The sequence below is a fragment of the Triticum aestivum genome, chromosome 2A (assembly GCF_018294505.1).
Source record: "Triticum aestivum cultivar Chinese Spring chromosome 2A, IWGSC CS RefSeq v2.1, whole genome shotgun sequence".
Lineage (NCBI taxonomy): Eukaryota > Viridiplantae > Streptophyta > Magnoliopsida > Poales > Poaceae > Triticum > Triticum aestivum.
Genome location: NC_057797.1, coordinates 632,934,143 through 633,006,231, shown reverse-complemented (window position 1 = coordinate 633,006,231; position 72,089 = coordinate 632,934,143).

Sequence of the window (72,089 nt, the reverse complement as noted above, 5' to 3'; positions counted from 1 at the left end):
TGCTGCCGTCGCCGCAGCATAACAAGGGGTGTGGGTGAGTGGAGGGATGGCCCGGCCAGTGGTGGGAGTAGTAGGGGACGGTGAGGCCTCCGCGGCAGCACAGCCGGCCACGGGAGGCAGGAGCGGGCGGCACGACCGGCGCTGCTTTGGGCGGCTGGAGTAAGAAGACCAGAGGTTGAAGAAGCACGACGACCATTGGATGGACATCGTACGGTCACTGCAACTAGAATCGTTTATATTGACTAAGTTGACAAAGCCCTTGGTATGTCAACTTAGTATGCCCACAGGTCAGCTTCCGAAATGGTGCGCCCCAGATGTCAGGGGAGAATCATTTTTTGGGCGGGTGAAGCTAGAATATCTGAGATTGAAGAAGAAGCGCGGCATCCGTTGGATGGACATCCAACGGCCACTGCTGCTAGAACCGTGTGTTGACTATAAGATGACAAAGCCTTGCATACGCATCAACTCTGTTTTTTTAGGGGACGCGTCAACTTAGTTAGGCCAGAAGTGTGTGGCAGAGAACTTATAGCCCATTTGAGATTTGTAAGAATGTGTAGTCCATTTTTGAATTCTAATGGAATTTACTACAACATATTTACAGTTTGTTAAAAGTACAGCCCATTTCAACCAACCGTTCAAAACAGAATTCAATAAAATTTCCCACATTTTGATGGGATCTAAAATATTTTATCCCGAAATTTCTAGTCAGATTAAATACAATTTCACTATAAAATTATATTACGTAAAAATCCAACAAAACATTGCGCTCGCAACAATTAATGAAATTAAAATTTTCAATATCCAAAAATAATATGTTATAAAGTATTCACGTGTTTGGTGCATTTTTTATAGTTACTGCCCAGTTTTTATAATCACATCACATTTATTATTTCTTAAAGCCCATTTTCTTGTTAAGCCTAATGCATCCCTCCTAGGAAAGATTTGCAGCCTAACGGGGCGGAGAATAACAACTTGACCTTGCGTGGGTATTTCTAAAAAAAGTATAGCTGGGCTAGCCATTTTCAACTTGAAAGAAATTAATATCTGGGCTGGATATCTGGCCTGGGCTAGATGGGCCATAGCTCGCCCAGTTAATACCTGCAGCGATGTTTTCGTTGTTGTTCAGAGGAGAAAAATTAATATCTGGGCTAAACATCGAAAAACTCTCCAGTGCTCACACCTCAAAAACACAAATACTGCTCGAGCTGCTTGGTCCCAGCTGTCGGCCGCTTCTTGTGCAATTCTCTCGTTTATTGACTACTACATAGGTTGACAATGGTGTGGGACCGTGATGTCAGGAAACCAGGAGGAAGCAAAATAAATAATAGTTATATATATATATATATAATAAGGAGGCACTTGCGTACGTGAGGCTATGACCTGGTGGGTCCCCATAATCATCCTCTCCAAGTAAAGTCATCTCCTCGCCCGCGCGCGCTTTCCGCCCGAAACCGTCAGCGCTGCCCGCCCCGCTTCCCGGTGCAGGCGATTGCTCCGCCTTCAAACGACACAAGTGACGTCCGTCCATCCATCTGCCGCCCACATTAATGATACACGGTTTGCGAGGCGGCTAGTCTGGCGCCACACGTCCGTCCCTCCGCCCGCCCACCATTGCTATATAAACTGTTGCGCCGGCCATAGCCGCAGTCATCCGCATCCGTTCCCTTTATCCTGTCCACACCATTACTGCCCACCATGGCTTCCTCGCACTCCAGCGCTCTTCGGGACGGGCGGACGATGGACCATAAGGAGATGGCAGCCATTGCTGCCGACCGGCTGGCCGGCAGCCAGCTGGAGGACGATGACGTCCTAATGGAGAACATTGTAGTCGACGATCCGACGCCAACCCCCTCCTCCGCGCCATCCTCGCTGGTGCATTGCACCATGACCATCGGCAAGGCCCGTGCCCAATATATGGACAGGGTGAGGCAGATGCATGCGGAGCAGTTCCGGGAGGCACCGGTCAATGCCGCCTACAACCACCATCTCCTCTAGGAGCACCTGCAGGCGGAGGAGCAGATCGCCGCGGAGCGGGCGAAGCAGGAGGCGCTGCTCGACTCGTACCGCTCGCCCGCAAGGGCCACCTCGAGCGCTGGCGGTACCGCATGCGGGTGGCGGAGGCTGCGGCCGCCTACAAAGAGGCTAATAGAGAGGGCGATGAAGCAGACGAGGCGCTGTTTGGCGAGACCGAGGATGAGGCAGAGGACAATGTCGGCTCCGACGAGCCTCCGCTCCGCTGGCGTAGATGAGACCCTGCTCCGCCAAGGCCCCGCGACACCAACTACGAGGCAGAGGACATCGTCGGCTCCGCCGAGGCCCCGCCCCACCAACAATGAGGGAGAGGACATCGCTGGCTCAGCCGAGGCCCCACCCTGCCGGTAACGTGGGGGATGATTTCCACCGCTCCGCTGAGGCACCGCTCGCCAGCAACGAGACAGAGGACATCGCCGGCTCCGTCGAGGCCCTGCCCTGCTGCCAACGAGGCCGCGTGTTAGGACCCCGACTCAATGTCACATCGATCTAGCCTGTAACACCTCATATCACTTTGCGGCCTCATGCACGGTATTCCCACGGGTGTCGCCTTACCTTTGCCCGGGACCGTTTACGCCTTTTGGCTCAAGTATATGATGATGTCGCTAGCATCCATATGATAAAGAGCCCGGGCTGACATGACTAGTAGTAAACCCAAAGTGGCACAGACTTACAGGGACAGGCATCCATGACCCAGCATCGAACGTGTCGGTCATCAGCAAGTGGGTCCGGGCTGTAGCACTGGGCTAGCAGGACTCCGGTAAACCGGGCTGTAGCGGGCTAACAGGACTCCGGTATCCATCGCGTGACATTTCCCCGAAGGGACAGACACAGGAACGAAGAAGGACACATGCCGGCCAGCCTAAGTGTTCCGGAGCAGTAGCAAGCTACCATGGCTCGGTGGAAACACTAGGAGACATTTCCCGGTAAGAGAGGCTACTAAAGATAAACAACTAGATAGTCAGATCCCACACATACCAAGCATTTCAATCATACACACAATATGCTCGATATGTGCAAATACAACAAGGCATCACAACATGACTCTACGACTCAAGTATTTATTCCATAGGCTCCGAGGAGCGAGATATTACAAACATGAGTCTCATGACCCAACATTCAGAGCATACAGATCAAAACACAAGCGGAAGCTAATATGTCTGAGTACAGACATCTACAAATGAAAGAGGCTGAGAAGCCTGACTATCTACCAGATCCTGCCGAGGGCACAAGATCGTAGCTGAGGTATCAAGCTAAACGTCGAAGACCACGCGGAACTACTAGCGAGACTGAGGTCTCTCTGCAAAAACATAAAATAGGCAAACATGAGTACAAATGTACCCAGCAAGACTTACATCAGAACTAACTACATATGCATCATTTTCAACAAGGGGATGGTGGGGTTTAACTGCAGCAAGCCAGCTTTGACTCGGTGTCTATCCTGAACTACGACTGCAAGTAACTCTTTTGAGGTGGCGCACACGAGTCCACATATTCACCATATCAATACACCACTATGGACCCGCTCTCGTCTCCCTATGAGAACGCCATCCATAGCACTCACGCTTATCTTGCGTATTTTAGAGTATCCACTTTCACTTGTCTATGAACTGTACAGGCAACCCAGAAGTCCTTTTTCGCGGACACGGCTATTCGAATAGATAATGTTAACCCTGCAGGGGTGTACTTCTTCACACATGCTCTCACCACTTACCGCCGTTTACACGACATGTACTCGGCAACCTTCAAGCGGAAGCCCAACGTTGGTGTCGGCCACGGCCTACCTAAACACTCAAGTCTCTAGTCCAGGTTTATCACCTATTCGGGTTCCATCCATGAGGAGATCCGGCCGGAGTTTCGCTCAAGCCCCAAACGATGTGTGCAGGGTTCCCGAGATACCTAACGGGTATTCGGTACACCGTGCCACGTGCCTACCACATCACAGCCCACCCCTCCGGTCAGCGCTGCCCACGGCCTCCAGCATACTACAAACACCAGAAACTACTTGCAACTCCTGGACAGAGGACAAGGGTGATTAAGAAGCCGCGAGGGTCCATTGGTTTCGGGCCCAATGCGTGGTAGTAGCTGAATCATGGATCACAAACACAGAACTCAGTTCCTGAGGACGGTTTCAATGAGACAACCCACCATGTACTCCTACATGGCCTCTCACCGCTACCTTTACCAAATCGTGTTCACACACTTAGCTCACACACAGTAGGACATGTTCACACACCTCCGATTCATCCCCGATGAATCAGACCTGACTCAACTCTAAGCAGTAGTAGGCATGACAAACAAGCATGAATGAGTAGGCACAACAAGGCTCAAACAACTCCTACTCATGCTAGTGGGTTTCATCTAATTACTGTGGAATGACAGGTCATGCAGAGGATAAAGGGGTTCAACTACCGCAACATGTAACAGATGAATCGTTGTTGTCCTAGTGCAGTAAAAGAGAGCAGGAGCGAGACAGTGGGATTGTATCGGAATGAACAAGGGGGTTTTGCTTGCCTGGCACTTCTGAAGATAGCATTGAGTCTTCATCAGTGTCAGCGATCACATCGTCGGAACATCGTCTACCGAGAGGGGACAGATACCGGCAACAGAGAAGAAATACAATCAATGCAATGCATGATATGATGCATGCTCATGACATGGCAATATGAATGTGTTTTGAGCTAATGCAGCTAGCAACAAAGTTAAATGAAGTTGGTTTGAACCCTAACTTCAAAACCAAACTCCATATGTGAAATTCAAATGTCATTTATATGATTTGTGCTAAAGAGCAGCTATAAGTTGTTCTAACATGCATGAAAATAGTACAGATGGATAGATTGGATTTTTCTGATCATTTTTCATATATAAATTATTTCATTTGGATTTACGGTTGAATTTCTATGAATTTTAGAAGTTTTAGGCATTTTCTGGAATTTCCTGTATAAAAATAAATCCAGAAAATATTTATTGCGTCAGCATTGCGTCACTATGACGTCAGCAGGTCAACAGACGCTGCTGCTGGTCAAACCTGACCAGTGGGGTCCACTGGTCAGTGACTGGGGCTGGTTAGTCCCACAGGCAGGTGGGTCCGGTCAACTGCCACGTCAGCTTGGTCAAAACTGACGCGTGGGCACATGGTGGTTAGGTTAAAACTTAACAGAAAATAAACAAAGATTAATCAAGGGCGTGGGGCCCATACGTCAGTGACCCAGGGGGTTGGTTAGCGGTGTGTTTAGGCTCTAATCACGGCCACGTCAGCGGTCGACGCCGGCGACCAAAAGCACGGCGGTGGCTCACCGGAGATGCTCGGGGACGGAGCTACGGAGCATCGTTTCGCTCGTGGTTTGCAGCTACGGGACGCTGGCAGTGAGGCGCATCCGGTGGTGGCCGCGTGGTGTGCTGGGGGTGTGTGTAACAGCGGCAGCGGCGAGCCGGGTGGCCGCCGGAGTTCGGGAATCCAAGCTTTGGGCGTTACGGGGCACGGCGGGCGCGGCCGATGGGCTCTACGGGTTGCTGGGGTCACCAGGAACACTCGGAGGCAACGAGCGCAGGTGGAGGAGCTCGGGAGCACAAAGCTCACCGTCCATGGCGGCGGCCGGAGCTCGGGTTCGGCGGGGCAGCTAGCTAGGGGACGAAATCAAGTGCGCGGAGTGAGGGGAAGAGAAGAGGATCTCACGGGGAGTCGGACGAGACACTAAGTGGGCTCGGGGACGTCCTGTCGGCGGCGAATCGACGTCGGCGGCGACCGGCTTCTAAGAAGGAAGAAGATGAGGCAGTCGGCGATGCAGGCCGTCCCAGCACTTGGGGCCAGGTTGGGGCGAAGCGGCGATCGATGGCGGGGCTTCGGGGCATGTAGGAGAGGCGAGGGGGAGGCGGTGGCCGTGGTGGAGCTCGTCGGTGGCGGCGGCTCCGTTCGGGTGAGCTCAGGGAAGAGAGCCAGGGGAGGAGAGAGGGAGCAGCGAGAGAGGAAGAGGAGCGAGGGGACACGGGGCGTCGTCGTGGCGTCGCTAGGGAGGCCGGGGGAAGCAGGAGGTGGCGTGCGGTGGCCGTGCGCGCGTCGGCACGCGCTCATCCTCCTGGCAGAGGAGGAAGGCGACAGAGAAGGAGGCGGTGGTGGGCTGGGCCGGCCAGCTGCAGTGCTGGGCCGGTTGGTGGCGCCAGGTAGGTTAGGTAGGTGGCCTGGTGGCCTTCTCTCCCTCTCTTTATTATTTGTTTTAGTTTTCTAATTTTCTGTAAACTGTTGGGCTTTATTTAAAATACCTATGCACTTTCAAAAATCATGAGACTGCTTGTGGCCATTATTTGGATTATTTCCAATAACCAGAATTTCAGTTCATGAATATTTGGACATTTAATATAATATATAAAATTTAAATGCCCAAATGCAAATAAGGTATGATTTAAAAATCCAGAGCCCAATATATCATGAAAACGTGCAGCACCTCTGGTTATGGTTTATAGCATTTCCCCAGAAATGATGAACATTTTCTAAAGCCAATTGGATTCACTGAAAAATATTTTTAGTTGAACCTATTTGAATTGCTTTAATGCTAGGGTTTAGGCAATCCCCATTTCAAGTTTCATAAAATTTAAACATGATGCATGGATGCTAAAGCAAAAACAAACAAGGGCTGATCTGGGGCTGTGACACCTCACCCCCACTAAACAAGAATCTCGCCCCGAGATTCAAGACGTGAGGTAAGAGGAAAAGGGGAGTCACAAAACTATCACAATCTTCATGATCCAATTGCCCTTCTCGGAGATGGTGATCCATTCCATCATCTTGGTCTTGACGTCTTTCTTTCGAGATCTTCACTCGACACGACAACAGAAAGAAGGGGAAACCCTACAGGATTTACTCGTCTTTTAAGATCGAGCAACTCAAGATCAGTTCATGGAGAGACGTAAGAACAACTCTTGAGTTGAGACACCAAACACACATTAGGAATGATGGTAAAGAAATGGATGACGAAGGTTCAAATTGGTAGGCAACCATTCCACACTTAAGTAAAATGGTGCATGGTTTCAAAGTAACAAGGAGATGATTGCCATGACTCCATAACGGGACACCTTAGGAAAGGTGACGCAAAGAGCTATTCCCCTAAGTGGCAAAAGAATTACTTTTGATTCAGAGATCATTGAAACTCTTCATACCAGCCTAAGGCAATTCTCAACGATCGTTTGGCGGAGTGCAAAGGAATGGTACACCCGGACTAGAATGGATGATGTGGACTACCTTGTTGAAGACAATGCAATGGATGATTTTTGCTTATCACCGGAAATGGAAGAGACCCATGGTAGAATGGCACATTGGCGGTGCAAGCTGGGAACAAAATGCAAATGTTGGGAATGATTCTGGTAACTGGGGAAGAACCCAACAATAGAGAGTGAATTCACTGTTTGAAAAGGTCATAGCATTGCCGAGGAAACTGAGAGCACTATACAGTTAATGCCGATGATCAAACCTAGCACTTGCGCGTGCTCTCAAGAACTTGAGCATTTCCATAATCATCAGGTTTTACCAACATCCGTGTCAAGGATCCTGGCAACACAACTTGCTACCATGATGGATGATGATGGATGATGCAGAAGCAAAGGAGGATAACACTTTCTCAGATTTCACCTTAGCGAGGCCAAGGGGAAGAAATCTGGATGATCGACCGAGAGACATTTAGCACTCCGCTTCTAATGTTCTCCTTAATGTGCTAGTGTAATCCATTTATTGAAATGGTTTGGTAACCAGACCATCAAGTAAAAAGGTCGGACTTCGGGAGCACAAAAATCCATAAGGATCAACTAGGGAGTAGATCCTACGAAATCCTTATGGGGAGGTGGCCAACTTCCTCAATCAAGATATTATAATAACAGGTCTTCTGGCTGGGTGTGTTGGCCACGACATCCACTTTACCGGTTATAGAGGGACCAATATTGTAGTTCTTGGGAAACATTCCAACCATCATATCTGCCTGAGATTCAGATCTGGTTGGTGTCAGAATATTCTAGACTCATCGAGTCTAGGAAGAGAAATGAAAGTTTGCAACACAAATCGACGAGATGACGTTGCAAGATTCTCGGAAAATGAATTATGATAGCAAGCTCCAAAACATGAGCTGGTTCTGCTAGAACATGTGAACATGTTGTCCAAGACAAGCATGACCACAAAGTAGTCTTATAATAAAACACTACCGAGTTCAGGAAAGGGAACCATCATCGAGGATTTCGAAGTCCTTGCATAAGGCATGCTCTTAAGAAGGAACTTTTCCTCCTTGAACAATTCAATCAGTGGCTTGGTGTGCTCGGGACACATATGGAATGAAGGTTGCAAGTCTCCAGACCACAGAATACTTCGCACGTATGCATGACTGACTTGGGATGATTCCAGAGGAAGCAAAACTAACTTTCTCAAATTCACGGCGGCAACTTTCACCAAATGCACGTGTATAAGAGGAAGTCACTCCTTTCATCAAACACATACTTCATGAGCTAGCATGAAGAAAATGCTTTCAAAAGTTTCCAACACTAACTTGTTGTCCAACAAGATCATGGAGGAGATAAGGATGTTGTCAATGGGATCAACAACAATTCATCTGGGTTTCCTTTTAAAAGGAATTCCATAGTTAAGTGAACAAGTGATAGCATTGGTCAGACCCAAAAGATATAATGGTGTATGCTCGAGGGATCAACCACGAGTAAGATAACATTACGAATATCATTGGTTCTGGTCTGATTGGATGATAGCCCATACTCCAATCAAAGGTTGGATAAAAATGATAGGCCCATTAACTGATCACGAGGTTCAGTCGATGAAAATATCAACTTTCTTCAACACACATACAAGACATCCCTTATAATGAACTATATCGGACAAGCTTCTTTCTTCCAACTCTCCAAGTTGATGCATAGCTTAACCAACTAGCTCAGGGGTATCCAACACGGATTCTTGGAGAAAGGGTGGTTTACAGGATAAACCAACTTGATCACGAGCTCAACATAACAGTCAAGTGACAACCTGGTGATACTTTCGAGAAGATATTCAGAAAATCATGAACCACCGGTATGTTACTAAGCTCGAGAACAATCTTGCTTTTGAGGGCAAGACGATATGATCAAATGGGTGAGTACTTGACAAGATCCTAACTCATCAATCAAAGGGTGCACCGAAATAAGGACTGGGTAGCACGATCAGTCTTAGAAGGATGATTCAAAAACCAACACGCTAAGAATGAAATTATTATCCTTTAACTACCAAGCAACGAGGTTGCTGGGAGTATTGATTTCACACATCACAATTCATTTGTCGGTATTCCGGTTGCATCAACACGAGGACCGAGGAATGACTAATGATGGTGAGAAGTATCACTACGTCAAAATTCATGAGAGTTGGTGCAGTTCTCATGACAATTCTGACATAAAGGGGGTAATACTCCAAGTTAGAACAGAACAAAAGCTAGATTAGCAATTTGATCTGCAGAGTACAACTACTTTGACCCAATCCTGGATATGGACGAGGTTCTGGAGTTTGTTTCTCCTAGTCATTCCAGAATAGAATGGTTTGACGGACCACAAGAATAATAGGCATCGATAAACGAATGCATGCATACTCTTGACTATCAATTGTTAGACGAAGGTCAGTAGACAACTAAAGAGGGACAACTCAAAGGAACATATAACTTTCTGAGTTGTGGATGCATAGATTAGTATGTCGAACCAAGTTCAACATAATTCTTCCGGATAACCCATGCAGAAAGGTTGAGCTGGCAGAGTCACAATATAGCATGGAGAACTCATCGAGAGCACTCTTGTTGTCATCTTTTGGTTCAGAAGAACTCCTGCCAAGAATGGTTCATGGTAGTTGGAAGAAGGATGTACCACGAACCTCGAGGACTATCACAAAGGTTACTAATATCCTAAAGGAACTAGCAAACACTATCAACATGAAGTAAGTAGAGTGAATCTCGGGTTCAAGAACCCAGGAATAGAATACCTACTACTAAGTAGCATCACGGGATGCTTTCGAGAATGACGGCCAGAATCATCACACTAGAAACACAGATCATGGCTAGACCACTAGATGATCCCCTAAGAACTTAGGGTCATAGTTATTAGCTCCAACCTATATGTCAAGGCAATAAATTACCTCAACGCACCGGTTAGTGTGCTTATTCTGACCATAAGGGACATCGGGAACGGAAAGAAAGGATTTGCAAATGTATCAGACTATTTAGAAACCTGGAATGACTCGGACAGCATAACGGCTGTAAATGCTCAGAAAAGATTTGAGACATTCACAAAAATGGTGGCATAACCACTCAGAAGCACAATATCAAGGTTTCGAGATCATCAGTTAACATACAGAGGTAGAAACTGAACTGAGGCTTAATTCCAACAATTCTATAAGTCTACGGATTAGTAACACGTGATCCTGATAGAAAGAAGAGATAGCCTAGTTCTTAATCCCCGTAGAAGAGAAGAGGTTGACTCAGATCAGAAGGCCATGAGGTATAAGGAGTAAAAAGAGCCTTACGTTCCATCCCACAATCAATTCCCTTACATAACTAAAGAATTTCTAGACTCAACTTCGACCAGTTTGGCTTGGTAATCCTACAGGCAGTCAAGCTCTGATACCAAAGCTGTCAGGACCCCGACTCAATGTCACATCAATCTAGCCTGTAACACCTCATATCACTTTGCGGCCTCACGCACGGTATTCCCACGGGTGTCACCTTACCTTTGCCCGGGACCGTTTGCGCCTTTTGGCTCACGTATATGATGATGTCGCTAGCATCCATATGATAAAGAGACCGGGCTGACATGACTAGTAGTAAACCCAAAGTGGCACAGACTTACAGGGACAGGCATCCATGACCCAGCATCGAACGTGTCGGTCATCAGCAAGTGGGTCCGGGCTGTAGCACTGGGCTAGCAGGACTCCGGTAAACCGGGCTGTAGCGGGCTAACATGACTCCGGTATCCATCACGTGACATTTCCCCGAAGGGACAGACACAGGAACGAAGAAGGACACATGCCGGCCAACCTAAGTGTTCCGGAGCAGTAGCAAGCTACCATGGCTCGGTGGAAACACTAGGAGACATTTCCCGGTAAGAGAGGCTACTAAAGATAAACAACTAGATAGTCAGATCCCACACATACCAAGCATTTCAATCATACACACAATATGCTCGATATGTGCAAATACAACAAGGCATCACAACATGATTCTACGACTCAAGTATTTATTCAATAGGCTCTGAGGAGCGAGATATTACAAACATGAGTCTCATGACCCAACATTCAGAGGATACAGATCAAAACACAAGCGGAAGCTAATATGTCTGAGTACAGACATCTACAAATGAAAGAGGCTGAGAAGCCTGACTATCTACCAGATCCTGCCGAGGGCACAAGATCGTAGCTGAGGTATCAAGCTAAACGTCGAAGACCACGCGGAACTACTAGCGAGACTGAGGTCTCTCTGCAAAAACATAAAATAGGCAAACGTGAGTACAAATGTACACAACAAGACTTACATCAGAACTAACTACATATGCATCATTTTCAACAAGGGGATGGTGGGGTTTAACTGCAGCAAGCCAGCTTTGACTCGGTGGCTATGCTGAACTACGACTGCAAGTAACTCTTTTGAGGTGGCGCACACGAGTCCACATATTCACCATATCAATACACCACTATGGACCCGCTCTCGTCTCCCTACGAGAACGCCATCCATAGCACTCACGCTTATCTTGCGTATTTTAGAGTATCCACTTTCACTTGTCTATGAACTGTACAGGCAACCCAGAAGTCCTTTTCTGCGGACACGGCTATTCGAATAGATAATGTTAACCCTGCAGGGGTGTACTTCTTCACACATGCTCTCACCACTTACCGCCGTTTACACGACATGTACTCGGCAACCTTCAAGCGGAAGCCCAACGTGGGTGTCGGCCACGGCCTACCTAAACACTCAAGTCTCTAGTCCAGGTTTATCGCCTATTCGGGTTCCATCCATGAGGAGATCCGGCCGGAGTTTCGCTCACAGCCCAAACGATGTGTGCAGGGTTCCCGAGATACCTAACGGGTATTCGGTACACCGTGCCACGTGCCTACCGCATCACAGCCCACCCCTCCGGTCAGCGCTGCCCACGGCCTCCAGCATACTAAAAACACAAGAAACTACTTGCAACTCCTGGACAGAGGACAAGGGTGATTAAGAAGCCGAGAGGGTCCATTGGTTTCGGGCCCAATGCGTGGTAGTAGCTGAATCATGAATCACAAACACAGAACTCAGTTCCTGAGGACGGTTTCAATGAAACAACTCACCATGTACTCCTACATGGCCTCTCACCGCTACCTTTACCAAATCGTGTTCACACACTTAGCTCACACACAGTAGGACATGTTCACACACCTCCGATTCATCCCCGATGAATCAGACCTGACTCAACTCTAAGCAGTAGCAGGCATGACAAACAAGCATGAATGAGTAGGCACAACAAGGCTCAAACAACTCCTACTCATGCTAGTGGGTTTCATCTAATTACTGTGGAATGAAAGGTCATGCAGAGGATAAAGGGGTTCAACTACCGCAGCATGTAACAGATGAATCGTTGTTGTCCTAGTGCAGTAAAAGAGAGCAGGAGCGAGAGAGTGGGATTGTATCGGAATGAACAAGGGGGTTTTGCTTGCCTGGCACTTCTGAAGATAGCATTGAGTCTTCATCAGTGTCAGCGATCACATCGTCGGAACATCGTCTACCGAGAGGGGACAGATACCGGCAACAGAGAAGAAATACAATCAATGCAATGCATAATATGATGCATGCTCATGACATGGCAATATGAATGTGTTTTGAGCTAATGCAGCTAGCAACAAAGTTAAATGAAGTTGGTTTGAACCCTAACTTCAAAACCAAACTCCATATGTGAAATTCAAATGTCATTTATATGATTTGTGCTAAACAGCAGCTATAAGTTGTTCTAACATGCATGAAAAGAGTACAGATGGATAGATTGGATTTTTCTGATCATTTTTCATATATAAATTATTTCATTTGGAGTTACGGTTGAATTTCTATGAATTTTAGAAGTTTTAGGCATTTTCTGGAATTTCCTGTATAAAAATAAATCCAGAAAATATTTATTGCATCAGCATTGCGTCACTATGACGTCAGCAGGTCAACAGACGCTGCTGCTAGTCAAACCTGACCAGTGGGGTCCACTGGTCAGTGACTGGGGCTGGTTAGTCCCACAGGCAGGTGGGTCCGGTCAACTGCCAAGTCAGCTTGGTCAAAGCTGACGCGTGGGCCCATGGTGGGTAGGTTAAAACTTAACAGAAAATAAACAAAGATTAATCAAGGGCGTGGGGCCCATACGTCAGTGACCCAGGGGGTTGGTTAGCGTTGTGTTTAGGCCCTAATCACGGCCACGTCAGCGGTCGACGCCGGCGACCAAAAGCACGGCGGTGGCTCGCCGAAGATGCTCGGGGACGGAGCTACGGAGCATCGTTTCGCTCGTGGTTCGCAGCTACGGGACGCTGGCAGTGAGGCGCATCCCGTGGTGGCCGCGTGGTGTGCTGGGGGTGTGTGTAACAGCGGCGGCCGCAAGCCGGGCGGCCGCCGGAGTTCGGGAATCCAAGCTTTGTGCGTTACGGGGCACGGCGGGCGCGGCCGATGGGCTCTACGGGTTGCTGGGGTCACCAGGAACACTCGGAGGCAACGAGCGCAGGTGGAGGAGCTCGGGAGCACGAAGCTCACCGTCCATGGCGGCGGCCGGAGCTCGGGTTCGGCGGGGCAGCTAGCTAGGGGACGAAATCAAGTGCGCGGAGTGAGGGGAAGAGAAGAGGAGCTCACGGGGAGTCGGACGAGACGCTAAGTGGGCTCGGGGACGTCCTGTCGGCGGCGAATCGACGTCGGCGGCGACCGGCTTCTGAGAAGGAAGAAGATGAGGCAGTCGGCGATGCAGGCCGTCCCAACGCTTGGGGCCAGGTTGGGGCGAAGCGGTGATCGATGGCGGGGCTTCGGGGCATGTAGGAGAGGCGAGGGGGAGGCGGTGGCCATGGTGGATCTTGTCGGTGGCGGCGGCTCCGTTCGGGTGAGCTCAGGGAAGAGAGCCAGGGGAGGAGAGAGGGAGCAGCGAGAGAGGAAGAGGAGCGAGGGGACACGGGGCGTCGTCGTGGCGTCGCTAGGGAGGCCGGGGGAAGCAGGAGGTGGCGTGCGGTGGCCGTGCGCGCGTCGGCACGCGCTCATCCTCCTGGCAGAGGAGGAAGGCGACAGAGAAGGAGGCGGTGGTGGGCTGGGCCGGCCAGCTGCAGTGCTAGGCCGGTTGGTGGCGCCAGGTAGGTTAGGTAGGTGGCCTGGTGGCCTTCTCTCCCTCTCTTTATTATTTGTTTTAGTTTTCTAATTTTCTGTGAACTATTGGGCTTTATTAAAAATACCTATGCACTTTCAAAAATCATGAGACTGCTTGTGGCCATTACTTGGATTATTTCCAATAACCAGAATTTCAGTTCATGAATATTTGACATTTAATATAATATATAAAATTTAAATGCCCAAATGCAAATAAGGTATGATTTAAATCCAGAGCCCAATATATCATGAAAATGTGCAGCACCTCTGGTTATGGTTTATAGCATTTCCCCAGAAATGATGAACATTTTCTAAAGCCAATTGGATTCACTGAAAAATATTTTTAGTTGAACCTATTTGAATTCCTTTAATGCTAGGGTTTACGCAATCCCCATTTCAAGTTTCATAAAATTTAAACATGATGCATGGATGCTAAAGGAAAAACAAACAAGGGCTGATCTGGGGCTGTGACACCGCGCCACATAGAAAACGAGGAAGAGTAGAACACGGTAGGTCGCCGCCGCTCGGGTCCAAGTAAGGCCACCTATGCTACCCTCCGGTTGAAGCCAAGCTAGGCGGGTTGACCATTGACGGCCGGTTAGCTTTTGGCAGTGACGTGGAGTCGGAGAGCTACGCCGGAGAAGAACGTTGCTTCTACTTAACTGCTGGGGCAGTTGGCTGACTGACACGTGGGCCCAACAGGCCACATGTCAGTTACACAACTGCACCTGCAGTTAAGTCACTGAAGCTTCTGTTTGGCTTAGTGGGACACAGGTGGGTAGCTTCGGTTATTTAATTATACCTCCAGCGCACCCCTTTTTAGTTGAAGAATGTATGAAATGTAATGAAATCCGACATGTTTATATGAAATTTGACCGTGTATGAATGAATTTATTTCGATTAGTTCAAATTCCTGTATCACTGGCATTGGATGAACGTGCAAAACAATACGTACTAGCATTATTCCCAGGGTGATCACCTCGTTTGCAGCAGTTTCACATGTACTCCCTCCCGTCCTTTCTAGTCTGCATACAAGTTTTTTCCTGCAGTCAAAGTATCTCTACTTTGACCAATCTTATAGAAAAAAGTATGCACTTTCACAATGTGCAAAGTAAAAAGGAACAGGAGGAGTACAAAGAGTTTAGCATCTTTTTAGCGTTTCTGTACATTGCAATCAAACACACATGCCTGACAATTCATAGAGAACATTCAAAACAATCGATGATTATGCATCTCAGCGACTCACATGTCAGAGGCAATATTTACTTCACAACTAAAGAATAAATAAAAAATTGATCAACGCTGCTGACAGCAAAGGGCATCCCATTCGAAAATATCAAACGCATGCCTTGCTAAAATCAATGAGCAAAATTTGACAAGGTTGTCACATTCCAAAATATCAAATGCCTATGATTGTGGAATGGACAGGGTTTGCCATCAGTTCGGACATTGACATGGCACCTCGTGCTAAATAAACCAGCTGTTCTTTTTGTGCAGTTCCACCCAAATCAACCAAATTCACGCGTAGCTTGTATGATGTCACCCTTATATGTTGAAATGCCTTGAACTTATCGGCACCTCCTTTCTTGTGGTGGAAATGAATGATTCGATGTATTCATGAACATTTTGTGCAGTTCCCATTGAAATCAAGCTGAGCACCCCTGTTTGCACAAATACAAAAAAGTGATTAGTATAAAGCAAACTGTACTATGAATTGACAGTTTCAACAGCCACATACATGGTCCATGTAGAGCACACTTTTAGAAAAATGGAACTCACCAGAAAGAATCCTAGAACAACATTGTACTTGCGCATCACAGCAAAAAAATGGATATTTTTCATTCCTTCTGAGCTGAAGTTAGTTTGGTCTTGTGGGGAGTAATGTAACCATCCTTCAACTGCTCCTTCTGATGAGAAGATAGATAGGGCTTCTTCATCCTGGCATAATCGGAACTAGTCACTTCACGTACTCCATATTCTTCTTCAGAGGAAGATGATCCTATTGTGCAAAGACAAGAGGACTACTAAATGCTAGCACCCCTGTTTGGTCGAAAAAAGGGAAGGAAATATTTAAAACATCACAGATGAAGCACTTCTCAAGGACAATACCACTTTTTCATGACAGTATCTAAACAGTAGCACAACACCAACAGAGATGACAAAGCTCAATCATATGGATGAAATCAGTGGGCGAGTACCAACCTTTGTCAGGAGGATTATTGTGTAGAGCATACAGATGAAGCACTTCTCCGGAACCATCTGTTGCTATCTATGGTGGTGGCCATGCTTACTATATACTCCTTGATTAGTTTAATATTTCCAACATCTTCTTGTGAAGTTCCACTAAAATATATGGTATCTTCAAAAAGATCCCTGTTTGCACAAGTAGAGATAATTACATATTACATTAAGAGTGGCATCAAATCAGTGGCAAAACAATTGCTCGTTCCAGTCATAGCAATAAATTAAGATGCAAAACTATATCATTACTTGTGTCATCACAGTTCCAGTGCTTCATTACAGCACTGCGAGTTGATTTTTGTTTTTCTTCCGCTTGTTCTTCCCCTTCATCACTTGGTTCAATAATAGACAAGCTTCGCCTTCAATGTAAGATTTGGCATGTCAATTAGGGAGCACAAGTATAGTACTAAACTTAATTTTCTGATGAAAGTGGCAAAATACAGGCCAGCAGTTGTGAAATATCCTTATATTACCTCAATGGGATATTATGGTGCACATACAGATTGGAAGTCTTGTCTCCATTTGTGCAGTTCACTAAAATCAAGCAACATTATCGAACAAGTAGCACAACATATGAAAGCACACTACAGAATCATGTCAAAGAAGGCTAGTACTGACCTCTCATGATGCAGAATTCGAACAACTCACAAGAAGAAGATCTGAACCAATTTCACCTTAACAGATAGGAAGTAAGATATCCTCTTGTGCAGTTCCACTAAGATCAAGCAATCAAGCAACATTGTCGGTGTGACATTTTGGTTGAACTGCACAAAACACTCTTAAAACAAAGTGTTTTGTGCAGTGCAACAAAAGGTCACAATGGCAACGAGGTGAAGTAGATAACCCTGTTTACATAGAGGTGCAAAGGAAACAATTAGTGGTCACTAACGCTGGATGACACAGAAGCCAACAAAAAGAAACATCTACCTTATCTAAATGGGAAAGAAAGCAAGACATTAGCATTTATCAAACGGTGGCATTGATTAATATTAACATAGAGATTATATTAACAATAAAATTCGTTAAACATGTAATTTGCTTTTAACTATGGCATTGCATCAATTTTCCAGCGGCATTATTAGAGGGTGTTTTTTACAGGGACATTTTGGTGTAGGGACTAAAAAAACTCTATGTCAGTCCCATCTAAACCAAACAGGCGGGACTTTTAGGGACTAAAAGTGGGCATTTGGGACTAAAGAAAGAAGACCCCGAGGGAGTCTTTTTGGGACTTTTTCCAACAGTTGCCCCTACCATGCATCGCACCTTGTCTCTATTAGTTCATTACTAGGGGTAACATGGTCTTTTAGCATGTCATTTAATAACCTCTAGTCCATGTTTAGTCCCTGGAACCAAGCAGGTAGTGACTCGGGAGTTTTTAACCAAACAGGGCCTTAGATTAACAACAGCTAATGAGTTGCACGGGACAGTGGACGCACCAGCACCATGTGCATCTACCGATGTACTGTGGTCATGCACAGTCTGTTGCAACAAAGAACAAACAACCAAGGAGCATATTTGTGTTGGTCCCAGTTTTGTTATCTTTAGACACCTTTCCCTATGTGAGCGCAGCAAATCTAGTCCTGCTCAAACTCTAGAGCCTTGTCCCTTCCTTTCCTTTTTGAACTAGTACTTTCGCCCCTTCCTTCCTCTTTGAACCACGTCCTAGATTTATGCGATAAAACTTTCCCCACTACTTTCCCCCATTCCTTTCTTCTTTGAACCACGTCCTAGATTCATGCTACAACTTTCCCCCTTCATTTCCTCTTTAAACCACGTCCTAGATTCATGCTATATACAACTTTTCCCACTACTTTCCCCCACTCCTTTCCTCTTTAAACCACGTCCTAGATTCATGGTATACATGCAGTGAGGGGAGAGAGAGAGAGGCCAACGAAGTCTTGTTTAGATCTCAAGAGGGCGAGGGAGTGTGAAGAGAGCAACTACAAGCGCTGAGGCTCCAGCGTGTATATATATACTGGAGAGAGAGTGTGAAGCGTGCAAACCCTAGAAAACATTTTGACCAGTCAAAGAATCCTCCTGGAACAAATTATGCTCAAGTGTAGTTATCGAACCCGAGACCTCAAGTTTGATGAGCGAATAGGCTAACCAGCTACACAACCCTCCCGTTATGTTCAACGAGAGGGAAATAACCTTTTATACATTCCTGCATTCGTGTGACAAGCATGCCATGTTTTTTTTGTGTGTGTGGGAGTCATTGGGATTTTAATCATAATCGTGTCATGTGGCTTTGGTGGTAAGACTATCCACAGTAGTGCAGAAATAATGCAGCCTTAGTCACCTTACCTCTATCCACATAGTATGTTGGGTCCCACCAGTCAGAGGGTGAAACAAACAAATTAATAAGAAAAATTAAAAGCGCCAACGGTGTATCTTACCTCACACATCTTGCTACTGCTCGGGAACACTGTCCAATTGATCCCTCTGTTCACTCACGTACTGTTTTAAGTGAATCCTTATTATAACATGCACACAAATTTTGGGCACTTGTATTCGACTTAAGTCAGTGTGCCACCGTATCTCGTATACTTACTACTCCCTCCATCTAGGTGTAATAAGTCACGTTAGAAGGTGCAACGGGACCAAGGTGCGTGCGTGTGCATGTGTGTGTGTGTGTGCACTACAACATGAACCCCCTTATAGCAACGCTTCTATCCGTATCTACAAGTTCATATATACGTTGTTAGCGCCTTTACCAACGGTTTCAGATGCGTTGCCTTATCCAGTGTTGCTAGAGCATAATGCAACGCTTATACCACTGTTGGTATATTGAACCGTTGCAAGAATGCAACACATAAAACAGAATTATGCAATGCTTATATACGTTGGTGCTTAATGCACAGGAATCAAAATCCCGTTGCTTGGCAACAAACAACATGCAACGCTTCAAGCATTGGTACATACATAATGTGAATAATATTGTTTTTCATATTTATTTATGACCGATGGTTAAATTAATGTTCCACGTAATGGTGACAATTATGTATTTTAAGTGAAGAAAAGACAAGAGAATATACACACGGGAGGAAGACATTGTATATTAAATAAAATTGTTGGATTACAATACTGGATATTACAGGAGGAACATCATCCAAATGTGATGCATAATCAAAATATTTTCTTGACAACAAAACTTAAACTGAAAGCATCCATCAACATCCCTGTAACTTAACTAAAACTTAACATCATCCAATAGCTTAACTAATATTGAAAGCATCCATCATCATCTTCATCATGAATAGTAACATCATCATCATCATTGCACTAGACTTTCTATGCACCCTTATAATCAGGTTTTCTTTTGAATCTATAGACATAAAAACAAAATGAAACATTAACACATATGGCATTGACATGATGCAAGTAGTGATAGCGGAAGGATATTAGTCACATACAAATATTACTGCAATTGTAACAATGAAAGATTTACAAAATCTTAGATTGTAAATATTTGATTTGTGATTACAAAATCTTAGCTTGTAAATATTTGATTTGTGATTTAAGTTCCTATCGCTGTTCTTCAAACATTGGAAAAAAGGCTAGTAAGGTCATTCTACTATGCATATTTTTTCCCTCTAGGAAACATTGAAATTGCTATAAATAAATAAATAAGTGAAGGGATTTTTTTAATACATTAGATACATCAGTTTTCAGCACACACATGTATCTTCTGTTTTTCATGTCTAATAGTATCTTTCAAGTCCCTGTTGTCAAGTGGCTTGCATACCTTTAGAAGAACCACAAAGGTTCAAACTCATCTAGCATGTATGTAGCTTATTTCTTCATTGCCGAACTTCCCTTTTGTTGATCAGACTGTGCAGCACTTAAAAAATGATTAACGAGAGGTTGTAAGGAAGATTTAAAAGTCATGGGACAAGAAACAATTAATGCGAGTTGCAAAATATTGATCTGAAATACATATGAGAAGGCACTGCCTTCGCATAGTTCAGTCAGTTATAGCTATATAAACTTATCAAACTACATTTAAACAGAAGGATACTTACATATTTTTGTGCCACGTAATATATATACTGGACAATGGCATTGAATGCATAATGTTATTTCAAGAAAACGCAATCAACAAACACATGTTAGAGAAGCAAAAGTTGTGGTCTGAAGTTGCAAATTTGTAATATAGCCCATTGCTCAATCACATGTCAGCGTCAATATACCTGAAAATTTATGGTACCATGGAATGATAGGGGAGGCATGCCGCCTTTCAGTCAACTGTGTTTTGCAGCTACAAGGAAACTTTCTAATAATATATAATCAGGTGTGAGGAGAGTTAGGCCAACACTTACTATTACGTGTAAATCAATAAGTTATGTACGATTTATTCCTCGGCAGCATATGGAAACTTACTTTTCCCATACACCATTTCACAAATCCACCATATATACTGCGGCATGCACTTCCAAACCCCTGCCTGCATTATGAAATTTGTCAGCCTGAGAACAGTATAAGTAAAGAGAAGACATAAGTTCGCTAGCTTATTATTTAGTAAAATGAAGTAATATCGTTGCTATATCATCAAGAAAACACCACAAACAGTATGTTGCTGCATGACGTATCAGTGCAGAGTGCAGACCTTGCTGCTGAAAAATGTTCTCCATAATCTTCATTCACATTCATCAGCTTTACGAGGGTAAAAACTGCAAAAAGTATTCAAATTAGAATGTGTGTTGTCTGCTGTAATAATCAATCTTCCTAGAAAGCATGCATGCTGAGAAGTGTTATCAATCAGGGCAAAACAAGACTCAGAATTTCCTTCAACAAAGTTGTTTATGATATGAAAATTGAACCAATAAACCATGTACAGATATTTACTTTATTTAGAGGAATATAAATGTTGGTCCTTTTATTGCATTGAAAACTAAAGTAGTAGCATACATGAATAATCTATCACAAGTATATCAGTATCATAACTATCAAAGCTTCTTCCAAAATGGATACAACATTAAGAAGATGGTCTGAACCATTAATTTTTATAAGCACAGTAGGCCGGAATGTGCACTGCTTGTGCAATTCAATGATATTTACCAATGTATGATGAACTTCTCGACGTAGTACCTACAATGCTGGGAATCCAGCTAGTAGCAGGTGAACAAAATTCAATGGACACCATGGGCTTCCAACATTATTCCATTGGACTGCATAGGAAATAACATTCTCAATATTAAATCTGGCTAGGGGAACAGGACATTGAACAACACACTTGGTGCCGAGAAAAAAAGAAGATTATAAGGTATGCTGATTCAGGTGACCATCCATGGCAATGTGCTGTATTGGTGCATTGTCTATTTGAAATTTCAGTGGCCACGACATATTCTCCGACAATGACAACCTTTGATCTCTAACATAACATGTCCACTTTATTACAACTAAGCAATATGTGGACACTGAATACTACGACAATCATGTATGAGTCTCTGGTTTTAAGTCCTATACCAAATGGATGAAGAACAAAAGGTACAAATCATAAGGTTAAGTAACTTATTGGCTCGCCTGCCAAACAAACATATAGAAGCTTAGCTCCATGAGACCTTGACCATGAACTCAGGTGTGTGTTTAACAGCATGTGTGTGTTAGAGAGAGCGACAGATCAACCTACTCCTACAGAGAGATGTTGTGTAGTGTATGATTTTACCCGCGAGAGTCGGTGCATCCTCTCGTTTCCGGGCGTGTCCGGTAGGGACATGCAGACAGCTGCCACGCCCGCTCCTGACCAGCCTGGCCCATCCAAAGCCTCTCCATCGCCCGCGTGCGCTTCCCGCCCGAAGTGGTCAGCGCCGCTCCAAAGAGTCGGTGCCGCATTCATGCCCGGGCACAGCGGACGCGACCTCTCACTGGCGCAAGAGTGATGGTTACTTCGTCCGTCCAACTTACTACTGGGTCTATGTGATTTGACGGCTCATTGGTCTTTATTACTGAGGTGGTAGGACTGCTGGATGCCCCACGCTTTTGGCGAACGGAGGTACTGCTACTAGATTACAATTTTCTCCATTCTTACAGCGGAGGCATGCAAGAGCAGTGAAAACACGCAGGCTCAGTGATTACATGGCCCACCTTACACTATCACCGTGCGACACCTAACTCTTTACATAGTACTCCCTCCGTTCCAAAATATTACTAGATGAGTACCCGCGCGTTGCCGCGGAACAGCGGTATATCTCTCTGCGCAAAATTATCGATTTCATAGAACTAAAAGAACTCTATAACCGCATGACAAATGTGGTAGCCAAACTAAGTAAACTCCCATCATCATTTAGATCATCCCACGCAAGGAAAAAAGATCAGCCAACTCCTACTACATAATGGGATTCTATTTTTCTTTTTGACATGTTAATGGGACTTAAAAGCTCACTTACATGCATGCTACCGGTGCATGCTTGCATGCAGACATGTTGATGTGATTTAAAACCCACTCACATGCATGTGCCACGGTATTTCTGCATGCTTGCATATGGCTTAGTGCGGAGTCTCTCAACATCTAGATCAGACGGCTTTTATGGACTGATTTACTTCATCTAACGGCTACATCAATTTTAATGATGTGGCTCAAGGAGAGGATAGAGAATTCCTAGTAGTGGGGGCTAGCTATTACTAGTAGATAAGTCTTTGTAGAGATTCCATTACATACAGAACAAAATGAATGAATCTACACTTAAAATGCATCTATATACATCCGCATGTGGTTCATGGTGAAATCTCTACGAAGACTTATATTTAGGAACGGAGGAAGTACTAGTATAGTACGTACTGTAATTTATCAGCGAGATAAATTTGTACATTGCTATGAAGCTTCCAGCTTCTGTTACATGTATCTTGCGTCCAAGGTTGCCCGTTGCAACATTTCATCAAATACAAAGGAGACTAACATGCATGCTATTACATCTCAATGATTGACAAATCATAGCAAATATGTACTCTCTCCGTTCCAAAATAAGTGTCTCAACTTTGTGCAAACTTTAGTACAAAGTTGTACTACTACTAAAGTTGACACTTATTTTGGAATAGAGGCAGCTAAAGAAAAAATGATCCATGCAGTCCCTAGCCCTTCAGCCGTGAACCCTGACCAGGCTTCAATTTGCTGGCAACGTTCGAGCTTCCTAATAAATGAAGTTTGCAACCTTTTGACCATCGGATCATTTGGTGCAGTTTCACCAAAATCGAGATGAGCATCCCTGTGGCAAAGATAAAGAAGAAGTGTGATTAGAATAAGATTACTGGGACTACTTGATGAGACATAAACTCATCACAAATACAGTACGTAGAAGCCAGTAGAGGTATGTGCGGGGCAAAGAAGTAGAGAAATATCCACATGGAGTGATCTGGGCAGCTGGAGCAGTGGTGCAAGCCGGCTGTAAAGAGAGTTGTACATGAGGGACATAGCTCAACCTTGAGGAGGGCGGCGGGAGGCGGCAAGTGCCCACGTCGCGGCAGTGAGCAAGGGACGAAGGCAACCTCACTGGCTTTGTGAGAGAGAATGGCGGGGACCCCTGACCGGGCCGTGCCGACACTGGGTTTTCGCTGTCGGTGACGGCCACCGCATCTACACTAAGCATCCATCCCTTCCCCAAGCGGACGTGATCCGCTGAGATGTTAGAGATGTGGCCATAGTCGTTTTGTGCGAGAGATTGTGAAGAGAGCAACCCCAGCAAGCAACCGTGTAGGCTGGCCCGTCCTGACTATGTATATAGTGGAGTGGTTTCCTTTTCTCTCCATATGAACCTATCATATTGCGTACGTGCCACTAAAGAAAAGAACTTTATTTATAAATGACGCGGCACCTACTACTCATTCTCCTATAACCTTGCGCTTGGCATCTCCAAAATATTAACCTTGCGATTGGCTCTTCGCCTCTTCGAGAAGTCGAGCAATAATGGTAGTGCAGTACATATCGTTCTGGCTATATGAGACCAAATGAATTGCTGCACGTCCACCACATGGGCGAGGGTTGAGGGGCGAGGGAGAGTGCTACATACGGAGCAAAATGAGTGAATCTACACTCTAAAATACGTCTATATACATCAGTGTTTGGAGTATGTACTAGTAGTTCATATTGGAGTATATATTCCAAACAATATGATATAATCTCTATAACCAAGGTAGTAGGGACGAGGAGCAAACGGAGGGAGTAGTAAATTTTTCTCCTCTTCCCGTGAGCCACCGCACGCATGGGCGAGGGAGCGTGCGTAAGGCGGAGCAAGCTTCACCTCATCCTGCGAGCAACCGCGCCCGTGGGCGGGGGAGATGGCATACTAAGCAAGCTTCTCCTCATTCTACGAGTTGACGGGACACATCAAAATTACTCCAGTGTATAGAGCCTTGCCTCTAAGGTAGGCCCCACATGGTTTGCCTCTTTTTTTTAACATAACACGTCAAGTCACAATTTGTTTGTTCACCCGTGGTAGATGATCCTCCCTCCACCAAGTGGACAACCAGTACATGTGCCAAATTACCACGTGAGCTACATTTTTTGTACAGAAATGAGCTCCACCGTGTACCCGCGCGGGTGTGGTTGGGAAAGAGATGGGAGTACGTGCGCCGTGCATGCACCTCTTCTCTTCGTGCACGTCCCCCACCTACGTGGGTGTGTGTGAGAGATACAAACCGCGTTCGTGAGTGTTTTTTGTTTTGGGGGGGGGGGGGGGTGGGGGTTGATTTCGTGAATTATTTGTGGGAATATGTGTCGATGACATCTCAAACAAAATTTTGCATGCAATGTGTGTGAAATGGAGGCCTATCCATATCATACATAGAGGGTCAGGCAATCCACGAGAAGAGAGGGAGGGGTCATAGCTATCGATAGAGTCGAAGAGATGATCAAGTGGGTGGGTGCGAGATCGATGAAGAGAGCCATCGAAATTGTGTGTGTGTGCAAGTCAAAGATATAGGGCGACTGGCCTACTGGGACGTTAGAGGGCACATGTCAAGTTTGTGTGTGGCAGGGAGACATGACTAGAGCGCTCGATGTATCCGTGTGTGTGGGGGGAGGGGGATGGGGGGAGGGGTAGGCAGAGGCCTAACTATAGAGGTAGAACGACTCGTATATGTGTTGAGAAGGAGAGACCCAGCTATGTCTTGAGGGTGATCGGTCAACATCCATACATAACTAAAGGACGGGAAATATGATGGGACAGAGAGAGAGAGGAGAGAGAGAGAGGGAGGGAGAGGGGTAGAGTGCTGGATGGGTGATGGAGTTGCTTCTCGAAGATGGTGGGAGAGGCCTACTAGACAAACTAAGGGTGGAACTGCAATGTTATCAATAAGAGTGGGGATGTGTTTCTGTGTGTGCCTGTGCATGGTAGATCTGTCGGGACGCATCCATGGATGATGAAGGGGAACCATGTGTTTGGTAAGCAAACCTAACTAGATCGGTAGATCAATTGTTGTTTATCGGAGGAAGGGAGAGACACAACTAATGAGGTAGATCGATTGACGTGTGGGTAAAAACGAGTTATAAGGACCTAGCTAGCTATATGTATAGCGAGAGATCGGTCGGTGTACGTCCATTTGTTAGAGGCAAATAAGGCCCAGCGAGATGGATAGACAAAGAGAATGGAGCTAGGAGGTGGTGCGAGAGGCCCAACTACTAGCTAGATAGGGGGAGGAGTGTGCGGTTGTGAGATCGATGAAAGAGGGGCGAGAGTTTACACGTGTGTCTGACCGTATGAGAGACACAAGGCAAGGACACATAAAGGAGGAGATTGAAGGTGTGTGTGTATGTTGTAGGCAGGCATCGCTGGAGAGGTTTATTGATCGAGTGTGTCGGAAAGGTGTTGTGGAGACTCGGGGAGAACGACCTAAAGAAAAAATGAATGTGCCCGATGGATAGAATGCCGAGGTAGGGGGAGGGTGAGGAGGGCGTGTGCATGCACGAGAGAAAGTTAGTGGTAGCTACAAAGGTTAGCGGATTGTGTGGGTGTAAGAGACTAACAAAGATCATAATTTGATATGAAAGCGGATTCATATATTTGAATAGGAGATCATAGTGTTTTAAACATTGCATGCATGATTATAGCGGTGATACACGTGCTGTGCACATGTTATACCATAATGTGATAATGCATGGCGTTTGCAACTCACAGCAAAATACCGAACAATCTAAACCAAACTATACATCAAACAATCTCACATTTTATTTAAATTTGTGATAATTTGTGGCGCTTGCAGCTTACAACTAAATATCGAACTATCTAAACAATACTATATATCGTACATTCTCACATTTTATTTGAATTTGTGGTAATGTGTGGTGTTTGCAACTCAAATGTAAATACTTGTAGGCGTAGGGGGTGGGGCACCATACATAATGTGATAAACACATTGTACATATGAGACATGGTTTAGATTATGAAGATCTAGCTAGAGCTAGAAATGTAATGTGATTTGAAATCAAAATAAAGTGGATTCAAAAAATCTAGTTCGATAATACACAAACGATGGTTTAACTTGACAATAATGATGATTTTAGATCTTACTAAAACTGAGAAATGAATTCAAATGCTTTGACTTCACAACAATCATTACTGTGGATCTTATTCAAATAGAGAAATGAATTCAAATTTAGTTCATATTGAAGCGGTAGTATATACGTTTGGAATGCACTAAAACGTTCATTTGAGTAGTAGGTTGCATGCATTATACACGTAGCAAAACATTTTAATTGAACATAACATGCTTTCAAGTTTTGAATGACATTTGTAGTGCACATTGATTTGGTACGGTACACATTAGGCTTGTCCGGAAATTTCAACCTGCGCCTTGTTAGCCCTAAATATTTAAGATATATCTTTGTTTCGTTGTGCTTCGACAACTCCCTCCATCTCAACCCGCGCCTTGCTATTCCGAAATTACAACGCACGCGAAAACTCCCCCCTCTGTGAAATCCCGGCACGCGAAATGCCCGTGGTACCCCTGAACCGAAAGAACCGCCTCAAATCGGTGGGGGTACTTTCGTAACTTACCCCACATTTCGGACAAGCGCGTGTCTAAGCCATGGTTCCCCACTGCCATCCCATCCGCCCACCCATTCGTACACCGAGGCCATGAAAACCCGCGACGAAACCCCACACCCTGCTCTGTCCGCCACCTAGCCAGAGCCTCTTCCCCGACGACGTCGTCCACAGCAACACCTCGACGTCCCTCATCCACCATACCGGATGAGGATCTGTCATCGATCTCATCGTCCCGCCGGTTCAGCCACCCCGTCCTCCACCTCCAAGGAGCTGCCTCGATGTTCCCCTCGTCTTTCGCGCCATGTCCATTCCCACACCGCCGTCTTCACCTGCACCATCGAAAGAGCATCATCATCACCGTTTACTCGGATGAAGATGTGGCCTAATCTGCGCCACCAAAGTGGTTGTACACTAATCGCCGCATTTTCTTCTTGATTCGATCTCACGGTGCTGCCGGCGCTAGGTCCCGAGCCGACACGGCGTGGCTCCATCCACGGCGGCATCGCCGGCCACTTCCTCCATGGTGTCGCTCCCTCGACGGTGACGTCAACATCAGTAGGAGTTGTTGCTGCTTTAGCTCTCGCCCGCGCTGCTGCTCTGCTCTTGCTCTCAGTCCCCTGTCTGGTCTGCTTTTGCTATTGCTCTTGCTCGCGCTACTACTCTCGCTCTTGCTCTTGCTTGTGATGCTGCTCCGATTTAGCTACACTTCAGTCGACCTAATCGACTTTTGGGTCAGTTGATTTTCAGGGGGTGGGGTGCTTGCCAGGGTGAAGGAAGAACTAGCCACAGCGAGGAGGGGGGGCTCGCCGGAGAGGTACGCCACTATCTATTTTAGGGTTCAAGATGGTGGCGGTGGTCGCCGGCGGTGGCGGGGTGTTGGCGTGGGGATCGTCGGAGAAAAAACTCGTCACGGGGGGCCTAGGGGGATGGCCGGGGCGGCGGCGGACCGACGGTGGGGAGTGTTTTCGGGGCAGGCGGGGCGGTGCACCACCGGCCGCGTGGGGCGGGGGGCTGCTGTTTGGCCGGTGGTGGCTGGCGGCTCAGGGGGTGGAGGTTGAAGATGAACCGCGGGCCCTTGATTTCGTATCCAACGGCTGCAAAATCGACTGACCAGAGATGAAAAAGTTAGTCGACTGACGTGTAGCCTCACCTTGCTAGTGCGTTCAGTTTTGACAGCAAAATTCAGTTTCGACAGCAAAATTCAGTTTCCACAGTTAAGTTCAGTTTCGATAGTTAAGTTCAGTTTCGGCAGTTAAGTTCAAGGATGAGTGGCTGATGTATTTTACATCTAGCACTTTGTGGTTATGTATTTTACGTCATGTATTGGAGAATGAGTCTGTTTGTTTCTCTTTTAGAATGCGGACAAAATATTGGAGAACAGTGCCTCGTTATCCAATGGTAAAGGAAGTAATGCAGATAAGTTTCAAGATAGTGAGACATCCCTGTTGGTCTCCAAGAAAGCTGATAAAAACTATCTTGACGACGGTGAGGGAACCCAAAAGTCCTGTCTTGATGTAGTGTTTGAGTTACTGGCCACTACTGCTGGCACAAGCTCTTCGAACTCGCTACCTGAATCAGTTCATCTTCTTGAGTCTCAACTTCAAGTTGAAAGACATTGATCAGATGTGCTGCGACAGGAAGCTGAAGGACTGAGGAAGTCCCTGCAGAATTCAGATGCATATTTTCTGGTGCAACAACAAGCACTGGAGGATTTAAGCACCAAACAAGAGAAAGTTAATAAGCTTGCTAAGCATCTTGCCAGCATTATGGGTGCCGAGGATATTGTTTCTTGAGATCTTCTGAAGAGGTTTCAGTTCTGGATTTGTTTTGCTGCGGCGTTTATTTGCGCTGGTCGCCAAAATTTGACCACCAGTGTATATGATATGCTACTTTGTTCCCTATATTTGCACTGGTGGCGAACTTTGATGCCTAGTGGATGTAATATGTGTAATAGCCGTGATATCCTAACATTAGTTGCTTGCTTATTTATTTCCTTGTTGTCTTGTTTATTTGTTTGCTTGTAGTCAATGAAGTTATTTTTTCCGCGGTTAGCTAGTGGCTGCAATAACCTATTTTTTAAAACTAGCCCACAATAACCATGGGCTAATATTTACTGTAGTGACACTGGTCCTCCTACTGGCCGTAGAAACAGTGGGCCTTCTACGAGTCGTAGAAACAATGGGCCTTCTACGGGCCGTAGAAATAATGGGCCTTCTACGGGCCGTATTATCTATGGGCCTTATACGGGCCGTATGATCGACTGGCCAAACATGGGCCAAACAGACCACATTATGGCCGTAAACAGGCTAGCGTTGGAATCGTCCGTTCATGGGCCGACCATAACGTTAATAGGCCGTATTTGATGATGCTATGAAAACGGTCCAACATATTAACAGACCACAAACGGGCCAACTGTAACCACATGATGAATTTGGCCCACAAGCAGAAAATGACAGTAACAGGCCGTAAGTAAACGAATGTTGGAAATGAGCCCAAGAATAAATGGGCTCTGAGAAGGCCGAAAGATAACATGGGCTGGAAACGGCCCAACGGAATAACGGGCCGTTAATGGGTATAAAGTGATACACTTTTCATTACGGGCCCATTTCACCATGGGCCATTAATGGGTGTAAAGTGATACATTGTTCATTACGGGCCAGTTTCACCACTGGCCGTTAATATGCCAAGAGTTACACCGGGCCTCATATGGGCCGAAAGACGTCATGGGCCATACATGCGCCAGAAGTGAAAACAGGCTGGAATCATATTGGATGGCCCAGATGACACTACAGGGCCTAATTCGGATAGGGCATAATGGGCCTTGGTTTAGCGGGCTGTAAATGGGCTATATGCGAACGTGCCATCAACAGTCTTTCCATGGGTCGACCCGCCACCTTTTGGCCAAGTCAAACAGGCCGGCCTTTTCACAGGAATGGGCCTCTGTTGGGTCGTGCCACATGTCGACGTATCATAGGCGCTTTCCGTCCAATGAGTGGATGACATCTGTCCCAACGATGAGCCGACACATGTTTCCTCCAGCCAATGATGATTTTACACGTGGAAAATCCCCATTGGTCGAGGCTGTTAATGGGTTATCGGATCCAAAACCCGACCCGATAGCTTAATGGCGTTCTGTGGCGGTGGATGCCACGTGTCGATCACCCTTGACGAAAGCACTTCTATGACGCATGATTTATCGTCATGGAAGTGGACACTTCTGTGATGATAATTTTGGTAATGTCATGGAACACTTCTATGACAGCACAGGTATGACTATCTTGATTCTGTCATAAAATCGTCATGGATGTACATGCAAAGAGTCGGTGCCGCATTCATGCCCGGGCACAGCGGACGCGACCTCTCACTGGCGCAAGAGTGATGGTTACTTCGTCCGTCCAACTTACTACTGGGTCTATGTGATTTGACGGCTCATTGGTCTTTATTACTGAGGTGGTAGGACTGCTGGATGCCCCACGCTTTTGGCGAACGGAGGTACTGCTACTAGATTACAATTTTCTCCATTCTTACAGCGGAGGCATGCAAGAGCAGTGAAAACACGCAGGCTCAGTGATTACATGGCCCACCTTACACTATCACCGTGCGACACCTAACTCTTTACATAGTACTCCCTCCGTTCCAAAATATTACTAGATGAGTACCCGCGCGTTGCCGCGGAACAGCGGTATATCTCTCTGCGCAAAATTATCGATTTCATAGAACTAAAAGAACTCTATAACCGCATGACAAATGTGGTAGCCAAACTAAGTAAACTCCCATCATCATTTAGATCATCCCACGCAAGGAAAAAAGATCAGCCAACTCCTACTACATAATGGGATTCTATTTTTCTTTTTGACATGTTAATGGGACTTAAAAGCTCACTTACATGCATGCTACCGGTGCATGCTTGCATGCAGACATGTTGATGTGATTTAAAACCCACTCACATGCATGTGCCACGGTATTTCTGCATGCTTGCATATGGCTTAGTGCGGAGTCTCTCAACATCTAGATCAGACGGCTTTTATGGACTGATTTACTTCATCTAACGGCTACATCAATTTTAATGATGTGGCTCAAGGAGAGGATAGAGAATTCCTAGTAGTGGGGGCTAGCTATTACTAGTAGATAAGTCTTTGTAGAGATTCCATTACATACAGAACAAAATGAATGAATCTACACTTAAAATGCATCTATATACATCCGCATGTGGTTCATGGTGAAATCTCTACGAAGACTTATATTTAGGAACGGAGGAAGTACTAGTATAGTACGTACTGTAATTTATCAGCGAGATAAATTTGTACATTGCTATGAAGCTTCCAGCTTCTGTTACATGTATCTTGCGTCCAAGGTTGCCCGTTGCAACATTTCATCAAATACAAAGGAGACTAACATGCATGCTATTACATCTCAATGATTGACAAATCATAGCAAATATGTACTCTCTCCGTTCCAAAATAAGTGTCTCAACTTTGTGCAAACTTTAGTACAAAGTTGTACTACTACTAAAGTTGACACTTATTTTGGAATAGAGGCAGCTAAAGAAAAAATGATCCATGCAGTCCCTAGCCCTTCAGCCGTGAACCCTGACCAGGCTTCAATTTGCTGGCAACGTTCGAGCTTCCTAATAAATGAAGTTTGCAACCTTTTGACCATCGGATCATTTGGTGCAGTTTCACCAAAATCGAGATGAGCATCCCTGTGGCAAAGATAAAGAAGAAGTGTGATTAGAATAAGATTACTGGGACTACTTGATGAGACATAAACTCATCACAAATACAGTACGTAGAAGCCAGTAGAGGTATGTGCGGGGCAAAGAAGTAGAGAAATATCCACATGGAGTGATCTGGGCAGCTGGAGCAGTGGTGCAAGCCGGCTGTAAAGAGAGTTGTACATGAGGGACATAGCTCAACCTTGAGGAGGGCGGCGGGAGGCGGCAAGTGCCCACGTCGCGGCAGTGAGCAAGGGACGAAGGCAACCTCACTGGCTTTGTGAGAGAGAATGGCGGGGACCCCTGACCGGGCCGTGCCGACACTGGGTTTTCGCTGTCGGTGACGGCCACCGCATCTACACTAAGCATCCATCCCTTCCCCAAGCGGACGTGATCCGCTGAGATGTTAGAGATGTGGCCATAGTCGTTTTGTGCGAGAGATTGTGAAGAGAGCAACCCCAGCAAGCAACCGTGTAGGCTGGCCCGTCCTGACTATGTATATAGTGGAGTGGTTTCCTTTTCTCTCCATATGAACCTATCATATTGCGTACGTGCCACTAAAGAAAAGAACTTTATTTATAAATGACGCGGCACCTACTACTCATTCTCCTATAACCTTGCGCTTGGCATCTCCAAAATATTAACCTTGCGATTGGCTCTTCGCCTCTTCGAGAAGTCGAGCAATAATGGTAGTGCAGTACATATCGTTCTGGCTATATGAGACCAAATGAATTGCTGCACGTCCACCACATGGGCGAGGGTTGAGGGGCGAGGGAGAGTGCTACATACGGAGCAAAATGAGTGAATCTACACTCTAAAATACGTCTATATACATCAGTGTTTGGAGTATGTACTAGTAGTTCATATTGGAGTATATATTCCAAACAATATGATATAATCTCTATAACCAAGGTAGTAGGGACGAGGAGCAAACGGAGGGAGTAGTAAATTTTTCTCCTCTTCCCGTGAGCCACCGCACGCATGGGCGAGGGAGCGTGCGTAAGGCGGAGCAAGCTTCACCTCATCCTGCGAGCAACCGCGCCCGTGGGCGGGGGAGATGGCATACTAAGCAAGCTTCTCCTCATTCTACGAGTTGACGGGACACATCAAAATTACTCCAGTGTATAGAGCCTTGCCTCTAAGGTAGGCCCCACATGGTTTGCCTCTTTTTTTAACATAACACGTCAAGTCACAATTTGTTTGTTCACCCGTGGTAGATGATCCTCCCTCCACCAAGTGGACAACCAGTACATGTGCCAAATTACCACGTGAGCTACATTTTTTGTACAGAAATGAGCTCCACCGTGTACCCGCGCGGGTGTGGTTGGGAAAGAGATGGGAGTACGTGCGCCGTGCATGCACCTCTTCTCTTCGTGCACGTCCCCCACCTACGTGGGTGTGTGTGAGAGATACAAACCGCGTTCGTGAGTGTTTTTTGTTTTGGGGTGGGGGTGGGGTGGGGGTTGATTTCGTGAATTATTTGTGGGAATATGTGTCGATGACATCTCAAACAAAATTTTGCATGCAATGTGTGTGAAATGGAGGCCTATCCATATCATACATAGAGGGTCAGGCAATCCACGAGAAGAGAGGGAGGGGTCATAGCTATCGATAGAGTCGAAGAGATGATCAAGTGGGTGGGTGCGAGATCGATGAAGAGAGCCATCGAAATTGTGTGTGTGTGCAAGTCAAAGATATAGGGCGACTGGCCTACTGGGACGTTAGAGGGCACATGTCAAGTTTGTGTGTGGCAGGGAGACATGACTAGAGCGCTCGATGTATCCGTGTGTGTGGGGGGAGGGGGATGGGGGGAGGGGTAGGCAGAGGCCTAACTATAGAGGTAGAACGACTCGTATATGTGTTGAGAAGGAGAGACCCAGCTATGTCTTGAGGGTGATCGGTCAACATCCATACATAACTAAAGGACGGGAAATATGATGGGACAGAGAGAGAGAGGAGAGAGAGAGAGGGAGGGAGAGGGGTAGAGTGCTGGATGGGTGATGGAGTTGCTTCTCGAAGATGGTGGGAGAGGCCTACTAGACAAACTAAGGGTGGAACTGCAATGTTATCAATAAGAGTGGGGATGTGTTTCTGTGTGTGCCTGTGCATGGTAGATCTGTCGGGACGCATCCATGGATGATGAAGGGGAACCATGTGTTTGGTAAGCAAACCTAACTAGATCGGTAGATCAATTGTTGTTTATCGGAGGAAGGGAGAGACACAACTAATGAGGTAGATCGATTGACGTGTGGGTAAAAACGAGTTATAAGGACCTAGCTAGCTATATGTATAGCGAGAGATCGGTCGGTGTACGTCCATTTGTTAGAGGCAAATAAGGCCCAGCGAGATGGATAGACAAAGAGAATGGAGCTAGGAGGTGGTGCGAGAGGCCCAACTACTAGCTAGATAGGGGGAGGAGTGTGCGGTTGTGAGATCGATGAAAGAGGGGCGAGAGTTTACACGTGTGTCTGACCGTATGAGAGACACAAGGCAAGGACACATAAAGGAGGAGATTGAAGGTGTGTGTGTATGTTGTAGGCAGGCATCGCTGGAGAGGTTTATTGATCGAGTGTGTCGGAAAGGTGTTGTGGAGACTCGGGGAGAACGACCTAAAGAAAAAAATGAATGTGCCCGATGGATAGAATGCCGAGGTAGGGGGAGGGTGAGGAGGGCGTGTGCATGCACGAGAGAAAGTTAGTGGTAGCTACAAAGGTTAGCGGATTGTGTGGGTGTAAGAGACTAACAAAGATCATAATTTGATATGAAAGCGGATTCATATATTTGAATAGGAGATCATAGTGTTTTAAACATTGCATGCATGATTATAGCGGTGATACACGTGCTGTGCACATGTTATACCATAATGTGATAATGCATGGCGTTTGCAACTCACAGCAAAATACCGAACAATCTAAACCAAACTATACATCAAACAATCTCACATTTTATTTAAATTTGTGATAATTTGTGGCGCTTGCAGCTTACAACTAAATATCGAACTATCTAAACAATACTATATATCGTACATTCTCACATTTTATTTGAATTTGTGGTAATGTGTGGTGTTTGCAACTCAAATGTAAATACTTGTAGGCGTAGGGGGTGGGGCACCATACATAATGTGATAAACACATTGTACATATGAGACATGGTTTAGATTATGAAGATCTAGCTAGAGCTAGAAATGTAATGTGATTTGAAATCAAAATAAAGTGGATTCAAAAAATCTAGTTCGATAATACACAAACGATGGTTTAACTTGACAATAATGATGATTTTAGATCTTACTAAAACTGAGAAATGAATTCAAATGCTTTGACTTCACAACAATCATTACTGTGGATCTTATTCAAATAGAGAAATGAATTCAAATTTAGTTCATATTGAAGCGGTAGTATATACGTTTGGAATGCACTAAAACGTTCATTTGAGTAGTAGGTTGCATGCATTATACACGTAGCAAAACATTTTAATTGAACATAACATGCTTTCAAGTTTTGAATGACATTTGTAGTGCACATTGATTTGGTACGGTACACATTAGGCTTGTCCGGAAATTTCAACCTGCGCCTTGTTAGCCCTAAATATTTAAGATATATCTTTGTTTCGTTGTGCTTCGACAACTCCCTCCATCTCAACCCGCGCCTTGCTATTCCGAAATTACAACGCACGCGAAAACTCCCCCCTCTGTGAAATCCCGGCACGCGAAATGCCCGTGGTACCCCTGAACCGAAAGAACCGCCTCAAATCGGTGGGGGTACTTTCGTAACTTACCCCACATTTCGGACAAGCGCGTGTCTAAGCCATGGTTCCCCACTGCCATCCCATCCGCCCACCCATTCGTACACCGAGGCCATGAAAACCCGCGACGAAACCCCACACCCTGCTCTGTCCGCCACCTAGCCAGAGCCTCTTCCCCGACGACGTCGTCCACAGCAACACCTCGACGTCCCTCATCCACCATACCGGATGAGGATCTGTCATCGATCTCATCGTCCCGCCGGTTCAGCCACCCCGTCCTCCACCTCCAAGGAGCTGCCTCGATGTTCCCCTCGTCTTTCGCGCCATGTCCATTCCCACACCGCCGTCTTCACCTGCACCATCGAAAGAGCATCATCATCACCGTTTACTCGGATGAAGATGTGGCCTAATCTGGCGCCACCAAAGTGGTTGTACACTAATCGCCGCATTTTCTTCTTGATTCGATCTCACGGTGCTGCCGGCGCTAGGTCCCGAGCCGACACGGCGTGGCTCCATCCACGGCGGCATCGCCGGCCACTTCCTCCATGGTGTCGCTCCCCTCGACGGTGACGTCAACATCAGTAGGAGTTGTTGCTGCTTTAGCTCTCGCCCGCGCTGCTGCTCTGCTCTTGCTCTCAGTCCCCTGTCTGGTCTGCTTTTGCTATTGCTCTTGCTCGCGCTACTACTCTCGCTCTTGCTCTTGCTTGTGATGCTGCTCCGATTTAGCTACACTTCAGTCGACCTAATCGACTTTTGGGTCAGTTGATTTTCAGGGGGTGGGGTGCTTGCCAGGGTGAAGGAAGAACTAGCCACAGCGAGGAGGGGGGCTCGCCGGAGAGGTACGCCACTATCTATTTTAGGGTTCAAGATGGTGGCGGTGGTCGCCGGCGGTGGCGGGGTGTTGGCGTGGGGATCGTCGGAGAAAAACTCGTCACGGGGGGCCTAGGGGGATGGCCGGGGCGGCGGCGGACCGACGGTGGGGAGTGTTTTCGGGGCAGGCGGGGCGGTGCACCACCGGCCGCGTGGGGCGGGGGGCTGCTGTTTGGCCGGTGGTGGCTGGCGGCTCAGGGGGTGGAGGTTGAAGATGAACCGCGGGCCCTTGATTTCGTATCCAACGGCTGCAAAATCGACTGACCAGAGATGAAAAAGTTAGTCGACTGACGTGTAGCCTCACCTTGCTAGTGCGTTCAGTTTTGACAGCAAAATTCAGTTTCGACAGCAAAATTCAGTTTCCACAGTTAAGTTCAGTTTCGATAGTTAAGTTCAGTTTCGGCAGTTAAGTTCAAGGATGAGTGGCTGATGTATTTTACATCTAGCACTTTGTGGTTATGTATTTTACGTCATGTATTGGAGAATGAGTCTGTTTGTTTCTCTTTTAGAATGCGGACAAAATATTGGAGAACAGTGCCTCGTTATCCAATGGTAAAGGAAGTAATGCAGATAAGTTTCAAGATAGTGAGACATCCCTGTTGGTCTCCAAGAAAGCTGATAAAAACTATCTTGACGACGGTGAGGGAACCCAAAAGTCCTGTCTTGATGTAGTGTTTGAGTTACTGGCCACTACTGCTGGCACAAGCTCTTCGAACTCGCTACCTGAATCAGTTCATCTTCTTGAGTCTCAACTTCAAGTTGAAAGACATTGATCAGATGTGCTGCGACAGGAAGCTGAAGGACTGAGGAAGTCCCTGCAGAATTCAGATGCATATTTTCTGGTGCAACAACAAGCACTGGAGGATTTAAGCACCAAACAAGAGAAAGTTAATAAGCTTGCTAAGCATCTTGCCAGCATTATGGGTGCCGAGGATATTGTTTCTTGAGATCTTCTGAAGAGGTTTCAGTTCTGGATTTGTTTTGCTGCGGCGTTTATTTGCGCTGGTCGCCAAAATTTGACCACCAGTGTATATGATATGCTACTTTGTTCCCTATATTTGCACTGGTGGCGAACTTTGATGCCTAGTGGATGTAATATGTGTAATAGCCGTGATATCCTAACATTAGTTGCTTGCTTATTTATTTCCTTGTTGTCTTGTTTATTTGTTTGCTTGTAGTCAATGAAGTTATTTTTCCGCGGTTAGCTAGTGGCTGCAATAACCTATTTTTTAAAACTAGCCCACAATAACCATGGGCTAATATTTACTGTAGTGACACTGGTCCTCCTACTGGCCGTAGAAACAGTGGGCCTTCTACGAGTCGTAGAAACAATGGGCCTTCTACGGGCCGTAGAAATAATGGGCCTTCTACGGGCCGTATTATCTATGGGCCTTATACGGGCCGTATGATCGACTGGCCAAACATGGGCCAAACAGACCACATTATGGCCGTAAACAGGCTAGCGTTGGAATCGTCCGTTCATGGGCCGACCATAACGTTAATAGGCCGTATTTGATGATGCTATGAAAACGGTCCAACATATTAACAGACCACAAACGGGCCAACTGTAACCACATGATGAATTTGGCCCACAAGCAGAAAATGACAGTAACAGGCCGTAAGTAAACGAATGTTGGAAATGAGCCCAAGAATAAATGGGCTCTGAGAAGGCCGAAAGATAACATGGGCTGGAAACGGCCCAACGGAATAACGGGCCGTTAATGGGTATAAAGTGATACACTTTTCATTACGGGTCCATTTCACCATGGGCCATTAATGGGTGTAAAGTGATACATTGTTCATTACGGGCCAGTTTCACCACTGGCCGTTAATATGCCAAGAGTTACACCGGGCCTCATATGGGCCGAAAGACGTCATGGGCCATACATGCGCCAGAAGTGAAAACAGGCTGGAATCATATTGGATGGCCCAGATGACACTACAGGGCCTAATTCGGATAGGGCGTAATGGGCCTTGGTTTAGCGGGCTGTAAATGGGCTATATGCGAACGTGCCATCAACAGTCTTTCCATGGGTCGACCCGCCACCTTTTGGCCAAGTCAAACAGGCCGGCCTTTTCACAGGAATGGGCCTCTGTTGGGTCGTGCCACATGTCGACGTATCATAGGCGCTTTCCGTCCAATGAGTGGATGACATCTGTCCCAACGATGAGCCGACACATGTTTCCTCCAGCCAATGATGATTTTACACGTGGAAAATCCCCATTGGTCGAGGCTGTTAATGGGTTATCGGATCCAAAACCCGACCCGATAGCTTAATGGCGTTCTGTGGCGGTGGATGCCACGTGTCGATCACCCTTGACGAAAGCACTTCTATGACGCATGATTTATCGTCATGGAAGTGGACACTTCTGTGATGATAATTTTGGTAATGTCATGGAACACTTCTATGACAGCACAGGTATGACTATCTTGATTCTGTCATAAAATCGTCATGGATGTACATGCATGAAAAAAAATGCGACCTACTGTGACAAACACGTATCATCACGGAAGTGTATTTTTTTGTAGTGTAGGTAAACCGAACCAATAAAGGACTACTACCTGTGTTATCCTGCAATTCTCAAAAACACATTAGTCTTCACCAAGCAACTGGTTGTATCTCCCACTTCCCTTTACTTTACTGTTTGTCTTCATGAAGTCATTGCCTGCTTGTCTGATCTGATTGACTTCACTGAGTGAAGACTGTTTACTGTTTGGCTTCATACTGTCTTCCATCCTGATCCGTACTGCCTAGCTGCTGATAGTCTTCATTCTTTCACTCTATTGCTTGCTTGTCTATTGTAGTCTTCCTTCCGCTGTATATCAATGGGTTCATTTCTACTGTTTTTCTTCAAAGACCTCATGTTTTGAAGACTTTCATAAAAATTGTCTATTCACCCCCCTCTAGTCAATAACTAGCACTTTCAATTGGTATCAGAGCAAGGTCTCCCTTGTTCTGTGTGATTCGGTTTAACCACCTAGAGTTTTAGCTATGTCGACTACAGGGATAATCAAGGTCTCTGCTTTATGCCCAATATTCGATGGCACTGATTACCCCTACTAAAGAATAAGATGCGCATGCATCTTGAAGCCAATGATGTCGACCTCTCGTATGTCGTCAAGAATGGCGTTCCTAAGGTCGATGAAGGTGTCACCGCTGCTGATGTTAAGAGGTTCATTCAACTGGATTCTACTGCCAAGAACATCATCTGTGGTCATCTGACCAATGGACAGTACGGCCATGTGAGTGCACTGGAAACTGCGAATCTGATCTGGGACTGGCTCTCCAGGGTAAACGAAGGCGTGTCAACTCAGAGAGATTCAAGGATTGATGTTATTCACAACCACTTCAACCGCTTCAAGCGAAATGACAATGAGAATGTCCAGCTCCCATTTGATCGTCTCACTGGTATCACAAATAAGCTTCGAGCACTTGGCGCCACTAAGATCACCAAGCAATAAATCGTCAAGAAGCTCTTGAGATCACTCGATAGCTCACTCGACACCCTGGCCCTGATGATTCAAGAATGTCCTGACTTCAAAGATCTCAATCTGGCTGACATACTTGAGAGGCTCAACACACATGAGTTCCAATTATCTGAGAAGAGAGATATCTATGGCCCCAACTATGGCCGAACCCGGGCTTTGAAGGAAATGGTTGTGTCCTCATCTGAAGAAGAATCTGACTATAGTTATGGGGATCCTGAAGACATTGGAAAGGAGCTAGCTATGCTCATGAAGAAGTTCCATGGGTTCTTCAAGAATATTGGTTTCAGAAAGTCTTCAAGATCCAGCTAAGAAACGATGAAGCTTCCACTCGTGACCACAAGAAGAGAACATGCCACAAATGCAAGAAACCTGGTTACTACATCTTTGAGTGTCCTCAATGGACAATGAGACCAAGAAGAAGAAGAAGAAGAAGAAGAGCAAGGAATATGATTCCGATGACAAGAAGAAGAAGAAATCCTCAAAGTCTTCTTCAAAGTCCTCATCAAATTCTTCATCACACAAGAAGAGCTCATCAAGCAAGCCACTTGCGTTTGTTGGCAAGGAGATGGATTCAGAGGAGGAGTCTGCTTCTGAGGAGGCGGAGCTGGAGTCTGAGGAGGAGTCAAGTCCATCTTCAACACCGAAGACAATGGCCTCGTCGCCGACGCTGATGCTGATGATGAGGATGACTCCGCTCCTACCTACTGCTTCATGGCACGTGGTGCCAAGGTAAACTCATGTGATGCTTACTTTCAAGTGAAGATGACTCTGAATGTGAATCTAAACCTAGCTACAAAACACTTGCTAAAATTGCAACGGAACAACAAAATGCTATGGAACATATTCAAAAGTTGCTAGACAAAAGCGATGACCTGTTGGACGCGGAAATGACTCAAACTCAGTCCTTAATTGAAGACATTAAATATCTTCACGTTAAGTACAGAGAACTTAAAAGTCGTCATGAAACACTCTCAGCTACTCCTACTCATGAGAAGCTTTCCTATGATTATCTTCAAAGGAAGCAAGAACTTGAGAACCTGAGAGTGTCTCATGAAGATCTTCAAAAGGAGAACGAGTCACTTCGTGCTCAACAGATCAGTACCACTCAGGAAGACTTTGATCCACCATGTTTAAAATGTCTTGAGCATGATAATGTTGTCTCTGTTGCTGAATGCTCTACTACTACTACTATTTCTATATCTTCAACTGCTGATGTGGTAACTAACCCCTCTTCTGAGGATACCACTTCTATTGCTAATGAGAATGCTAGGTTGAAGACATTGCTTGAAACAGGGATGTACAAAAGCCTCATAGGGCATCAGACACTATGTGATGTCCTCAAGAAACAGATTCTGAACCGAAACCCTAGGAAGGAGGGTGTTGGGTTCGAGAGGAAAATGAACGTTGATGGTTCATACTGGAAGCCTGAGCAGTACCCCAAAACCACATGGGTTGCTGCAAAGGGACCTTCTGTGGACCCATCTACCTTATTTGGCTTTGAATGTGCTAACCCGATTATCATTGATGAATCCTTTGATGCAAACTATAAACTATTTAGGAATTAGAATGGTGAAGTGTTTACGAGGTATATTGGTACTACCTACAGAAATGGACCACCTTTGAGGAAGATCTGGGTTCCCAAAAGTTGTCTTCAGAAGCTTCCTGTGAATGTCATCATGACACCACCTGGGAAGAAGACAAACCTCTGACCAAAGGCTTCATACAGAAAAAGGACCCACCAGGGTCACCCTAATGCCAATGTTTTGTAGGTTAACCATGCATGCTCATACTTTTGAATATGAGCGTGTTTCATCGAACCACTATGTTCATAAGACCAAGAACTTTTCTGTTTATTCTTATGAGTATTATTCACCCCCTGCAAGGCTATTTTCTAAGGCGCCAAAGAAAAAGTTCTCAGATGCTGCACTTAGACTCATTGCGTCTAAGCCACCCCTGAAGATATGGGTGGTTAAAAAATTAACTCTCTTTTGCAGGGAAAGGTCTCCAGCCGGAAATCAAAGGCTTCTGATGCTTATGCTGGGGACCTAAAACATCTTGTGGGACACAAGGTAAAATGCCAAAATGGTCTTACTATGTATTTCGTCCCAAGATTTCTTGACAAGCACCCTATCTACCCTAACAAGGATCTGAACTTTGATAATATGGTTGTTCATCAAATGTTTATGCTTCACATTTCCCTTGGTGAAGCCTATCCCCCAAACAGCATAGTAGGGTATGACACCAAAGGCTTCTGAGTGGAGCATGGGCAGTGGATGCACTAACCACATGACTAGTGATCGAAGTCTTCTTATGGATTCAACCCTATGTCCGTCTGACAAAAGTCACATCACATTTGCTGACACTGGTAAAAGCAAGGTATTGGGCGTAGGTAGAGTTGCAATCTCAAAGGATTAGCACATGGATAAAGTGATGCTTGTTGAATCCCTTGGTTTCAACTTAATGTGTGTCTCAATGCTTTATGACCTGAACATGGTAGTGATATTTGGAAAATATCATTGCCTTGTGCTTATGGAATCTAACAAATCTCTAGTCTTCGAAGGATATCGAAAGGATGATCTGTATATGGTAGATTTCTCCGCAGGACCACGGCTTGCCGTATGTCTTCTAGCAAAAGCTTCAGAGTGCTGGATCTGGCATCGGAGGCTAGGGCATGAGGAACTTATACACTCTCGCTAAGAACAAGCATGTCATAGGCATCGAGGGTGTCAAGTTCAAGAAGGACCATCTATGCGATGCCTGTGATGCTGGAAAGATGACTAGGGCCAAGCATCCCTCAAAGACAATCATGGCGATGACTCGTCCCTTCGAGCTGCTTCACATGGACTTATTTGGCCCTACTCACTACTCTACCCTTACTACCACTGCTTGACTCTATGGTTTCATCATTATTGATGATTACTCAAGATATAGATGGGTGCACATAACTCTCTACAAGACTGAAGAGCAGGATGTCTTCAGACGATTCGCCAATCGTGCCATGACCTACTATGGCATCAAAATCAAGCGCATCAAAAGTGACAACGGCACAAAATTCAAGAACACCATCCTCGACACTTATCTTGATACATTAGGCATCACACATGAGTTCTTAGCGCAATACACACCTCAGCAGAATGGCATCGTGGAGCGCAAGAATAGAACCCTCATTGAGATGGCACGAATGATGCTTGCTGAGTACAAGACTCCAAGAAAATTCTGGCCTGAAGCCATTGATATTGCATGCCACGGCATTAATCATGTTTATCTTCACAAGTTCCTAAAGAAGACATCATATGAGCTCTTGACTAGTAAGAAGCCAAACATCAGCTATTTCAGAGTATTTGGTGCTAGGTGCTGGATCAAGGATCCACATCACACTTCAAAATTTGCACCGAAAGCACACGAAGGCTCTATCCTTGGCTACGGGAAGGACTCGCACTCCTACGGAGTCTTCAACCTCTTTCACTACAAAGTGGTTGAAACTACGGATATGCGGTTCGATGAGACTAACGGCTTGCAAAGAGAGCACCTGCCAAATGTGCTAGATGAAGCTAAACCAAGTGAACCTATCAAGCTTACGGCTACAGGAGAAATCATACCTTCAGAGGCACAGCCTGAAGAGGAAATCATTATTTCTGCATCTAATCAACCTGTAGACAGTGCTGAAAATGAAGAAAATGATCGGCAAGGGCAAAATCTTCGTCCAATTCATCCTCGTGTTGCAAATGAAGTACAGATTGAGAAGATAATTGATAGCATCAATGCACCTCGTCCACTCACTCGTTCAAGAGCAACACAGCTAGCAAATTTCTGTGGGCACTTTGCATTTGTCTCTATATCTGAACCCAAGAAAGTTTACGAAGCCTTCATGGAACCTGAATGGATTCAAGCTATGCAAGAAGAGCTTCAATAGTTCGAGTTGAACAATGTATGGAGCTTGTAAAGCGTCCAGATCCTCGCAAGCACAACATCATCGGTACTAAATGGATCTATCGCAACAAACAAGATGAGCATGGTCAAGTTGTCATAAACAAGGCTCATCTCGTTGCTCAAGGTTACACACAAGTTGAAGGGATTGACTTCGATGAAACATTTGCTCCTGTGGCTAGGCTTGAAGCCATTCGCATACTGCTAGCCCATGCCAACCACAACAACATTCTTCCGTACCAAATGGATGTAAAGAGTGCCTTTCTCAATGACAAAATGGAAGAAGTGTATGTTGCACAACCACCTAGTTTTGATGAATCAAAGCGTCCTGATATGGTATACAAGCTTAACAAGGCACTGTATGGCCTCAAACAAGCACCTCACGCTTGGTATGACACACTCAAAGACTTCCTGGAGAACAAAGGCTTCAAACTAGGTTCTCTAGATCCCACCCTCTTCACGAAGACATATGATGGTGAACTATTTGTATGCCAAATCTATGTGGATGACATTATCTTCGATTGCACTGACAAGAGATACAGTGATGAGTTTGGGCATATGATACAAGAGCAATATCAGATGTCCATGATGGGTGAGCTGAAATTCTACCTTGGTCTTCAAATCGGTCAGCAAAGTAATGGCATCGTCATATCACAAGAAAAATACCTCAAAGATTGCCTGAAGAAGTTTGGAATGCAAGACTGCAAAGGATACACGATGCCAATGCCAACCAAAGGCCAATTGGGCCCCGGCAACAATGGTAAAGAGTTTGATCAAAAGGTCTACCGCTCCATGATTGGTTCTTTACTCTACTTATCTGCATCTAGGCCTGATATAATGCTTAGAATTTGCATGTGTGCCTGATTCCAAGCGGCACCAAAGGAATCACATCTCTTAGCTGTGAAGCAAATTCTTCGATATTTAGGATTATGGTATCCAAAAGGCTCAAAGTTTGATCTAGTTGGATTCTTAGATGTTGATTATGCTGGTGACAAGGTTGATCGCAAGTCCACATCAGGCACATGTCACTTTCTTGGATGATCTCTTGTCTGTTGGTCTTCAAAGAAGCAGAACTGTTTATCACTCTCCACTGTTGAATCTGAATACATTGCAGTTGGATCTTGCTGCACTCAGCTTCTATGGATGAAGCAAACTCTCAAGGACTACGGAATCCACCTGAAACATGTAACACTTTACTGCGACAATGAAAGCACCATCAAGATTGCCAACAACCCAGTTCAGCACTCGAAGACAAAGCACATTTAGATCCATCATCACTTTCTTAGAGATCATGTAATGAAGGAAGATATTGATATCATTCACGTCAACACTGAAGAGCAATTGGCAGATATCTTCACAAAGGCCTTGGATGAGAAAAGGTTTTGCAAGTTGCGGTGTGAGCTAACTATCTTAGAATCCGCAAATGTCATGTGATTGGACACACATCCTAACACTTATGCATGTTGATGACTTAGATGTGCAACACATGAAGTAACATATATCTTCAATCAATGAAGACATACACTCTAAGTGCGAATACATTAACACGGAATTTGACTCCAGAGTGCCACGGTAATTGTGTGTCGTGTCTGGGTCTAATACTTCCTATATGGTGGGTAATGCCACCACCAAACTTTCTTGGAGATTTTCTTTTGGCGTCATGATTGCAATTATCTTCGCATTTGGTTTGTCTTCAACATTGATTTGACATCGAGGTTTATCTTCGCAATGTTGATTTGGTCTTTTTATGATATATATATATAGACACACACACACACACATAAACACTATTCTGATCACGGGATCAGAATAATATTCTGATCACAACCTGAACTGCCTGAATAACGCGCCTGAACTTCCCTCTGTATGAACCCGACCTTTGGGCTATCTTCGCAATCGTGGCTTCCCCCGCGAATTATTCTGCTTAGTCATGTTCTATATGATGTTAGTGTAATCTAGAAACGTTTTTTAGCAACTAAATACCAATTTTAAATAGGAATCTCGCTCGTTGGTGGATTTTGCTCTCGGGTCATGATGAAATTGCGTTTTTTGCAATTTTACTGCCTGAGTTGTTCGACTGAACTTCCCCGTGTGCTAGGTTGAACTTCCGCCAACATTGTCCAAATGGGGCTTCTGATACACCGTTGGAAAGCTATGGACACTAGTATCATGACCCAAGTCAAATTTTTGGCAAAATGTAAGCGGTTTAAGAGCAGTTTTGAAAACCCTTTTTTCTTCATACAAAAACGTGAATCATATTTTCGATCGCATTTCTAAACGTTTATCGAAATGAGGCAAATAATATGGCACTAGAAAACTGCTGCAAAACCGCTCCTTCCACATGTTAAACGTTTTCTCCAGTTCCCTATGGATAAAGAGTAAATCGGCAAATCGTAAAATTTTGCAAACCGAACAATCGAGTTCATATTTTTGATGCCATTTCTGAATGGATAATCCAAGTGAGGAAAATGATATGGTGTTGGAAAGCTTATGGAAATGCGCTACTTTTTCATGTTAAAAGTTTTTTCTAATTTTGAACGGTTTAAATGTAATTTAGAAAATGGTACAAGTTCCACCGAGTTCGTATTTTCGAGCTAATTTTTTAACCGTACTTCCGAATGCAGCAAATGATATGGCGTTGGAAAGCTTGAGAAAATGCAAAACTTTTTGGTATATATTGTTTCTCCCAATTCGTTCTGGTTTTAAGTCAATTTTGAAAATGGATAAAAACATATTTTTGCTATAATTTCTACAAACTTTATCGGAATGGGGAAAATAAAATACTGATGAAAAGCGGTGGAAAATGCGAAAAAAATTATTTTAATGGTTTTCTCTGATTCCTAGCCATTTTCAAGTAATTTCGAAAATGGCGAGATCCTGTGTTCTGCCTTTATCACGAAACAGATTCTTCGAAAATGCACCGTGTGAAGACTTGAACTTCTCAGCATGTCTACTTAAACTTCACTCTATTTTTTCACGTGCTTTTTTGTCCTAGCTCTCCATCCACTACTCGTAGCTCTCCATCCACTCACCGAAATTGAGCAAGTGATATACCGATGGAAAGTTGCTGTAAACACGCAACTTTCCCGTGTTGATCATTTTTTTCATACTCGCGACAATTTTAAAAGTTTTTCATCTGAAATTCATTCAACATAGTAGTTGAACTTCCTACTGTTTTCACGTTAAACTTCTGTGACGTATTTTCGTTCGTAATTTTCTCATCCATTCGTTCGTCTTACACAAATGATATTCCTTTTGTACAAACCTCCCTCGCAATAAATTTTTTAACTCTCTCCGACCGAGGACTTGAACTTACAAAAAATGATATACCTGCCATTTTGAAGTAAATTAGAAAATGGCGAGATCATGATTTCTGCGTTCATCATGAATGGAAATGCACTTCATGTCTGTTTGAAATTCACTCTGTTTTTGACGTGTTGTTTTTTGCCCGTAACTGCCAAACCACTTACCGGAATTGAGGAAATGATATACCGATGGAAACCTTTGAAAACACGCAACTATTTCGTGTTGATCAGTTTTTCATACTCGCGATGGTTCAAAATATTTTTTGAATGCGTAAAAATGTGTTTCAACGATATACATAATACTTTTAAACCATTCATCAGAATATAGCACATAATATACCATTGGAAAGCTTATGAATAGGAGCATCTTTTTCATATAGACAGACATTACAATTTTTTGTCGTTTGAGAGCAGTTTAAAAATGGCAAAAATAACGTCGTTTTGCCTGTTTTTTACATGTAATTGAATGCTGGACATCTCGCACTAGAGATCTTGAACTTTACTGGGAGGAGCACGTGAACTTCATGCAACATACCTTTTAAGCCTTTTGTTTTCTACTCTTATATTCCTATTTGAAACGCATTTCGTGTTGTAGTTGAACTTCCCGATGTTTTCATCTTGAATGAAACGCATTTCATGTAGTAGTTGAACTTCCCGATGTTTTCATCTTGAACTACTGTCACTTATTTTTGTTTAACCTCTCTCACAACAATTTTTGAACTTTCTCGGGCCGAGCACTTAAACTTCTAGCAAAAACACTTTTTAGCCTGTCTTTTTCATTCTTCTTTCATACAAAATCCACAACGTGTAGTACGTGGACTTTTGGCAGTTACCAATCTAAACTTCTCCCAGTTACGTGAAAATACCTGAGTTTTTTATAGACATTGAACTGCCCTAGCCTTTTTATTTGAACTTCATTGTGTATTTTTAGAAATGTGAAAATTGGAGGTTTTTTAGAAATGCCGAACTTCTTCGTTATTTGAAATTGAACTTATTGGTTTTATTCTTTAGTAACTAGAAAAATGCGATTTTTCCAAATAAATATCGAACTACTCCACTTTTCCAATTGAACTTCTCGGTTTTATTTTCTAGTAACAGAAAACATGAGTTTTTTATATACATTGAACTACTCCGTTTTCTTACACTAGTAGAAAATGGAGCTTTAAAACCGGTTCGTAAGGGCCTTTAGTGCCGGTTCCATAACTCGCACTAATTGGTGGGCACTAAAGGCCCCCCCTTTAGTACCGGTTCGACACGAACCGACGCTAAAGTGCCACCATGTGGCGTGAGCTCGTGCCCTGGTATGGGGGACCTTTAGTACCGGTTGGTGTTACCAACCGATACTAAAGGTTTTTTTTGAATTGTTTTTTGAAAATTTTGGAATTTTTTTTTGATTTTTTTTTATTTTTAATTTTTCTGAATTATTTGGCGATTTAGTCTCTAATCACCTCTCTTAACTGCTCAAGTGTGGATCACTCATTCCAAATCATCTAACTTCCCGACCGGTCACCCATCCCTCTCACTACTCCAGCCCGAGCACGCTTAACTTTCGGGTTCTATTCTCCTTCGTTTCCAAGTTTGCACTTGTTGTTTTCCTGACAATAGTAAGATGCCAATCCTATTAACCCTTAGGAGTTTAGCTTGAGCATGAAGTCACACATTTGACTGTTTGAGTTTGAAACTATTATTCTAAAAAACTGTAATTATTTAGTAACACTAATATTTCTTGAATAAGTTTGACCATAGTTTGACCACAGTTTGACCATAGTTTGACCACAGTTTGACCATAGTTTGACCAGATTTGACCAAAATTCAAAAAAATGAAATAATTATTTAGTAACACTAATATTATTGAATAATTATGTAGTAACATTAATACTTCTTGAATAAGTAGTTTGACCAGATTTAACAAAAAAAATTAAAAAAAACTTAAATTTGAGAATATCTTTTTTTCCTTTTGGAATCTGAGGATTCTAAAAAATTGCAAACAAGCCATAGGCTGTCTCCATCGGATGCAGATTTTCGTGCTGAATTTTTTGATATATTATACGTTTTTTTCCGACATCGTATGCAAAAGTTATAGCCGTTCTACATTTTCCCTACACTTTTTGCAAAACATGTCCAAATTTAAGTTTTCAAATTTTCCTAGCTAGTAGATGTAGTAATATAACTACCTCTTGAAGGATTTTATTTTTTTGAAGTTTTTTTATCATTTTCTTTTGATTTTTTCAGAACTGAAATGGCGACACATGGGGGGGGGTAGAGTTTGAAAATTGCCCTATAGTGCCGGTTTGTGTCACAAACCGGTACTATAGGTCAGACCCCTTTAGTATTGGTTCGTGGCACAAACCGGTACTAAAGGTTAGCCCTTTAGTACCGGTTTGTGACACGAACCGGTACTAAAGGTGATCGTGGGGCCCTGGCCTGACGCCAGCCTGCCATCACCCCTTTAGTACCGGTTCGTGGCACGAACGGGTACTAAAGGTTCAACATGAACCAGCATTAATGCATAGCCGTTCGAACCGGCACGAAAGGTACCATTAGTGCCGGCTCAAATTCAAACCGGCACTAATGTGCTTCACGTTTGACCCTTTTTCTACTAGTGTTAAATTGAACTTCTTGGTTTTAATCCTTAGTATTGGCACCAAAAATGACATTGTTTCTGATTTTTTTGGCTTCTAAATCCTAGGTTTTAATATATGTTGACTTTCTGTGTTGTTTTAATTTGAACTTCACTTTTTTTAGTAAAGTTTTGTTTTTGATTTTTTAAATAAACATGAATTTGACTATTTTTTATTGATCTGCATGGTTGATTCTTTAAGAACAACGGATATCTGAGATTTTTTAAAGAAGGTAATATCCTAGATTTTTTAATAAAAAATGAGAACATTCTTTTAAAACTTTTTTTTAGTTTTTCCTTTTTTAATTTGAACTTCTTCATTTTATTATTTAGTAAAGAGAAAACATCTAAGTTTTTTTAACTTTCGAACTTCTCTCTTATTTTACTTTGAACTCCTTAGAAAATAGTATGGTTTTAAATAAGCAAGCAATTTTCTAGGTTTTTAAATTTGAACTTATAGGTTTTTTACCATCCCGGTTATTTCAAACTGAACTTCTAGATTTTTAAATTTAAACTTCTAGGTTTTTTGACCATCTCGGTTATTTCAAATTGAACTTCTAGGGTTTTCAAATTTGAACTTCACTAGTAGAAAACGGAGCTTTAAAACCGGTTCGTAAGGGCCTTTAGTGCCGTTCAGCAACCGGCACTAAAGAGTGGAGACTAAAGACCCCCCCCCTTTAGTACCGGTTTGGCACGAACCACCACTGAAGGCCCACCACGTGGCGTGAGCTAGCGCCGTGGTATGGGGGACCTTTAGTACTAGTTGATGTTACCAACCGGTACTAAAGGTTTTTATTTGAAAAAATTGAAGTTTTTATTGATTTTTATTGAAAATTTTGGGGAAAATTGATTTTTTTATTTTCTTAATTATTTGATGATTTAGTCTCTAATCACCCCTCTTAACTGCTCAAGTGTGGATCACTCATTGCAAATTTTCAAACTTCCCGACCGATCACCCATCCTTTCACTCCCCCAGCCTGAGCACGCTTAACTTGAGAGTTCTATTCCCCCTACTTTCCGAGTCTGCACTTGTTGTTTTCCTAACAAATGTAAGCTGTCAATCCTATTAACCATGAGCAGTTTACCTTGAGCATTAGGTCACACGTTTCGCCATTTGAGTTTGAAACTATTTATTTAAAAAAACAGTAATTATTTAGTAACACTAATATTTCTTGAATAAGTTTGACCATAGTTTGACCAGATTTGACCAGAATTCAAAAAATTGAAATAATTATTTAGTAACATAATATTCTTGAATAATTATGTAGTAACATTAATACTTCTTGAATAAGTAGTTTGACCAGATTTAACCAAAATTTAAAAAACTGAAATTTGAGAATATATTTTTCCTTTTGGAATTTGAGGATTCTAAAAAATTGCAAACAAGCCATAGGCTGTCAAAATTGAATGCGGATTTTCGTGCTAATTTTTTTGATATATTATACGTTTTTTTTCGACATCGTATGCAAAAGTTATAGCCGTTTTACATTTTCCCTATCCTTTTTGCAAAACATGTCCAAATTTAAGTTTTCAAATTTTCCTAACTAGTAGATGTAGTAATATAACTACCTCTCGAAGGATTTTATTTTTTGAAGTTTTTATCATTTTCTTTTGATTTTTTCTAAACTGAAATGGCGATACACAGGGGGGTAGAGTTTGAAAATTACCCTATAGTCTCGGTTTGTGTCTCCAACCGGGACTATAGGTCAGACCCCTTTAGTCCCGGTTCATCGCACAAACCGGTACTAAAGGATAGCCCTTTAGTACCGGTTTGTGCCACGAACCAGTACTAAAAGTGATCGTGCGGCCCCGGCCTGACGCCAGCCTGCCACCACCCCTTTAGTATCGGTTCATGGCACGAACGGGTACTAAAGGTTCAACACGAACTGGCATTAATGCATAGCTGTTCGAACCGACACTAATGGTACCATTAGTACCGGGCCAAAATCGAATCGGGACTAATTTTCTCACATTAGGTCATTTTTCTTCTAGTGCTTCTACGTTTTTTGACCTTCTCAGTTATTTCAAATTTTCAAATTGGTCATATGAGCAAACACCGAAAAGAGCACAATCATCTTTCCTAGAAAAAACTTAACTTTTCAACTAAGCTGGATGTTGAAAAAATGTTTAATCTTTGAAACTTTTGTAGTAAAAATGATCTTCCGACGTAAGTGTGTTCGTCCTTTCTAATTGCTCTGGAAGTATTGTACGTTGGAAACTAAAATAAATAAAACTAAAAAATAAATTCATTTATTATAACCATAACTACAAACATATAGGGGACAACATTTCACCCAAATGGATAAAAATAAATGGCCAATTGAAACGCTATGTTTTTCCTGTTCACACATGTCCTATCCATTGACCACCACACGTCCTCTCCTCATCTTATTTTTCTTTCTTGCCACAACAAATCCAAAGAAGCAACAATGCCACACGCAACAACTACAATCTAATGTGACTAGTATTAGTTTCAACCAACGAGCAAGTTGATTTGTTTAAGTCTGCATCCCAAAGATCGTGTTGACAAAAATCACTGTGGTAAACACGTACACATGCTACAACAAGTTTTTTTGAGGCGCACGCGGTGGTCGATAGCTCTTAGCAACTACACACATTGTCTCGTTCCGTCTTGCTCCAGTCCAAAACACCACCATGCATGGAAGCGTGATACGCTGGAGCAGCGATGACATGGACACCACGACCTGCATCTAGAGGAGGCCGTGACCTGCATCTAGAGGAGGTCGTGACCTGCCGAGTGGTAGAGTGTAGGATTCTGGAGACATAAGGTTTTGAGCACAATGGAGAGCAAAAAAGGAACAACACAACTAAACACTTGAACACCAAACAAGACGAGCAGCCTGCGGTTTCTTCTTCTTTCTGAGCAGTCTTTTTTGTACTTGGAATTAAAAATGCTAGAAGAAGTTGAACCTCACTCCATCTTCTTTTCTAAACTTTTGCCTGTAGATATTACCTTGCCCATGCTTCTTTTCGTTCATTGACAGGCTTCGCAAACAGGCGACATGGAACATGGGGAGGTTAGTAGCAGTGGAGGCCGTGAGCTGACTAAAGGCAGTGCATGCCACTTGGTTTTGGAACCCGACAAGAAAATTCAGATGCGAACATAATTCTAAAGCAAAATAAAACAAGGACCACGGCGGACTGTGCAAAGGCTGGCGCATGCCCCATTAATTGTTGGTCTTGACAGTAATAAGATAAAAAGAAAGAAAGAAAGAAAGGGATTGGTTGCTGAAACAGAGCATCTCCTCCTCTGTTTTGAATTAGAATAGAAACTATTCAGCATAATAAATTGATAGATATGCAGAAGTGTGTGAAATCAACAGAGTACTCTGTCAAACAAGTTGAGTCAAAATCTCTAACGCAAAATAAAGATAGCAAATAATCTTATTTTGAAGGTGGTAGTTTTCAAATGAATTCGATATATATCCAACATAGCAATCGAAATACTACTGTATTCAACATAGAGATTAGCATCAAGCCATCAACATGTATGTAGTTCATGGCTAGAACACATATAGCAGTAGTGTACTTTTTCACTGGAACACATATATTAGCAGGAAAACAGGGCATCGATTGAACATGATTTCCAAGTCTGGACATCGGCACAACCAAAACACTGTGAAACTGATCTTCAACCATACATGAGCAAGAAAGGAAGACACTTGACTTAATTAACAAACCCCTCATCCCGCCAAGAATTTCTATCTCATGCTCAGTACAGCATGCATCAGTGGTTCTGAATCTTGTGAAGGACAAGTAACCAGCAGTAACACCACCACCTCGTGCTCAATAGAATATGCATCATCTTTTGTGGCTTTGCTGCCAGCCACCAGGCAAGGGCACCGGACGGGGAGATCTCGAAGATAGGCGGGGGAACATGAGGGAGGGAAGAAAGAACTTGAACATGAGGGATGGAAGAAAGATGATGACCGGGAAGGTCGGATTCGGTCGTCGCTGCAATCCACGCGCGACCACGGCGACAGTTGGCCGACAGTGGGGAAGGAGCTCACGTAGTGGTGCACAAACTTGGGGGAGGGGAGGTGTTGTGTCATGAGCCCCGCAGTCCGGCGAGGTGTGGCTCAGGGGCAGGGCCACTTAGGGGAGCTTTGGGAAGAGGGGAAGCACGTGCGACGGGGTGGTGCGGTCAGCTGCGGTGTGTGGGGGTCCTGGTGGCGCACGAGGGAGCCGAGATCCCAACGGTGATGGAGCAGGCTACCAAGGACCCCAGCGGTGGTAGTGCTCGAGATCCAGGGCCTTGCGGCGGCGCACGGGGAACCAGGGCCAGCGAACAACACAAGGGGGTTCCGCGGCCCTGCAGTGGCTGGATCCGAGGATGGCGATGGGAGGAGGCTCGCCGGCCATAGCGGAGGAGGTTCCCCGGTCGCGCGGAAGGCGGCGCGTGTTGGAGAACGTAGTAATTTCAAAAAAATTCATACGTACATGCAAGATCATGGTGATGCATAGCAACGAGAGGGGAGAGTGATGTCCACGTACCGTCGTAGACCGAAAGCGGAAGCGTTATGACAACGCGGTTGATGTAGTCGTACGTCTTCACGACCCGACCGATCAAGCACCGAAACTACGACACCTCCAAGTTCTAGCACACGTTCAGCTCGATGACGATTCCCGGACTCCGATCCAGCAAAGTGTCGGGGAAGAGCTCCGTCAGCACGACGGCGTGGTGACGATCTTGATATACTACCGTCGCAGGGCTTCGCCTAAGCACCGCTACAATATTATCGAGGATTATGGTGGAGGGGGGCACCGCACACGGCTAAGAGAAAGATCACGAAGATCAACTTGTGTGTCTAGAGGTGCCCCTTGCCCCCGCATATAAAGGATCAAGGGGAAGGGGCGGCCGGCTAGGAGGAGGCGCGCAAGGGAGGAGTCCTACTCCTACCGGGAGTAGGACTCCCTCCTTTTTCCTTGTCCAACTAGGAGAGGGGGAAGGAAGGGAGAGAGGAGAGGAAGGAAAGGCCCCCCCTCCTTGTCCAATTCGGACTAGAGGGGGAGGAGGCGCGCGGCCTGCCCTGGCCGCCCCTCCTCTTGTCCACTTTGGGCCTATGAGGCCCATTAACCCCCGGAGGGCTTCCGGTAACCCCCCGGTACTCCGGTTTTATCCGAAACTTCTCCGGAACACTTCCAGTGTCCGAATATAGCCGTCCAATATATCAATCTTGATGTCTCGACCATTTCGAGACTCCTCGTCATGTCCGTGATCACATCCGAGACTCCGAACAATCTTCGATACATCAAAATATATAAACTCATAATGAAACTATCATCGTAACGTTAAGCGTGCGGACCCTACGGGTTCGAGAACAATGTAGACATGACCGAGACACGTCTCCAGTCAACAACCAATAGCGAACCTGGATGCTCATATTGGCTCCTACATATTCTACGAAGATCTTTATCGGTCAGAACGCATAACAACATACGTTGTTCCCTTTGTCATCGGTATGTTACTTGCCCGAGATTCGATCGTCGGTATCGCAATACCTAGTTCAATCTCGTTACCGGCAAGTCTCTTTACTCGTTCCGTAATACATCATCTCGCAACTAACTCATTAGTTGCAATGCAGGCAAGGGTTATGTGATGTGCATTACCAGGAGGGCCCAGAGATACCTCTCCGACAATCGGAGTGACAAATCCTAATCTCGAAATACGCCAACCCAACATGTACCTTTGGAGACACATGTAGAGCTCCTTTATAATCACCCAGTTACATTGTGACGTTTGGTAGCACACAAAGTGTTCCTCCGGTAAACGGGAGTTGCATAATCTCATGGTCATAGGAACATGTATAGGTCATGAAGAAAGCAATAGCAACATACTAAACGATCAAGTGCTAAGCTAACGAGATGGGTCAAGTCAATCACATCATTCTCCTAATGATGTGATCCCGTTAATCAAATAACAACTCTTTGTCTATGGTTAGGAAACATAACCATCTTTGATTAACGAGCAAGTCAAGTAGAGGCATACTAGTGACACTTTGTTTGTCTATGTATTCACACATGTATTATATTTCCGGTTAATACAATTCTAGCATGAATAATAAACATTTATCATGAAATAAGGAAATAAATAATAACTTTATTATTGCCTCTAGGGCATATTTCCTTCAGTCTCCCACTTGCACTAGAGTTAATAATCTAGTTCACATTGCCATGTGATTTAACACCAATAGTTCACATCATTATGTGACCAACACTCAAAGGGTTTACTAGAGTCAATAATCTAGTTCACATCGCTATGTGATTAACACCCAAAGAGTACTAAGGTGTGATCATGTTTTGCCTGTGAGAGAAGTTTAGTCAATGGGTCTGCCATATTCAGATCCGTGTGTATTTTGCAAATTTCTATGTTAACAATGCTCTGCATGGAGCTACTATAGCTAATTGCTCCCACTTTCAATATGTATCCAGACTGAGACTTATAGTCATCTAGATCAGTGTCAAAATTTGCATCGACGTAACCCTTTACGACGAACCTTTTTGTCATGTCCATAATCGAGAAACATATCCTTATTCCACTAAGGATAATTTTGACCGCTATCCAGTGATCTACTATTAGATCACTATTGTACTCCCTTGCCAAAATCAGTGTAAGGTATATAATAGATCTGGTACACAGCATGGCATACTTTATAGAACATATGGCTGAGGCATAGGGAATGACTTTCATTCTCTTTCTATCTTCTGCCGTGGTCGGGTTTTGAGTCTTGCTCAACTTCACACCTTGTAACACAGGCAAGAATCCTTTCTTTGCTTGATCCATTTTGAACTTCTTCAAAACTTTGTCAAGGTATGTGCTTTGTGAAAGTCCAATTAAGCGTCTTGATCTATCTCTATAGATCTTAATGCCCAATATGTAAGCAGCTTCACAGAGGTCTTTCATTGAAAAACTCTTATTCGAGTATCCTTTTATGCTATCCAGAAATTCTATATCATTTCCGATTAGCAATATGTCATCCACATATAATATCAGAAATGCTACAGAGCTCCCACTCACTTTCTTGTAAAAACAGGCTTCTCCAAAAGTCTGTACAAACCCAAATGCTTTGATTACACTATGAAAGCGTTTATTCCAACTCCGAGAGGTTTTCACCAGTCCATAAATGGATCGCTGGAGCTTGCACACATTGTTAGCTCCTTTTGGATCGACAAAACCTTCTGGCTGCATCATATACAACTCTTCTTCTAGAAGTCCATTCAGGAATGCAGTTTTGACATCCATCTGCCAAATTTCATAATCATAAAATGTGGCAATTGCTAACATGATTCAGACAGACTTAAGCATCGCTACGGGTGAGAAGGTCTCATCGTAGTCAATCCCTTGAACTTGTCAAAAACCTTTTGCAACAAGTCGAGCTTTGTAGACAGTAACATTATCGTCAGCGTCAGTCTTCTTCTTGAAGATCCATTTATTCTCAATTGCTTGTCGATCATTGGGCAAGTCAACCGAAGTCCACACTTTGTTCTCATACATGGATCCCATCTCAGATTTCATGGCTTCAAGCCATTTTGCGGAATCTGGGCTCACCATCACTTCTTCATAGTTCGTAGGTTCATCATGATCTAGTAGCATGACTTCTAGAACAAGATTACCGTACCACTCTAGTGCGGATCTTACTCTGGTTGATCTACGAGGTTCAGTAGTAACATGTTCTGAAGTTTCATGATCATCATCATTAGATTCCTCACTAATTGGTGTAGGTGTCACAGAAACCGTTTTCTGTGAGGTACTACTTTCCAATAAGGGAGCAGGTACAGTTACCTCATCAAGTTCTACTTTCCTCCCACTCACTTCTTTCGAGAGAAACTCCTTCTCTAGAAAGGATCCATTCTTAGCAACGAATGTCTTGCCTTCGGATCTGTGATAGAAGGTGTACCCAACTGTCTTCTTTGGGTATCCTATGAAGACACATTTCTCCGATTTGGGTTTGAGCTTATCAGGATGAAACTTTTTCTTATAAGCATTGCAACCCCAAACTTTAAGAAACGACAACTTTGGTTTCTTGCCAAACCACAGTTCAAACAGTGTCGTCTCAACGGATTTAGATGGTGCCTTTTTTTGTGAATGCAGTTATCTCTAATGCATAACCCCAAAACTATAGTGGTAAATCGGTAAGAAACATCATAGATTGCACTATATCCAATAAAGTACGGTTATGACGTTAGAACACACCATTATGCTGTGGTGTTCCAGGTGGCATGAATTTGTGAAACTATTCCACATAGTTTTAATTGAAAACCAAACTCGTAACTCAAATATTTGTCTCCCCGATCATATCGTAGAAACCTTATTTTTCTTGTTACGATGATTTTCCACTTCACTCTGAAATTCTTTGAACTTTTCAAATGTTTCAGACTTATGTTTCATCAAGCAGATATACCCATATCTGCTCAAATCATATGTGAAGGTCAGAAAATAACGGTACCCGCCGCGAGCTTCAACACTGATCGGATCACATACATCAATATGTATTATTTCCAATAAGTCAGTTGCTCGCTCCATTGTTCCGGAGAACGGAGTCTTTAGTCATCTTGCCCATAAGGCATGGTTCGCAAGCACCAAGTGATTCATAATCAAGTGATTCCAAAATCCCATCAGCATGGAGTTTCTTCATGTGCTTTACACCAATATGACCTAAACGGCAGTGCCACAAATAAGTTGCACTATCATTATTAACTTTGCATCTTTTGGTTTCAATATTATGAATATGTGTATCACTATGATCGAGATCCAATGAACTATTTTCATTGGGTGTGTAACCATATAAGGTTTTATTCATGTAAACAGAACAACAATTTATTCTCTTACTTAAATGAATAACCGTATTACAATAAACATGATCAAATCATATTCATGCTCAACGCAAACACCAAATAACACTTATTTAGGTTCAACACTAATCCCAAAAGTATAGGGAGTGTGCAATGATGATCATATCAATCTTGCAACCACTTCCAACACACATCGTCATTTCACCCTTAACTAGTCTCTGTTTATTCTGCAACTCCCATTTCGAGTAACTAATCTTAGCAACTGAACTAGTATCAAATACTGAGGGGTTGCTATAAACACTAGTAAAGTACATATCAATAACATGTATATCAAATATACTTATGTTCACTTTTCCATCCTTCTTATCCGCCAATCACTTGGGGTAGTTCCGCTTCCAGTGATTAATATACCCAGACATTTTGAGTATATGCTCACTGACAGAACTGTTCTCCTCCATCTTGCAGCTATAGAACTTATTGGAGACTTCATATCTCTCAATCCGGGCATTTGCTTGAAATATTAACTTCAACTCTTGGAACATCTCATATGCTCCATGACATTCAAAACGTCGTTGAAGACCCGATTCTAAGCCGTAAAGCATGGCACATTGAACTATCGAGTAGTCACCAGCTTTGCTCTGCTAGACGTTCTTAACGTCGTCAGTTGCATCAGCAGCAGGCCTGGCACCCAGCGATGCTTTCAGGACGTAATTCTTCTGTGCAACAATGAGGATAAACCTCAGATCACGGATCCAATCCACATCATTGCTACTAATATCTTTCAACACAATTTTCTCTAGGAACATATCAAAATAAACATATGAAAGCAACAACGCGATCTATTGATCTACAACATAACTTGCAAAATACTACCAGGACTAAGTTCATAATAAATTTAAGTTCAATTAATCATATTACTTAAGAACTCCCACTTAGATAGACATCCCTCTAATCATCTAAGTGATCACGTGATCCAAATCAACTAAACCATGTCCAATCATCACGTGAGATGGAGTAGTTTTCAATGGTGAACATCACTATGTTGATCATATCTACTATATGATTCACGCTCGACCTTTCGGTCTCTAGTGTTCCGAGGCCATATATGTATATGCTAGGCTCGTCAAGTTTAACCTGAGTATTCCGCGTGTGCAACTGTTTTGCACCCGTTGTATTTGAACGTAGAGCCTATCACACCCGATCATCACTGGTGTCTCAGCACGAAGAACTTTCGCAACGGTGCATACTCAAGGAGAACACTTATACCTTGAAATTTAGTGAGAGATCATCTTATAAAGCTACTGTCGAACTAAGCAAAATAAGATGTATAAAAGATAAACATCATATGCAATCAAAATATGTGACATGATATGGCCATGATCATCTTGCGCCTTTGATCTCCTTCTCCAAAGTACTGTCATGATCTCTATCGTCACCGGCATGACACCATGATCTCCATCATCTTGATCTATATCAATGTGTCGTTACATGGTCGTATCGCCAACAATTGCTCTTGCAACTATTGCTATCGCATAGCGATAAAGTAAAGCAATTATTTGGCACTTGCATCTTATGCAATAGAGAGACAACCATAAGGATTTTGCCAGTTGCCGATAACTTCAAAAAAACATGATCATCTCATACAACAACTTATATCTCATCACGTCTTGACCATATCACATCACAACATGCCCTACAAAAACAAGTTAGACGTCCTCTACTTTGTTGTTGCAAGTTTTACGTGGCTGCTACGGGCTTAGCAAGAACCAATCTTACCTACGCATCAAAACCACAACGATAGTTTGTCAAGTTGGTGCTGTTTTAACCTTCGCAAGGACCGGGCGTAGCCACACTCAGTTCAACTAAAGTTGGAGAAATTGACACCCGCCAGCTACCTGTGTGCAAAGCACGTCGGTAGAACCAGTCTCGCGTAAGCGTATGCGTAATGTCGGTCCAGGCCACTTCATCCAACAATACCGCCGAACCAAAGTATGACATGCTGGTAAGCAGTATGACTTATATCGCCCACAACTCACTTGTGTTCTACTCGTGCATATAACATCAACGCATAAAACCTAGGCTCGGATGCCACTATTGGGGAACGTAGTAATTTCAACGCACACGCAAGAACATGGTGATGCATAGCAACGAGAGGGGAGAGTGATGTCCACGTACCCTCGTAGACCGAAAGCGGAAGCGTTATGACAACGCGGTTGATGTAGTCGTACGTCTTCACGACCCGACCGATCAAGCACCGAAACTACGGCACCTCCGAGTTCTAGCACACGTTTAGCTCGATGACGATCCCCGGACTCCGATCCAGCAAAGTGTCAGGGAAGAGTTCCGTCAGCACAATGGCATGGTGACGATCTTGATATACTACCGTCGCAGGGCTTCGCCTAAGCACCACTACAATATTATCGAGGATTATGGTGGAGGGGGGCACCGCACACGGCTAAGAGAACGATCACGAAGATCAACTTGTGTGTCTAGAGGTGCCCCCTTGCCCCCGTATATAAAGGAGCAAGGGGAAGGGGCAGCCGTCTAGGAGGAGGCGCGCAAGGGAGGAGTCCTACTCCTACCGGGAGTAGGACTCCGTCCTTTTTCCTTGACCAACTAGGAGAGGGGGAAGGAAGGGAGAGAGGAGAGGAAGGAAAGGGGGGGCGCCGCCCCCCCTCCTTGTCCAATTCGGACTAGAGGGGGAGGAGGCACGCGGCCTGCCCTGGCCACCCCTCCTCTTCTCCAATTTGGGCCCATGAGGCCCATTAACCCCCGGGGGTTCCTGTAAACCCCCTGTACTCCAGTTTTATCCGAAACTTATCCGGAACACTTCTGGTGTCCGAATATAGACGTACAATATATCAATCTTTATGTCTCGACCATTTCGATACTCCTCGTCATGTCCGTGATCACATCCGGGACTCCGAACAATCTTAGGTACATCAAAATATATAAACTCAAAATGAAACTTTCATCGTAAAGTTAAGCGTGCGGACCCTACGGGTTCGAGAACAATGTAGACATGACCGAGACACGTCTCCAGTCAACAACCAATAGCGGAACCTGGATGCTCATATTGGCTCCTACATATTCTACGAAGATCTTTATCGGTCAGACCGCATAACAACATATGTTGTTTCCTTTGTCATCGGTATGTTACTTGCCCGAGATTCGATCGTCGGTATCTCAATACCTAGTTCAATCTCGTTACCGGCAAGTCTCTTTACTCGTTCCGTAATACATCATCTTGCAACTAACTCATTAGTTGCAATGCTTGCAAGGCTTATGTGATGTGCTTTACCAAGAGGGCCCAGAGATACCTCTCCGACAATCGGAGTGACAAATCCTAATCTCGAAATACGCCAACCCAACATGTACCTTTGGAGACACCTGTAGAGCTCCTTTATAATCACCCAGTTATGTTGTGACATTTGGTAGCACACAAAGTATTCCTCCGGCAAACGGGAGTTGCATAATCTCATAGTCATAGGAACATGTATAAGTCATGAAGAAAGCAATAGCAACATACTAAACGATCGAGTGCTAAGCTAACGGAATGGGTCAAGTCAATCACATCATTCTCCTAATGATGTGATCCTGTTAATCAAATAACAACACTTCATCTATGGTTAGGAAACTTAACCATCTTTGATTAACGAGCTAGTCAAGTAGAGGCATACTAGTGACACTCTGTTTGTCTATGTATTCACACATGTATTATATTTCCGGTTAATACAATTCTAGCATGAATAATAAACATTTATAATGAAATATGGAAATAAATAATAACTTTATTATTGCCTCTAAGGCATATTTCCTTCAGCGCGCCGGCCGTTGGGGAGGAGGGTAGGTGGCCACACGGGAGGTGGCGCGCCGACCCTGGACGGCGCCGGGGAAGAAGGCAGGGCAAGAGGGGAGAGGTGGGACGGGGAGGGGTAGGGGCGGGGCGTGGGGATGGCTCGCGAATGTAGGGGTGCATGTGTTGGGGAAAGTAGTAATTTCAAAAAATTCCTACGCACACGCAAGATCATCGTGATGCATAGCAACGAGAGGGGAGAGTGTTGTCCACGTACCCTAATAGACCGAAAGAGGAAGCGAGCACAACGCGGTTGATGTAATCGTACGTCTTCATGATCCGAACGATCAAGTATCGAACGTACGACACCTCCGAGTTCAGCACACGTTCAGCCCGATGACGTCCCTCGAAATCTGATCCAGTCGAGTGTTGAGGGAGAGTTTCGTTAGCACGATGGCATGGTGACGATGATGATGTTCTACCGATGCAGGGCTTCGCCTAAGCACTGGTACAGTATTATCGAGGTGGACTATGGTGGAGGGGGGCACCGCACACGGCTAAAAGATCAAGCGATCAATTGTTGTGTCTATGGGGCGCCCCCTGCCCCGGTATGTAAAGGAGCAAGGGGGTGTAGCCGGCCTAGAGAAGGGGCGCGCCAGGAGGAGTCCTACTCCTACTGGGAGTAGGACTCCCCCCTTTTCCTTGTTGGACTAGGAGAGAGAGGGGAAAGAGGTGGAGGAGAAGAAGGAAGGGGGGCGCCGCCCCCTCTCCTTGTCCTATTTAGACTAGAGGGGAGGGGGCGTGGCCCATGCCCTGGCCGCCTCTCCTCTCTTTCAACCAAGGCCCACTAAGGCCCATTAAGTCCCCGGGGGGTTTCGGTAACCTCCTGGTACTCCGGTAAAATCCCGATTTCACCCAAAACACTTCCGATATCCAAACATAGGCTTCCAATATATCAATCTTCATGTCTCGACCATTTAGAGACTCCTCGTCATGTCCGTGATCACATCCGGGACTGCGAACAACCTTCGGTACATCAAAACACATAAACTCATAATATAACTGTCATCGAAACGTTAAGTGTGCGGACCCTACGGGTTCGAGAACTATGTAGACATGACCGAGACATGTCTCCGGTCAATAACCAATAGCGGAACCTAGATGTTCATATTGGCTCCCACATATTCTACGAAGATATTTATCGGTCATACCGCATAACAACATACGCTGTTCCCTTTGTCATTGGTATGTTACTTGCCCGAGATTCGATCATTGGTATCTCAATACCTAGTTCAATCTCGTTACTGGCAAGTCTCTTTAGTCGTTCCGTAATACATAATCCCGCAACTAACAGATTAGTTGCAATGCTTGCAAGGCTTAAGTGATGTGCATTACCGAGAGGGCCCAGAGATACCTCTCCGACAATCGGAGTTACAAATCCTAATCCCGAAATACGCCAACCCAACATGTCCCTTTGGAGACACCTGTAGAGATCCTTTATAATCACCCAGTTATGTTGTGACGTTTGGTAGCACACAAAGTGTTCCTCTGGCAAACGCGAGTTGCATAATCTCATAGTCAAAGGAACATGTATAAGTCATGAAGAAAGCAATAGCAACATACTAAACGATCGAGTGCTAAGCTAACGGAATGGGTCAAGTCAATCACATCATTCTCCTAATGATGTGATCCCGTTAATCAAATAACAACTCTTTGTCTATGGTTAGGAAACTTAACCATCTTTGATTAACGAGCTAGTCAAGTAGAGGCATACTAGTGAGACTCTGTTTGTCTATGTATTCACATGTATTATGTTTCTGGTTAATACAATTCTAGCATGAATAATAAACATTTATAATGAAATATGGAAATAAATAATAACTTTATTATTGCCTCTAAGGCATATTTCCTTCAGCGCCGCCGGCCGTTGGGGAGGAGGGTAGGTGGCCGCACGGGAGGTGGCGCGCCGACCCTGGACGGCGCCGGGGAAGAAGGCAGGGGAAGAGGGGGGAGGTGGGATGGGGAGGGGTAGGGGCGGGGCATGGGGATGGCTCGCGAGTATGGGGGTGCACGTGTTGGGGAACGTAGTAATTTCAAAAAATTCCTACGCACACGCAAGATCGTGGTGATGCATAGCAACGAGAGGGAAGAGTGTTGTCCACGTACCCTCATAGACCGAAAGAGGAAGCGTTAGCACAACGCGGTTGATGTAATCGTACGTCTTCATGATCCGACCGATCAAGTACCGAACGTACGACACCTCCGAGTTCAGCACACGTTCAGCCCGATGACGTCCCTCGAAATCCGATCCAGTCGAGTGTTGAGGGAGAGTTTCGTCAGCATGGTGGCATGGTGATGATGATGATGTTCTACCGACGCAGGGCTTCGCCTAAGCACTGGTACAGTATTATCGAGGTGGACTATGGTGGAGGGGGGGGGCACCGCACACGGCTAAAAGATCAAGCGATCAATTGTTGTGTCTATGGGGTGCCCCCTGCCCCCGTATGTAAAGGAGCAAGGGGGTGCAGCCGGCCTAGAGAAGGGGCGCGCCAGGAGGAGTGCTACTCCTACTGGGAGTAGGTCTCCCCCCTTTTCCTTGTTGGACTAGGAGAGAGAGGGGAAAGAGGTGGAGGAGAAGAAGGAAGGGGGGGCCGCCCCCTCTCCTTGTCCTATTTAGACTAGGGGGGAGGGGGCGTGGCCCATGCCCTGGCCGCCTCTCCTCTCTTTCCACCAAGGCCCACTAAGGCCCATTAAGTCCCCGGGGGGTTCCGGTAACCTCCTGGTACTCCGGTAAAATCCCGATTTCACCCGAAACACTTCTGATATCCAAACATAGGCTTCCAATATATCAATCTTCATGTCTCGACCATTTAGAGACTCCTCGTCATGTGCGTGATCACATCCGGGACTCCGAACAACCTTCGGAACATCAAAACACATAAACTCATAATATAACTGTCATCGAAACGTTAAGTGTGCAGACCCTACGGGTTCGAGAACTATGTAGACATGACCGAGACATGTCTCCGGTCAATAACCAATAGCAGAACCTGGATGTTCATATTGGCTCCCACATATTCTACGAATATCTTTATCGGTCAGAGCGCATAACAGCATACGTTGTTCCCTATGTCATTGGTATGTTACTTGCCCGAGATTCGATCGTCGGTATCTCAATACCTAGTTCTATCTCGTTACTGGCAAGTCTCTTTACTCGCTCCGTAATACATCATCTCGCAACTAACTCATTAGTTTCAATGCTTGCAAGGCTTAAGTAATGTGCATTACCGAGAGGGCCCAGAGATACCTCTCCGAGAATCAAAGTGACAAATCCTAATCTCGATATACGCCAACCCAACAACTACCTTCGGAGACACCTGTAGAGCATCTTTATAATCACCCAGTTACGTTGTGACCTTTGGTAGCACACAAAGTGTTCCTCCGGTAAACGGGAGTTGCATAATCTCATAGTGATAGGAACATGTATAAGTCATGAAGAAAGCAATAGCAACATACTAAACGATCGAGTGCTAAGCTAACGGAATGGGTCAAGTCAATCACATCATTCTCCTAATGGTGTGATCCCATTAATCAAATGACAACCCATGTCAATGGATAGGAAACTTAACCATCTTTGATCAACGAGCTAGTCAAGTAGAGGCATACTAGTGACACTCTGTTTGTCTATGTATTCACACATGTATTATGTTTTCGGTTAATACAATTCTAGCATGAATAATAAACATTTATCATGATATAAGGAAATAAATAATAAGTTTATTATTGACTCTAGGGCATATTTCCTTCAGTCTCCCACTTGCACTAGAGTCAATAATCTAGATTACACAGTAATGATTCTAACACCCATGGATCCTTGGTGTTGATCATGTTTTTCTCATGGAAGAGGCTTAGTCAACGGGTCTACAACATTCAGATCCGTATGTACCTTGCAAATTACTATGTCTCCCACCTGGACTAAATCCCGGATGGAATTGAAGCGTCTGTTGATGTGCTTGGTTCTCTTGTGAAATCTTGATTCCTCCGCCAAGGCAATTGCACCAGTATTGTCACAAAAGATTTTCATTGGACCCGATGTACTAGGTATTACACCTAGATTGGATATGAACTCCTTCATCCAGACTTCTTCATTTGCTGCTTCCGAAGCAGCTATGTACTCCGCTTCACACGTAGATCCCGCCACAACGCTTTGTTTAGAAATGCACCAACTGACAGCTCCACCGTTCAATGTAAATATGTATCCGGTTTGCAATTTAGAAACATCCTGATCAGTGTCAAAGCTTGCATCAACGTAACCGTTTATGATGAGCTCTTTGTCACCTCCATAAATGAGAAACATATCCTTAGTCCTTTTCAGGTATTTCAGGATGTTCTTGACCGCTGTCTAGTGATCCACTCCTGGATTACTTTGGTACCTCCCTGCTAGACTTATAGCAAGGCACACATTAGGTGTGGTACACAGCATTGCATACATGATAGAGCCTATGTCTGAAGCATAGGGAACGTCTTTCATTTTCTCTCTATCTTTTGAAGTGGTCGGGCATTGAGTCTTACTCAACTTCACACCTTGTAACACAGGCAAGAACCCTTTCTTTGCTTGATCCATTTTGAACTTCTTCAAAACTTTGTCAAGGTATGTGCTTTGTGAAAGTCCAATTAAGCGTCTTGATCTATCTTTATAGATCTTGATGCCCAATATATAAGCAGCTTCACCGAGGTCTTTCATTGAAAAACTCTTATTCAAATATCCTTTTATGCTATCCAGAAATTCTATATCATTTCCAATCAACAATATGTCATCCACATATAATATTAGAAATGCTACAGAGCTCCCACTCACTTTCTTGTAAATACAGGCTTCTCCAAAAGTCTGTATAAAACCAAATTCTTTGATCACACTATCAAAGCGTTTATTCCAACTCCGAGAGGCTTGCACCAGTCCATACATGGATCACTGGAGCTTGCACACTTTGTTAGCTCCGTTTGGATCGACAAAACCTTCTCGTTGCATCATATACAACTCTTCTTCCAGAAATCCTTTCAGGAATGCAGTTTTTACATCCATTTGCAAAATTTCATAATCATAAAATGCGGCAATTGCTAACATGATTCGGACAGACTTAAACATCGCTACGAGTGAGAAGGTCTCATCATAGTCAATCCCTTGAACTTGTCGAAAACCTTTTGCAACAAGTCGAGCTTTATAGACAGTAACATTACCGTCAATGTCAGTCTTCTTCTTGAAGATCCATTTATTCTCAATTGCTTGCCAATCAATGGGAAAGTCAACCAAAGTCCACACTTTGTTCTCATACATGGATCCGATCTCAGATTTCATGGCCTCGAGCCATTTTGTGGAATTTGGGCTCACCATCGCTTCTTCATAGTTCGTAGGTTCGTCATGGTCTAGTAACATAACTTCCAGAACAGGATTACTGTACCACTCTGGAGCGGATCTTACTTTGGTTGACCTATGAGGTTCAGTAACAACTTGATCTAAAGTTTCATGATCATCATCATAAACTTCCTCACTTATTGGTGTAGGTCTCGAAGAAACCGTTTTCTATGATGAACTACTTTCCAATAAGGGAGCAGGTACAGTTACCTCATCAAGTTATACTTTCCTCCCACTCACTTGTTTCGAGAGAAACTCCTTCTCTAGAAAAAATCCGAATTTAGCAACAAAAGTCTTGCCTTCGGATCTATTATAGAAGGTGTACCCAACAGTCTCGTTTCGATATCCTATGAAGACACATTTCTCTGATTTGGGTTCGAGCTTATCAGGTTGAAGCTTTTTCACATAAGCATCGCAGCCCCAAACTTTCAGGAACGACAACTTTGCTTTCTTACCAAACCATAGTTCATAAGGCGTCGTCTCAACGGATTTCGATGGTGCCCTAATTAAGGTGAATGCGGCCGTCTCTAAAGCATAACCCCAAGACAATAGCGGTAAATCAGTAAGAGACATCATAGATCGCAGCAAATCTAGTAAAGTACGATTACGACGTTCTGACACACCATTACGCTGTGGTCACTACTAGGAAAAGGCCTACTAATGGCGCACCTAATTTGGCCATTAATGGCGCATTAGTGGTGCGCCATTAGTGCCACGCCATTAGTATATTTTACTAATGGCGCACCACAGGTGCGCCATTAGTATATGGTATACTAATGGCGCACCTCAGATGCGCCATTAGTATATACAACAGTGCGCCATTAGTATGCCTCCCAGGGGGCCATGTATACCCAGGTGCTTTGGCATACTAATGGCGCACAACAACAAGATGCACAATTAGTAACTTCGGCATACTAATGGCGCACTATTTAATGATGCGCCATTAGTATCCTTTGGCATACTAATGGCGCACTGTGATGTGATGCGCCATTAGTATGAATATTAGGTTTTTTATATTTTTTTATTTTCTATTTTTTGCACAGGTTACAAAATGTATAATTGGACAAAATATAGACAGCACACATCAACAACAGATTCATTGAATACAATAGAAGATTACTCTCTGAATACAATTCATCATATTAGTCTCCGAATTGAAAAGACCGAACAAAGATAGAACATTATATTACAAGTCTCGAGACCACGAGTAGCGAGTTTGTCTTCACATTACAAGTCGATATCGATCATCTAAACTACCATCACATAGAAGAGAGCTGCGGTCATCACGATGAGCATCATCACGATGAAACTCGTCTTCATCCGGTTCCTCCAGCGCTCCCTCCCCTCTCCCTCTAGATAGCGGGCGTATCTAGATTTGGCCTCGGCCCTAGTGGTGTACCCTTTGTAACTGTTACCGCTGAATCGGTGAACCTGTCTCCGACACTCCTCCCAGTCGTCGTAGACTCCGGGAACCTTACCCTTGTACACGACATACGATGGCATCGCTATGCAGTAGCCAAACAAAACGTTAGTACCAATTCACGGACAATACATAAGCAATATATAAGTATGCAACAGAACGATCGGAAGAGAAAAGCAAGACATTAATAGCATCGATTACATCTAAGTTGAACGACTCTCGAAACCAAAGAGACATACTACAAGTTCATTAAAGTTTAATTACAACATGAGCCAATCGATGTTTCAGAACTAGACACAGCATCACTGCTTTCGACTCGACTCAAGGGACCGGAGCGTGGATGAAGCCGCCATCTATCGTGGGAGTCATGAAATAACGGTCGTTGTCAGCCTGCATTTCTAGCATTGTGTCGATGTCACTGTTGGACCGTTGATTGCTGAGGTAGAACTGCCCCGAGGTACGAAGGACATCTTGATGGATGATTACTGCAAACTCCGACTGGATGCGAAAGAATTCTTGTCTGATGTCCGCGTCCTGGATTGCCGACACGCTCGCGGCCCAATCTTTGAGTTTACTCGGTAGCAGAAGTTGATGATGGTCCCGTACGATCGCCCGCATGTGATGGATGGCGTAGTAGGCACCCTTCTGACCGCCAGGCGGCTGCTTGACGCAGCATAACGTCGTATTGTGGGAGAACACGTGCTTTCCGTACTTACGAATAGGCCTGGTGAAGGTGCCTCCACATTTGACGTAGCCGGGGAGAATATCATCAAGAACCTTCTTGACATTTGTGTAGTCTACGTTCGACTGACGGTCCGGGTCGAAATACGTGGCCATGGAATATTTGGAGCTTAGGAGGATGAGTGTGCAATGTGTGTCACTGCAAAAAACACGGAATGTTAAAAGAAAAACGATCGAAATCTAAGAATTCATATGTTACGGGGCGGTTGAGGGGAGGACTTACTCGGGAAAGTAAGGCACGAGGAAGTTATCCTTATCTTGGTTTGCCAGAATGACGCCTTCGAGGTAAGAAGTTGCGACTTGCCGGTCCCCAGTGCTGCCCAAGATCTTGGCACGCATGTAGAAGGGGTCGACTATCACGATGTCCGGGGTCTTGTCGCAAATGATCCGCATCTCCATACTCGGCGAAAATAGCCGAACGAAGGTGTAGTGCAGCGGATGAAGGTTCAACATAGCATGGATGTCATCAAACCGCAGGACGATCGTACCCCCGATGGAGTTATACACAAAGCCCTTGCCCTCTGGCACCTTGGCTGCGAAAACCGGGTATGCCACATCCTTCTCTCCGAGACGCCGCTTCTCCAAAGAAAGAACATTGTCATGCAGACTCCGCATAGCACCGGTTGCAGCATCGAGCATATTTCTCGGTAGCATCGGCCTACCCGCCACATGCACCCTCCTCGAGATATCCTCAGGTAAAGGTGGCCCGTCCTGAGCACGGATCGTACTCGGTGCCGGCTGGCCTGCACCCTTGTTAGTCTTTCTTTTGCGTGCCTTCTTCTTCTCCTGTAATGGGACCGAGTTCTGCTCACAGACCGCCTTCTTGAGTGTGTTGGGGCTGATAATATTTCGCACCTTGCCTATCTGAGGCTCGGTGAAGTCGGCAGCTGGAGGCGTCTCCTGAGAGCTGAACGGCAGACGACGTCGGTTGCAACTTGGCTTCTCCGCGGTACCAGCTAGATCACGCACGTCTTTTGTTGGGTTGGGTTCTTGAGAAGGAGGCCCCATGAAGTCGCCACCGTACCCATGATCGGCAAAGTACTGATCGACGTTGGCAAATGTATCGTCGTCGTCGTTGTTCTGATCCTGTGCCATATGCATGTTTGGATCTAGTGGCATATGGATGTCTGGCACCGTTGCAGCGGTCTTGCCATGGGGCCGACTTGGCGCCGGCACGACTGGCGGTGTTGTCTTTGGGGTGGTGTCCCCCGCCCCCAAACGAATCTGGCTCTTCGGCCAAAGCAGGGGCCAGCTCAGGCAGGCGCTGAGGGTCATCACGTCATCATCGTCGGCCCCTACGGGTCGAATCGGAGGTAACAACTCGTCGCAGCCTGGCAGCACCCGAACCAGTTGAACCCTAATCAAGTTGGGTGGCATCTGGGTACCGTGGAACAAGGGGTTGCCAGGTTGAACGATTTTGCCCTTGGCGACATCGACCAACTCGTTATTCACGAAGTGCAGGAGAGTGCACGGAACGTCGGCGGCGCCCTGCGAAAACATGTAGGGCGTCAGGGATGCCCAGTCAAAGGCAAGGAGATGAAGTCCTCGGCCGAGAGAGGCTTAATTAGTTACCGTGATGATGGCGTCGAGCTCGGCTAATGTCGAGGCACCGCCAACGGTGGGCGTGCAGTTGACGGAGG